Raw genomic sequence first — 68,967 nt, 5'->3', positions numbered from 1 at the left:
TTTTTCATTTAGAGCAGTGGGAGTTATTTATGTAGTCTGAAGATCATTCTTTGTCATATATTAGTTTTGCAAATATTTTCTCCCATCTTCTGGATTGCTGATTGATTGTCTTATCAGTGGATTTTCTTGAACAGATATTTTTTTGAATTTCAATGAAGTCAAATTTCTCCATTTTCTCAGGACTAAGAAGCCTTTTCCTAAGTCAAAAGATATTTTACTCTAAAACTTTAGAGTTTTAGCTTTCACTTTTAAATCTATGGTGCATTGCAAATTAATTTTTGTACACAATGTTGAAACTGTTGGGTGTCATTTTTGGGGGAGTTCTGAAGAGCTATAATACTATAGTCCTTTATGTCTCAGCACAGAAAGAATTCAGCAAAAGGCAAAGTGATAGATAAGAAGTGGTTTATTAGAATAGGATGCTTATGAGGCCTACACACGGGCAGGCAAGGGGGTACCATGTCCTGAGAACTTACTGGGCTACAGTTTTATAATCAAAGGAAAAGTGGGGAGGGGGAGAAGTTCTTGTCTTTCTTGAGTAGACGTCATGCTTCTGTCATCAGTTCCTCCTCCAGGTTGAGCAGAGGAGTTTTCTTGTCCCTATATGGTCAAGCTGGGTCCACAGATTATTGTTTTTTACGTGTTCAGAGAGCATGTCCTAACTTATTGAGTTCACTGGGCAAAATGTAGGCCTCATTGTTTTATTGTTTGGGGGGCATGTCTCATGCTTCTGTTGTACAGTTTTGTTGCTAAACAAGCCTGCTTGGTTTTGTGGTTAAGCAAAACTGCTTTCTTGAGTAATCGTTAACTTATAAGAGTGTATTTCTTCTGCTTATAATCCCCTAATGGGATTAACTGTTTAATCACCTATTTCATCCTTTTTGGGGCTTCCCTGCTTGGTTCAGATGATAAAGAATCCACCTGCAATGCAGGAGACCTGGGTTCAATCCCTGGGGTGGGAAGATCCCCTGGAGAAGGGAATGGCAACCCACTCCAGTATTCTTGCCTGGATAATTCCATCACAGAAGACCTTGGGGGAGCTACAGTCCATGGGGTCACAGAGTCTGACATGACTGAGTGACTTTCACACTTTTCACTTTGTGCCTTTACTCTGTCATTATCAGTGTAACATAGGATTCATTTTTTGCCACATGCATGTCTGGTTATTGTAGCATCATATGTTAAAAGACTTACCTTTGTTTGCTGGGTTGCTTTGGCACCTTTGCAAAAAGTCAGGTGGCATATAAAGTGAGCAGTTGAGTTGCGCCTCTCCTGGAGAAAGCAGCGGGCACTGACCCTCAGTGTGTGTGGGAGGGTTGGCATTGGGCCCCGCAAGGAGCCCCTTCACTCATGGGCTGACTCCTGGGCTCGGGTCCTCCGAGGCTCCATACTCTGACAAAGACACGGAGTGGGATCTCCTCCCAGGCATGCCCAGCTTTCTGGGTCTCTGTCCACCGGGTGCCGCACTCACAAACCCTTCTGGAGAGTCTGGTCTGGTCCCAAGCCAGCTTCCTGGCCCTCCCTTGATCCTCAGAGGTCCCTGCAGTGCAGAGGGGGCAACCCCCAGCTCAGCAGGCTCCTCTACTTCAGGGGTGCCTCCAAAACAGTCTGGTCTGGAGCAGCCTGGACGCCTAGCTTCCCCCATTCCCTCCACCCCTCAGCGCCTGCAGGTGGGTGGGTGTTGGGCTTTGAGTCTCCACACCCTTCCTTTTCTGCACCCACCTTCCTTCCTCCTCCCTACCCTGCTCCTTCTCCCTCCCCGTGATGTTTCTCCCCTCTCCCCAGCCTGTAGTGACCCCCACCCTGCCCTCCTCCCCTTCCTGTATCCTCTCTCCGCCCTTCCAGGTGGCGCCCCCCCGCCCCGCACCCCAGCTGCACCTCCCGGGGACCAGGTGCAACACTGGGTCTCCAGTGCCTCTTTAGCACCTCAAGTAGTGGGCAGTTCTAACTCCTGTGAGACTTTAATTTTTACAGGTCTTCAAAGCAGGAGGGGAACACCAGCTTACTTTCGTTTCCTTGTGTTACTTTTGTTTCCTTTATTCTATTCCAGATAGAATAAGTCATCTCCTGGCTTGCAGTTACCACTGTGGTCCACTGACCTTAGTCTTACTTTTCCTGTACCTTGAGGCGTTGTGCTCATCTTCCTAGGAATATTTGTTACCCAACCAAACTTGGGTCTGCTGCAGTCAAGCCAATCTGCTGACACCCAGTGGTGAAGGGAAGTGCAGCACTTATTGTCAGAAGCCTTAAAAGGGGGCTTTCCCAGGTGGCGCTAGTGGTAAAGAACTGGCTTGCCAATGCGTTAGATGTAAGAGACTAGGGTTCAATCCCTTGGTCAGAAAGATTCCCTGGAGAAGGGCATGGCAGCGCACTCCAGTGTTCTTGCCTGGAGAATCCTATGGACAGAGGAGCCTGGCGGGCTACAGTCTATAGGGTTGCAAAAAGTAGGACGTGACTGAAGCAAATTAGCATGCACACCATAAGCAGAATCTGGGATTGCTAGTGCTGGGAGAGCCCGGACTCCTGATGGATTTCAGAAAAGCCTTTTTAAGGCCAGGTGAGGGAGGGGCATCCCAGGGTGCCCCTCAGAGATCCGCTCGGGCATAGTTCTCTGATTGGTTGATGGTGAGGTAACCGGGAGGTGTCACAGGGGTTGACAGTATCCTTAGGCTCCAGAAGGCTTGGGGGCTATGGGCTCATGGACATGAATGTCTGCCTTTTGGTGGGGGGTTTAGTGTCTGTAAAACTGCTCTGCTCAGTTACAGGAATAATTTCATCATTACTCATCAACTATTGCCAACTGTGCCCACAATGACTAAGCGAACAAGAAAACAGAAGAGTGATGACGTCACCTGAGAGGAAGATTTTGCTTCCTTCAGTTTCCCACAGGGCCTCGGAAGTATGGTCTTCTTTCTGCAGACACCCGCTCTGTGGCTGCAGTTTGTTCTACTGAATGCAGTGGAGGGTCTGGAATCTCCCATCTGCTGCCCTCAACTCAAAGAGAAGAAACCTGACACGAGAAGTAAGGGCATCAGAAGATGAAAAGGAACAGAGCAGCCCTGGGCCGCAGTGACGGTGGGAGCAGATCCCAGTGTCTTGCCACCAGCACCTGGACCATCTCTCAAAACAGAACCCAGGAAAATATTCTTTCATCTTTAGTGATTTCTGTGCTTTAAAACCACTTGGTGAAAGTACAGAGGCCGTGTTTAGATTCTTATTAAAGTTTCTGATACAATTTTTCTTCTTTAAAAAGAAAACCTGGAGCCTGGTCTAGGGCTGATGTTGGGCCCCTGCAGGATTTCGGTTAAATGAACAGTTAGTGATGCCTGTGCCCCATACCCCCGCGGCCCCAAACCTCCACATCTGCTGTAGAATTGTCCAGCCAGTTTGAAGGGTGAGGTGTCCTACGCCTGCCCGGCTGTATCAGCATGCCTCTACTGGTTGGTGATGAGGGCCACAGGTCCTGTGTTTACAGCCACAGGTCTCAGCTGCTGGGAGCTGAGGGCTCCTTTGGCCCATGTTTCTTGCTGAGTTCATCTCTGTAAACAAGATGTTGTGTGTGAGGGGTCTGATTCTCACAGCATTGCCAATCCTGTATTTCTGAGACTTCTGAGACTTTTGCTCAGTTGCAGGTGAAAATTGCACTTGGCAGTGGCCCGTTGCTTTTCTTTAATTGGGTGTGAGCATTTTTTTCATGTATCTACTTCAGCTGTTACCTTGTTTGAGACCTGCCTGCTCCTTCCTCTCACTTTTTTCCATTTCCAGAGTGCTTTTTCCCAGGAAGAAGATTGGATCCTTGCCCTCTGTCCTCTTCTGCTCACCGAATCTTGACTTTGGGGTGTGAGCCCTGCTATGTCCTCATAACCCCAGCCTCTCAGGTTGATTGTTAAAGTTCCCAAACCCAAGACCTCCAAACCAGCAGAAATGTTGTGGGGATGCTCATTTCTTGGGGACAAGGCGACAGTCTGGTGTGACCCTCTTACCGGTCCATAATTAGCATCTAGCCCACTGGGAAAGTCATCTTGAGGCTGAGGGTTCTCTGTCTCCTGTCAAAGGCCCCTGCTGTGCCTGGACCTCAGTTTCCCCACTTGTCAATGGGGGGCTGCACTCCAGGAACTTGGTGATCCCCTTCTGGCCTGATGTGTCAAACCAGGAACACCAGCAGGGCCGGCTCCCTGCCTTATCCCGGTCCTGCCGCCAGAGGGCGGGAGGCTCCGCGCTTCACATCACTCTGACGGGAGGCTGCTGCCGCTGCATAGACGTGAATTAAGGCTCCTTGGGCTCCACAGCACCCACAGGGACTGGGGTACCTGGTTCAGACCCCGCCCGGGCACCACGCTGTACAAGGCTGGGTGCTGGGACACCATCTGGGAGCTCAACACCTGCGAGCACTGAAGGCCCTTGAAAGCAGCTAAGGGCCAGGTCTGAGGATTCCAGCAGAGAAGAGGGTGTCACAGGCAAGCCAGGGGAAAGAAAAGGGTGTGTGTGTGTGTGTGTGTGTGTGTGTGTGTGTGTGTGTGTGCAGGCTGTGTGTGTGCAGGCTGTGCTGTGTGCAGGCTGTGCTGTGGGCAGGCTGTGCCGTGTGCAGGCTGTGTGTGTGCAGGCTGTGTGTGTGCAGGCTGTGCCGTGTGCAGGCTGTGTGTGTTTGCAGGCTGTGCTGTGTGCAGGCTGTGTGTGTTTGCAGGCTGTGTGTGTGTGCAGGCTGTGTTTGTGTGCAGGCTGTGTGTGTGCAGGCTGTGCCGTGTGCAGGCTGTGTGTGTGCAGGCTGTGTGTGTGCAGGCTGTGCCGTGTGCAGGCTGTGTGTGTGCAGGCTGTGTGTGTGCAGGCTGTGCCGTGTGCAGGCTGTGTGTGTGCAGGCTGTGTGTGTGCAGGCTGTGCCGTGTGCAGGCTGTGTGTGTGCAGGCTGTGCCGTGTGCAGGCTGTGTGTGTTTGCAGGCTGTGTGTGTGTGCAGGCTGTGTTTGTGTGCAGGCTGTGTGTGTGCAGGCTGTGTGTGTGTGCAGGCTGTGTTTGTGTGCAGGCTGTGTGTGTGCAGGCTGTGTGTGTGTGCAGGCTGTGTGTGTACAGGCTGTGTGTGTGCAGGCTGTGTGTGTGTGCAGGCTGTGTTTGTGTGCAGGCTGTGTGTGTGCAGGCTGTGCCGTGTGCAGGCTGTGTGTGTGTGCAGGCTGTGCCGTGTGCAGGCCGTGTGTGTGCAGGCTGTGCCGTGTGCAGGCTGTGTGTGTGTGCAGGCTGTGCCGTGTGCAGGCCGTGTGTGTGCAGGCTGTGTGTGTGCAGGCTGTGCCGTGTGCAGGCTGTGTGTGTGTGCAGGCTGTGTGTGTTTGCAGGCTGTGTGTGTGTGCAGGTTGTGTTTGTGTGCAGGCTGTGTGTGTGCAGGCTGTGTGTGTGTGCAGGCTGTGTTTGTGTGCAGGCTGTGTGTGTGCAGGCTGTGTGTGTGTGCAGGCTGTGTGTGTGCAGGCTGTGTGTGTGTGCAGGCTGTGTTTGTGTGCAGGCTGTGTGTGTGTGTGCAGGCTGTGCCGTGTGCAGGCTGTGCCGTGTGCAGGCTGTGTGTGTGTGCAGGCTGTGTGTGTGCAGGCTGTGCCGTGTACAGGCTGTGTGTGTGCAGGCTGTGTGTGTGTGCAGGCTGTGTGTGTGCAGGCTGTGTGTGTGTGCAGGCTGTGTGTGTGTGCAGGCTGTGTGTGTGTGCAGGCTGTGTGTGTGCAGGCTGTGTGTGTGTGCAGGCTGTGTGTGTGCAGGCTGTGTGTGTGTGCAGGCTGTGTGTGTGCAGGCTGTGTGTGTGTGCAGGCTGTGTGTGTGTGCAGGCTGTGCCGTGTGCAGGCCGTGTGTGTGCAGGCTGTGCCATGTGCAGGCTGTGTGTGTGTGCAGTCTGTGCCGTGTGCAGGCTGTGTGTGTGTGTGCAGGCTGTGTGTGTGCAGGCTGTGCCGTGGGCACAGCCACTCCTCAGGGCGCCTTTCCTTGTTCAAACCTTTCTCGTGGCTCCAGAGGAAGTGGGTGGAGAAGGCTTCAGCCCCACAAAACCAGCCAGGGGTTCTGGGGGCAATGGGAGGATAGCTGGCTGAGATATTGGGAAGGGAGAGACCTTGACATGTGGGCCCAACTGGATCTCCTAGTCCCAAGTGCCCAGAATGGACTGGGTGGGGCCATCAGGAGGTTTGGCCTAGACACGAGAGGGCAGAAATGGAGGCATCTTGGGGGCAGATCTGAGCTCAGAGCAGGCTCTCTGGGTGAAGAGTGGGGAGGTGACAACAGCAGGGAATCAGAAGAAATGGGTGAGTAGGGAGGGGCAGCACATGATGGCGGGAGCCTGGGACCTGGAACAGAGAAAAGGGTCCAGGCAGGAGTCCAGCATGCTTGAAGTTGACCTGGAGGACATACAATGTCCTGGGAAGGGATGAGAGAGGTAGTTCCACTTCTAAGTGGCCTGGCTACAGGCAAGATAACGTGATGGACCATGTCACAAGACATCCCACTCAGGACCAGCTATCCTTTCTGATGATGCTGATGAGGCCTAAGTGAGGGGCATTAGTGTGTCCCCAGGATGCCATGGCTGGAGGATCATAGGAAGACAGCTAATTTGGGGGGCTGACCACTGTTTTCCACCCCTGTAGTTTGGCAAGTGACAGCCCCGTGGCAGGGGGAGGTCGGGACCCAAGGGTTTACAAGAGTGGGCAGGGAATCGTTCCAGCTTCTGCCTGGTCCCCCAGGAGACTGCCCACCTGTGGCATGTGAAGGCCAAAGCCTTGAGTCTGGGTGAAGTGAGACACTCAGGCAGAAGGTATGTGTGGGGCGGGGGAAGGTAGGTAGAAGGAGGTTAAGGTGGCTGTTCTCTGGATGTACCAAGTACAACCTGGAACTTCTTGCTATGTACCATGTTCAGGAGAGAAAGTGGGGTTGCCCAGAACACCCTTAACCCATGGTTTGGCCCTCTGCTCTTCCCCCAGGAATCCCTCTTTCTAGAGAGCACACAACTCACACCCATGACTGAGGCAGAGCCTGGGCCCCTGTTGAGAGTCCCATGCCTTGTTACTCAAATTATATACGGTAAAATCATAAAATGTGCAATTTGGGGTCCCTCTTAAAGAGATCTTCCTTCTGAGGTCACCTATCAGGTGGGGACCAAGTGGACTTGAGCAGGTGGGACATCCTCTGGGCCTCACACTCCTGGCCTGGCTGTGGGGGATGGTTGTTGGGTGCCTGAGCCTTTTAGGAGAGCCAGAGAGTGCCATCCCACCATGAGTGAGGTCTTACAGGGTGGGGATCCTGGAATGATGGCCGGTGGTCCAGGCTGGAGAGTCCTATCCCACCATGATGGGTGGGATCTTACAGGGTGGAGATCCTGGAGGGGAGAACTGTGTTCTGCTGTGGAGGCCCCTGGAGAGGGGAGACAATGGTTGGGAATGGAGAGAACACTGCCCTGGAGCAGCGTATGTTCAGAGAAGTGCACCCCTAGGAGAGGCAGGATGTGGGTTCCTTGGCCACCTGTGAAAAACAGGAAGCCTGGCCTCCACAGCATCAACCTGTAGGCCCTGCTGGGTGAACTTGGCCTGCAGGAGCTGTTGGTCTGGGCTGGCTCCCCATGGTGGTGGCCCAGTATCATGAGGTCCTGACAAGTTCACAGACAAGGTGGGTCATCTCCTCTAGCCTCTGGGAGCTGTTCCTGGACCCTGAGTGGCATTCCCACATCTGTAGGTGAGGAAGAGCTGGGTGGCCAGAGTGGTCTTGGAGCTTATGACACAGGGGACAGGTACCTCTTGGACTCAACTCAGCTGTAGCCGAAGAGGCTCCTCAAAGACCCCTGGGACCCAGGGTACCACATCTTGCTCAGAGTCAATCTCTTAGAAATAGAAACTATTTCCCTACCCCGGTGGCCACTGTGGGTATGGTGATGACTGACAGGAGTCCAGGATGGGGTCCCTCAGCTTGCTGGGGTCTTTCTCCATGGTATCTAGGCAGGTTTGCTCTGACTCAGGAAGCCCCAAGACCATGCTGAGCTGTGAGCACAGAGAGGGGTGCAGGCTGCTGCTCCCAGGAGTTGTGGGGAAGGGCCTTGGGCTGTTGGGTGCCTGAGCCTTTAGAAGAGCTGGAAAGTCCCATCCCACCATGATGGGTGGGGTCTTATAGGATAGGGATCCTGGAGGGGTGAACTATATTCCAGGCTATAGAGCCGTGGGGAAGGGCCACATTGGGGTATGGGGGGACTGAGGCCCAATGCTCTGCCAAGTGTCAAGGGGGGAGATTCCCCCCTTTGCAGGTCTTTCAGTGAAACAGAGCCCCCTCCCTTTCATTTCCTGGGGCTGCTGTGTCTGAATGGGGTGGGGGTAGGGCTTTGGGGTAGGGTAGGGAGCAGTGGTTTTGATGCAGCTCCTAAAATGCAACCACAGGACTTGGTGGTGACCCCCTACTTTCAAGGAGATGTGAGGTCTCTCCTTGGAACCAAGCAGAACCCTGCAGACCCCCTCCCCAAGTATAGAACTAAACAGTTAATGATCAGGACAATAGAGTCACAGACAAAGAGCCTGATAACACATTTTTGAGTTGTTTTTACAGATACCATAACTGCCAGCAGAGGGAAAAAGCTAACTGTGTGATGACTAGACCACAGCCATGAAAGGATCTGCTCCAACTCGAGCCATACAGAATCTATGTGTGTATGTTGGTTGTTCAGTCGTGGCCGATTCTTGGCAACCCCATAGACTGTAGCCTGCCAGGCTCCTCTGTCCATGGGATTCTCCAGGCAAGAATACTGGAGTGGGTTGCCATTCCCTTCTCCAGGGCATCTTCCCGACCCAGGTATTGAACCTGGGTCTCCTGCATTGCAGGCAGATTCTTTACCCTCTGAGCCACCAGGGAAACCCACTGAATCTATGGCTATCACAATTCCAAGAACTGGCCTCAAGAGAATGGGATTAACATTTTTTCTCATAATAATCTATATCTTTCATGGGCATCAAAATAATTGTAGCTTGCTCTGCCCATATATGTAAGTGGGCAACTAAAATTGTCAGCAAAGAGATGCTATAGGCCCAAGTTGACATCTTCCACTCTTAGGAATATGGTGCCTTATATCAGCATGAAGTTACAGAAGATGGAACTTCACCCATAATCCTATAGAAATGGAATGACGTTTGACAGTGGGGAATTGAAAGCAGCTCTTTTGCCTCATTTCCTCTTTGCCCATTTCTGTTCCCTTCCAACCTTAAAAGACCCTAATTCTAGGAACAAGATCACTAGGTAACTTAAGCTAACTCCTGGCTTATGCTCTCCTGAATGCACACCATGCCTTGCCTAATCTGTTGATTTGTTTCCTAGACAAAAAGAACTAAGAATGAAGAACTGAGGAGTTAAAAGATGACCAGCTCTCACAATCCTGCAGGCAGATCACAAAGGCAAGATAACATCGGAAGACAGAGAAAGCCAATGCACGCAAAGGAGAATGATGTGGCACCCAACTTCCTGTCTCAGTGATTCACTGAGATTCTTTCCCTTTTTTCCCCTTTAAAAACTGTCATGACTGATTGGCTATACCCCAGTACAAAATATGTTTGGTGTTAAAAAAAAATAATAATGATAATAAAAAATAAAAACCGTCTTTTCTGAGTGGAATCTTCAGAGTTGGTCTCTGTACATGAGTCTACCTTCTCCCCAGATTGCTGGCTTTTGTGAGTAAAGCAACTCTTCTCTCTACTGATACTTGCCTCTTAAATTATTGGCTTTTGAGTGGCGAGCAGCAGAACCTGAGTTTTGTAACAACCTGCAGGGAGCCCTCCTTCCTGGGCCATCTGTCAGAAGTGGGGGCTCGGTGGGGGGCAGTCACCCACCCTGACTTGGTTTTGTCACTTTGGGGGAGGCAGACTGCAGCCTTTTGAGGACTGAAATGCCTGAAGCCCAGGGCTTGAGCCTGAGAGAAGCAGAGGCCATGCTTTTGTTGGGGGGCAGGTCTGAGGATCTGTGGGAGCCCCAGCCTGAGAAGACAGGCCACCTGCCCACGGTCATCCATCCCCAGTGAGACCAGGGAGGCTCAGAGGCCCTGGACGCCATCCACCAGAGAACAGAGTGGTCAGAATCTGAGGAGGGGGAGGAGGAAGAGGGGAGGGAGGAGGGGGACACAAGAAGAGGAGGGAAGGGGAGGAGACAGAGGGGAGGGAAGGAGGGTGAGAGAAGCACGCAGAAGCCAGAGACAGGTGGAGAGGGCTGGCCAAGGGCTCCAGAGGAGGTGGGGGCAGGGCCTGGTGAGGGGGGCATGGGAGTCGGGCCTGGGCCTGCCAGGACTGTGGCTGCACCAGGAGCTGGGTGGGGGCAGGGGGACAGGACAGGGTGCCCAAGGGTCCCTGGATCATGTTGAGGCTGTGGGTTTTCATTTGCCGAGGTGGTGGGGGCAGGGCTCATTTTAATAGTCGCAGGTTCCAGGGTTTAGGTGTGAAAGATAGTTGCTAGGATACAGGCACCAGACACCACTTGTGCTATTACCCTTGTGGGGGTTGGGGGCCGGAGAGGATGGGGGGGGCTGCAGGACTGAGGAAGGTTGGCGTGGATGTGAGGCCTGCGGTGTCAGGGGGTGAGAATTTGGTGAGGGGAACTGAAGGCCTTGCCTCTCCTTCCTGTGCCCTGAGAGAAGCCCGTCGTGGCAACCACAGCCTCTGCTGATGCAGCTGACAGGCGCCTGTGGGTAGACTGACATTTCCGTGGCTGCTCATCTCTGTGCCTGGCTCCTCATGTTTGCCCCTCCCCCTTGCTCAGGCCCGTAGAGACCTGAGTTCTCCACGGGGACAGTGAGGGCAGCGGATGGACTTATGTGTAGCCCTGACCCTCAGCCTGGTGTCAGGCTGAGGCCCTCCTGTCCCTCTTGTGGCATGGTCCCCGGGTGTCCCCAAGCTGGTCCCATGAAGCCTTGCAGCCCTCCCCTGGTCCTGGCTCCCTGAAGCCCCTCACGCTGTTTCTCTCACCCGCACCCAAGTGCTTCTTTCCAGATCTCTCTCCTGGCTCCCGAGAGTGCTGGCTCCTTGGGGGTTGGGCCCTGCTTTACTGCTGTACCCACTGGGTCTAGATCAGCACCCTGTGCAGAATGGCCACTCGGTCAGTATTTGTTGCACAGACATGAAAACTGTCCAGTGAGAAGAACAAAAACTGCCCTGGCTTCACCTTTGGACCCCAATGTGGTTACATCCCTCAGGTATCTATAGGGCACAGCCCGGCGTGTTCTTCAGGTCAAGCACACACTGACCCTGAATTGGGTTTCCCCTCCTCAGAGAGCCCAGAGCTGACCCCACAGCAATGTGGTATGTGGCAGGGCTGGAAAGTTCCACAGTGGGGTAAGGGCTTATGGTGGTCTTAGTCCTGATGGTCAAGAGGCCCACAGCAGACCCTCAAAGAAGCTTCAGGATGTGGGGCTGAGGTGGGTCTTTGACCTGGGATCCATGCTGCCCTTCAAGTATCTGGGCCCCATCTCACCTGCCATACAGAAATAACCATCCACTCTACGGTGTCTAGAAGCTGTGCATAGGTGGTTTGAGCTGGAACTCAGGGTGGACACCATCTCTTGGAAACATACTGGCCAGTGGGCCCAGGCGGGTTTGCTATGTGGTTCTGAGAAGCAGGCCTTAGACGCTCCCGAGGCCTGGAGCGTCGGGTATGATGTAAAACTTGGTAAAGGTGTGTAACCGCCGTGGTCCAGAGCCCTGTCTCCCTCCAGCCTGCTTGCGTGTCAGGCAGCCTCAGTCTGGCCCAGAGCGTCTCTGAGGCCTGGCTAAGAGCAAATTGAGCTGAGAATACATTTAGTTGGTTTTGGAGGTCTATTTATAGGTGTACAGTGGCTCTAAGATCAATGAAGATTTTGCTATCTATCTGGGAGAGGAATGGAGCACTGAGGGTGAATACATGTGTGCTAAGTCGCTTCAGTTGGGTCTGACTCTTTGCAACCCCAAGGACTATAGCCCACCAGGTTCCTCTGTTCATGGGCTTCTCCAGGCAAGAGTACTGGACTGGGTTGCCATGCTCTCCTTCAGGGGATCTTCCTGACCCAGGGATCGAACCCACATCTCCTGCAGCTCCTGCATTGCAGGCAGGTTCTTTACGGCTGAGCCATCAGGGAAGCCCAAGGGTGAATGGTACTCCCCCAAATTCATGTCCACCCAGGACCTGTGAATGGAACCTTATCTGGAGACAGGGCCTTTGCAGATGTAGTCAAGTTAGGATGAGACCATCTTGTCTGGCCTTAATCCCGATATGACTGGTTTCCTTATAAGGAGAGACAGTTTTGGATACAGGGAAAAAGCCACGTAGTGACAGTGGCAGAGAGATGCAGCCACAAGCCCAGGAAGCACCCATTGCTGGCACCACCAGGAGCTGGAAGAAGCCTGGGGCAGATTCTCCCTCAGAGCCTCCAGGAAGAATCCACCCTACTTTGGTTTTGAACTTCTGGCCTCCAGAATTGTGAAAAAATTAATTGCTGTTGTTTTAAACAACTGCATTTGTAATTCATTACGGCCTCCATGTACAGCTTTCTTCCCTGCACGCCCCCTGCTCTGGGCGGGCTCTCTGGCTTCATGACAGGAAGGTGTGAGATGTGTGGTTCACGGGGTGGACGAAAGGGACCCATGTCCTTCGGTGCCTTCCAGCGTCAGGTGAGGTGTATAAAATGTGAGGTTGTTGGCAGAGGCCGTGGTACTCGTCCATGCTGGTCAACACATATTTCACTTCCAGGACTGCTCTCCATGATGCAGTCAGACACAATTATAACTGCACCACCCCCCGGCTACCCGTTTTTCTTTTTGCGTGAGACTCTTGAAAAGTAGAATTTTCTGAAATTCCTGTGTTTGTAGGGAGCCAAGGCACTTGTTTCACATCCCCAGCTGGCCAAGCACATCCTGGTCCCTCATGAACATCTTGTCCTGGCCAGGCTTGTGCTTTCATAAGGATGATATTTCTCTGTGTTCTTTTGTGGTCATTTGAAGAGCCCACCAAAGAGGAGGCAGTGAAATTATGCAGCCAAAAAAAAAAAAAAGAATGGTCAGTGGTGTCAATTAATTTCAAAACATTGTTACTTCCTGGATATTTTGGATGCTTTATAAAATTTGTGATTTCTTTTCTCTTTCCAAATAAGCATGTGCTTCTGTCTCTGGTTTTGTACTGGTGATTTCATGTTGGTTTCCTTTGAGAGCCCCTCTTGGTGCGCACAAACTCTGGCTCGCCTGGGCTGCTCAGGCTGCCCGCGCCTTGGAGCGAGCTTCCCTGCTACACTCTAAGGTGAGCATGAGGTGGATCTGGGGGCTGGCCACACGGCCTTCAGGCTGGGTCCCTATCAGAGGCCCCCCCCCACATCATCCAGGATAACTCACAGCCTGCCTCCTCCCCTCTCAGAAGCTCAGGGCTGACTTCTCATGGGAATGTCTAGTTAGGGTAAAATGAGTGTTGCTCTTTTGTGTGGTTATGTTTGTAGCTCGTGTCAACAGCGTTGAGTCTGCAGACTTCATTCTGTTTCTGTTTTTGCTCAGCTCCCCTCGACAGTAAATGACCATTTTGAAAAGCTTTTCATATGCCGTGGTGTCAGGTCTGTTTTCCGTTTGATGAGTGTGGGATTTCACATTAACTAACAGCATAATTCACACCTGAAGGGGCGTTTTGAAATCTCAGGCTTAAGTGGTTGATCTGTCTATTTCTCCCAGTGGTTAAGTCCTTCCTGTTCGTACCTATTTTGCTAATTTTAGATACGTGGGTACACATTGGTTGTATGTTTTTGTTCTGTTGCTGCTTTGACAGCAGTACTATTTTGTCAGAAAGTAGAATTCATAACCCTGGCTTTTTTGTAGTTCATGTTTGCTTTTTATATGTTTTCCATATTTTTTGTCCCCAAAGTGTCCTGTTGCTCTTTGAAGAAAACAGAGTGTTGAATCTTTTCTTTTAAATCCAATTCGAGACTGTTTTTTAATTTGAGAAGTTTAGCCCAGGGTTTTGGGGCAGGCCAACCTGGAGTGGAAGGAAGGTACCCCTGGACCGGCCGAGACCCTCCACTCCAACCCCTCTGCCCACCGTGCCAGCCCCTCCCCAGGGCTGCAGTCCCTGGCCAGCCCCTGTGTCAGGACGGTAGTGGCCATGCTCGGGCTTTGGGGGCCTGAGAGGGGAGGAGCCAGTGCCTAGAGGCCCGTGTTTCCATTGCTATCCCCAGTGCCAGGCCAGATTGGGCCAAGCTGAACTCTATTTCTCCAATTATAAAAGCCCTGCATTGGAACCCCCCAAGCTTCAGTCTGAGGATGGGGGTGCTGCCTGCAGTCAAGGACTTTGCCTCCAGCTTCCGGGGCCTCAGCCCATACCTGCACAGGTGGTGGAGCATTTGCTGTGCAGAGGCCACTCTGAGGGCTGACCTGAGATGTCTCAGTCCTCATGCCCCCCCACCCCCAGGTAGAGCAGCCCGCGCCCTCCTTTTTTTTTCACCCTCCTGTTTTATTGATTGATTTATTTATTGGCCACGATGTGCAGCTCTCGGGATCCTAGTTCCCTGACTAGGGGTCGAACCTGGGCCTTTGGCAGTGAAAGTAAAAAGTTCCAACTACTGTACTGCCAGGGAATTCCTTGCCCCCATTTGACACTGAGAAAATTGAGGTCCAGGGGTAAACGTGGGAGAACCAAGACCCAGAGCGCACTCAGGCTGTCTGTCACAACAGAAACAAAGCCAGCAGTATTTAAATGCCAATGTGCTTATGTGTATGTAACAGGGCCAGCAAGCATGGGGCTCGCTGTGGGGCAAGGGGCACATAGAGGAGGGACTCAGCCCTGCCCTCCCTAGAAAGGACAGAGGAGCAGACAATTAAGGGTGATCATTCGAGGGGAGGACGGTGGGCAGCATGACCCCCAGCGCAGACCACAAGGAAGGCAGAGGATGGAGGGGGCGCGACCGCTGGTTGCTGGGGTGGAGTCCGGTGGAGAGATGCGTCTGATGACAAGGGCTGATGGTGCTGTCTGCTTTTGTCTCAGGAGCTGGGAAGAGGCTAAAGCTACGGTGGGAGCTGAGGGTGGGGGCCATGGAAAAAGCACTCATTGTGACTGGGAAACCACAGAGTCTAGCTCTTTGTAAATTATTATTTATTATTATTTATTTGGCTGTGCCAGGTCTTAGTCACAGCACTCAGGATCTTCGATCTTCCTTGTGGCATGTGGGATCTTTAGATAGTGGCACATGGCATCTTTAGATAGTGGCATGTGGGATCTAGATCCCTGACCAAGAGTTGAACCTGAGCCTCCTACACTGGGGGCATGGAGTCTTAGCCATTGGACCCCCAGGGAAGTCCTGAACCTAGCTCTTGAAGGGAGCATGGGCCCACGCCCCTAATTTACAGATGGGAAAACTGAGTCCCAGAGGGGCAGGACTTGCCCAATGACATGCTGCTGAGTGGTCAAGAGTGGGGACCAGAAGTCAGCAGGTAACAGGTGAACACCTGCTGTCCTTGGCTCAATAGGGTGGCCTGCCTTTCCTTGGGACCCTGGGAGATGGGGGTGCTGTGTTCCTTGTCTCTGCCTCCCCATCTGGGTTCCAGCTGCAGGTCCTGGTACCCTCCACAAGAGCTGTTGAGATCACATCCCAAGCTGTCCATCCCAAACCCAGCATGTCCCAGTGACTCCCTGCTCCAGTGACACACACCCCACAGCCAGACAGAACCACCTCTTCTGTTCTTCCATTATTTCATCTGTGTAGACATAATAGTGCTGTCAGGGGTTTAAGCAATGACATACACCCGTCTGTACTTTATAAATGTAGGGTAACACATATACTCTGCACCAGCTTGTATCCTTATGGCATCTTGCAAAGGTCCTAGCATGATGTTTCACTCTTCATGGGATCTTTTTAACGCCTGCTGCATGCGCACCCCATAATTGATAGAGCAGCTCTCTTATTTGGACATCTAGGTAGTTTTTCAGAGGCTGATTTTGTTATTGAAAGCAACACTGCCATGGCTATCACTGTAATCTTGTTTCTGTGACCAAAGATCATGTCCCCAAGACTCAATTCCTGCTAAAAGGAACATCACTACTTAAAGACATTTTAATCTTGGCAAACCCAGTGGATGAAGGGCTTTCTCATTTCAGTTGGTGGGCAGCATGGTCTACCAGTTCTTGGCACCAGGTCCAGGAGGACACAGCTACAGTTCACACCCATGCTGGGTGCACCTGTTTCCCCAAGGTCAGTTCCCCAATTCCCATCACACCCCAACACGAATGCACATTGGGAGCAGCCCAGTTAAGAGCCCAGCAGTTCTGTTAAAACTTTCAGATCACTGCTCCCCTTCCTCTGTTCCCAGCTCACCCTGTGGTGGAGGCCAGCAAGGCTGGGAGGGCTCCGGTTGATTTGCACCTTCTCAGCCATAACAGGAACTGCAGTGAGTTTGTGTCCCCTGGCCCCTCCCTCCTTCCTGAAAATCTCACACAGAATCCTTTAGGCTGCAGAAATCCTCAGCGACGCCAGAGAAGGTGTCAGGCAAGCCTCCCCGCCTCGACTCTGAACTGGCTGAGAAATAGACACTGGAGTTGGAAAGGGGAGGAAAGAAGTCCTTTATTTCTTGCAAGACTTGACTGGGGTCAGAGTTCAGGTCCCAGCCCCCCAGTTGACCACTGCCCCAAGGCAAGTTTATCCTTCAGAGCAGCCTCTTCTGCCATGCAAGGGCCAGGGTAGCCACGGGACAGAGAAGTTTCCTTCCTGGTGGTTCCAAGTTGCCAGGAGCAGCCTCAAGGGTGGGAGGCAGGCAAGGAGGGCTTCCTGGAGGAGGCTGTAGGAGCCTGACTACTGTGGGAAGCTGCCTGTGTGTTCGTTCTGGGTGGATGATCGGCCCAGGGCTCTGCTGGACAGAGGCAGGCCTGGGGTCCTGCCGTGCTCACTGGTACTGGTTGGGGATGGACATGGTGTTACAGCGGCTGTGGGACATGTCCTCATAGATCACGTACACTGGGCTCTTATCCTTCGCACAGCAGAGTTTCTGGATCTGAAAGAAAGCCTGCTGTCTACCCACTGGGGCAGCTCGCTCAGGAGCATCCTCTGTCTTCAAGGCATTTCCCCTCAGGAAGCTTTTATAATAGATTTGGGGGCCTGCATGAAGCCGTTTCAGGAGTGTCCTCGGCCAGCCCCTCGGTTCTCCAGCGCTGCCCAGGCCTGGGTGAGGTGGGCAGAGGCAGGGCCTCAGGGGCAGCAGTGGGGAGGTGGAAGGTGGAATTGACCTTGCACCCTGGCCCTGGACAGGGAGGGGGGCCTGGCTCTCTGGGAATGTAGAGCTGGAGGTGCTGGGCGGAGGCGGGGGTGAAAGCTGAAGGACCAGGGATGAGTTGACCACTTCCTGGCCCCTGTTTCTGTTGGCCCCTCTTCTCCCACCTCCAGCACACGATTGCACGTGGTTTTCACATGCTCACAGGCCTCACTCATGCACGCATGCACACATATGTACATGCATGCACACTTTTACAGTCACATGCAGCATGCTCATGTTCTCTGAAAGGATCTCTCTGGAACCCTCTGTAAAAGTATTAGACACTCAGTCATGTCCACCTCTTTGCAACTGTAGGGACTGTAGCCTACCAGGCTCCGCCATCCATGTGGATTCTCCAGGCAAGAATACTGGAGTGGGTAGCCATTCCCTTCTCCAGGGGACATTCCTGATCCAGAGATCAAACTCGGGTCTGCTGCACCCTCTGAGCCAGACTGAACCTCACTAATCCCCCTTAAATAGCTGACCAGGACCTGTGTTCCTGGCACCACGACCATCCCTGCAGGTGGTTCCAGTTCTTGGGCTTCCTCTCACCTTGGGCCTCACTATCCAAACCCTCTAAGTTCCCAGGGCCTCTGACAGAAGGAGTGAGTGGGTGCTGGAGTTTCCCATGTGGCCAGATCCCTGAGGCTTATCCACTTGCCTTCCCATCATGCTCTCTGAGAGGAGTAGGCTTCTAGGGACCCTGGTGACACCCGAGGGTCCATACTGACCTGTGTTCTTCTCAGCACACACACTGCTCCCAGTCCCAGCCCGACGAGGAAGAAGCCCACAGCCAGGGCCGTGGGGAAGGCAAAGTGTATCAGCCAAGACTCCTGGCATGTGTTCACTGCCTGGGGCAGTTGGTCTGGGAAGAAGGAACAGAGACAGGCATTCGACAGGTGAGGGAGTCCCTGGGAACCTCTGCGGTTCAGGGCAGGGTGGGGCTTTGGAGTGTGTATGGGGGTTGGGGTGGGGGGAATCCAGGAGGCTTCCTAGAGGAGTCGGGCTCATGTTGGAAGGAGTAACTCAAGCAAACTTAGAGGGAAGGTTCCCAGACAGGGGCAGATGGAGCCCATGCTGGCGAGTGGCAGGTGGAGAGGTCCCAGGGCTGGCACACTCCTTACCTGTCACCATGACCAAGGTGCCAGGACCAAAGATCTTATCATCCATGATGGCCACGCAGGTGTAGCCACCGGTGTCAGCCAACTGCAGGTGGTACAAGCTGACGGTCAGGTTGTGTTGCAGCCCCGAGAAGGCAATGCGGCCCTGGAACCGCGGGTCCACGGTGGGCTCCAACCCATCTTCATAGTAAATCACATCGCTGTTGCTTGGCCACGTTTGTTTCAGGTAGATGCCATGCAGGGTCCCCGGGGTGGAGCAGGTGATGTTGACGGAGTCCCCCTCTAAAGCGATCATTTTGCTGGGGGACTGCCACACCTCTGCAAGGAGGACCCACCACCATCACCACTGGCCTGGCCAGAAGGGCAGGAACCCATCTCTGTGCAGGGGATGGTGGCAGGGCAGAGGTGCCCAGGGACAGTCCACTGTTGACATGTCACCAAGGATGAGGCAACTTTTGGAAGCCTTGAAGCAAGCGACACATGATGCCAGCACCCTGGGCTGACCTCAAGTTCCAGAGAGATCCCAGAGGGCCAGGCCACCTGTGACCTCTCCCCACCCCAAAGGTCAGGGGAAGTTGAAGGTAGGGCCTCTTCCTTCCAAAGCACTCAGACCTCCAACCACTCTTCCCGGTTCTACACCTTCTCCCCCTCTTAAATGGCAGGTCCCGCAAGAGCCAGGGGCACTGTCTTCTCTCCCTGTTTCTTTTAACACCAACTGCCTCAGTTTCCCCACCATTTCCAGGCACCCGAAGCCAGTGTCTCCACGGGGTGGGCACATCCTGGCTCATCCCTGAGATACCCCAAAATTTCCCTAGTCTGCCTAGCAGGGCCCAGCAGGGCCAGCTTCCAGGTGCAAACTTAATCCAAACATTGACTTCTCCAGAAACTAAATTCTATAGCTCTTTTGAGGGGGAGGGGGCACCAGAACTGTGCCCATCAAGTTCCCCATCCCACTTTGTGGAACTAAGGTCTCTTTCTCACTGCAGAATTTTGCACAAAAGGCAAGCAGAAGGATGGTGTTTTCTCAGGACAAAGACAGCCTTGATGGTTGTAGGAGAAAATTCAGATAAAGAGAAAGAAGAGTTTCAACCACAGAGACTCTGCACCCAGACATCAGCAACATCTTGATACCTATGGTTTTGGGTCCAAGTGTCCAAGGCTGGACCTGACCCCCGGCAGAGACTGCTGGGGCCCCAGGGGAAGGTCTCCTCAAAGTCACCGGAGATCACCCCCTTCCCCGGAAAGAGAGTCTGAGGTGGGGAGGGGAGGGCTGAGCGGAAGCGCTAAGCTTGCTGGGGGGTGTGGTGGGGACGGGGTAATGGAGAGTCGGGAAGCCTTACCTCGGGAGGCCTGGAGTAAGGGGAGCAGCAGCAGCCCCAGGAGCCCAACCATGCTCACTGCAGAAGGAACAGCAGGGGCCCCTCTCACTGAGGTGTCACGGTTCTTCCTGTCTGTGGCGCCCAACGGTGTGCCACCACCTCCTCCCAGGTGCCACTTTCAGGCGCGGTGGGGGCAAGATGGAGCCGGAGGTAGGCAGGGGGACTGCACACAGTGACGGGCGGTTGAGCCCTCCAGGAAGGCTTGCTGGAGGTGGTACCATGCGTGAGGGGGCGTGCTGTAGGTGAGGCTGGGAGGGGCAGTCTCCTCCCCAGCTCTTAAGTCTGAGGGCTCACATGTAGATCTGCGATCATGGCCCTCTGCCCCGGTGGCACACCAGGGAGAGGAGAAAGGAGGGCAAGAATGGGCAGGGGCAGGACCAGGAGAAAGACAAGGGGGTCCCCAGGTGAGGGTGGGGGTCAGGTTACAGATGCTCCGGTCTTCTGGTTCACTTTCTGCTGGGACCTGATTTATGTCCAGAAACTTGGAGTATCAAGTCAGTCACCACTGCAGCTGGGGGCTGGGTGTGGTCTTAGCGAAAGGCCCGGGGCTTGTGCCCAGGTCGTGGCTGCCCAAGTGGCTCACGAGTCTCCTTCCTGTGGGTGCCAGGGCTGGAGACCGCTCAGCTGGGCTACCATCCAGTGTGTTGGTGCACCAGGGTCCTGGTGAGCAGCCCCCAGGCCAGAGGGAGACCCATGCCTGGACCCTGACCCCGAGGGCTCAGAAGTCCTTGAAGAAGAGACAGACTCTGGGCAACCAGGAAGAGGAAGACATTTCTCTGTCCTGGGGTCCTTGGGCTAGAGGGCCAAGCTTCCAGTGTCGGCCCCAAAGCCACATGTGGGTGTGCTGGGTGTGTGCACGTGGCTCACGCGTGGGCAGACAGCCCTAAGTTATTTCCTCCCTGGAAAGCCCCTCCTCTGACTGGATGCTCCTGTGCTGATGGCTCGGGGTCCTGGGTGAAGTTTGAGGTGGGGGCAGATTAGGTTTGCTGGGCTGACAGCCCCTGGCGGGGGCTGTCCACCTACCTATAGATATTTCTTGTGTGAGGGGGTATCTATTTCAGGGGCAGAATCTTGCCAAAGGCCCAGAGGATCCTAGCAAAATTGTTGGCAGGAAGCAATAAAAGCGTCGGGCCTGTCAAACCCGCCCCATTCCAACCTCATCCTGCCTTTGTTCATCACCAGCACTCCCTGGGCGCCCGCACCTGCCAGTGCTGGTGCCAAGGGCAGAGGGTGAAACGGACTAGATGCCCGTGGCCTGGAGACGACTCCAGGGATGGACGAGCAGACCCGTGGCAGGACACACAGCACCTGTTGGGAGAGGGGTGCCCAACCTCAAGGGGCCATAGGAGTAAAGCACTGAGGAGGTGAGAGAGGGTCAGGTGGTCTATCTGGGAACAGGGCTCCAAGCAGAGGCACCAGCACACACATGGTCCCCAAGGCCAGAGAGAGCCTGGGGTTTCTGAGGGCCTGCAAGAGGGCCAGTGTGGCTGAGGAGGAGCAAGGGGGGCCTGGGGGGAGGGTCTCTAGGGCACTGCAAGGACTCAGAGCTAAACTTCCTTTAGAGAACTCCTTGAATGTACCGATAAGCAACAAGTAGAAAATTAAAATTAGTCAAGGACCCAGACACAGTATTTCTTTCTAGGTTTCCTGCCTTGGGTGTGCGGGGGCTGAATGACTTAATGTGAGCCTGTCCCACGGTGAGAGCAATATTAAAATGACCTTTGAATGACTTTCAAAGCATCAACACCTTTAGTCTGTTTTAGGCAAAATGGAACAGATTTCCACGGCCCCCAGAGCATGGTGGTCCCACGTGCCATGCCCACTGTGTCTTAGGGGCCTGGCCCCGGGGGGTGGAACAAACCCACCATTTCTGGCATGAACCTTTCTTTAACCTGGGAGATGCAAATACACTCAGTTCTAGACCTGGACTCTGGGTGCCAGCGAAGCTGTTCTGGGATCGTTACCCTCCTTTGAGGACACAGCCACCAGGCAGCATGCATTGTGTGCATCTGAGATTCTCCATGGTAAGGGAGGCCTCCCAGATATCTGGCCTTCTGGATGTATTTGGACTTCTTTTTTTTTTTTTTAATATTTATTTACTTGGCTGTGTCGGGTATCATGGGCTCGCTAGTTGTGGCATGTAGGCTTAGCTGCCCCACAGCTCTTGGGATCTTAATTCCCTCACCAGGGATCAAACCTGCGTCTCCTGCATTGCAAGGCGAATCTTTAACCACTGGATCACCAGGGAAGCCCTCGTTGGGACTTTTTAGCTTGTAAGACTCACAGCAGCTTCTTTCAGATTTTTGTTTTCTTCATATAAAGATATATTTCTCAGCTCATTCAATGATTTGCTAGTAGGTTTAGTGTATTCATCTTGAAGATTAGCAGTGTGGATGTTTGCTTTGCAAAGCGCTGAATGTAGTACTTCTAGAAAAACCTTCTTTTATCACCTTATATGTACCTTTTAAGAACACGCTCAATAAACCACCAAACCAGCTCTATCTTTAAAGGAACTTCTCTATGCTGAAAAGAAAAGCCCACAACGAGAAACAAGAAAAGGATGAAATGGGAGGGCTCACCAGTAAAGGCAAACATACAGTAAAAGTAGGAAACCATCCACTCACTCAAACATGATATCAAAACCAGTAATCGTGAGAGGAGCAGAGTGCACATGCAGGATATCTGAAATGCATTGGAAAGGAAGAGATCAGCAACTTAAAACAATCATGTATGTATGTATGCATGTATATATAGACTGCTGTATCAGAGTCTCATGGTTATGGCAAACCAAAAATCTATTAATATCATAGATATACACACAGAAAAGAAAAAGGAATTCAAGTGCAGCACTAAAGATAGTCATCAAATCATAAGAGAACAAAAGAGAAAAGGAAGAAAAAAAGACCTACCGCCACCCACCCACCCCCAAAAGACAATGGATACACTCACAGGAGTTATACAGTTTTTCTTGTAAAGACACCTGGCATATACAGTTTGGGATACGGTTTGATATACGTTTGGGAACAGGAAGGGGCAGCAAGTAGGGCAGGTGGCAGAGAGGGGAGCCCCAGGGCTGGGGGAGAACAGAGAGGTTGGACACAGATTCCACCAGCAGCCACCTGTCCAGTCTCCCATCCAGAGGGGCTGCTCTACCCTTTGGGAGTGGTGGAGGAGGCCCCATGCATCATCTCAGGCCACAGATATCCTCATTTCGGTTCCACAGCTGCTGGCAGGAAGGTCCCTCAAACTGGTGCTTATTCATGGTCCAAAGACAAGAGGGTCCAAGAGGGTCTTATTCATAGTCTGAAGACATGATCAGCTGAGGATCCCATACTGGGGCATCTCCCAGGTGACGGCAGCGTGGCACTCCTGCCCAAGGGAGGACCCCAGGCCTGGGGAGGAGGGGGAGGGTCCTGTTAGGTCAAGTGCTTTGGAACTTGAGATTTCTGTACTTTGGGCCCAAGGACCTAATAAGGACCCCTCCTCGGCGTGTGTGTTAGGGAGAGGCCAGGATGTTGCCAAGCTTCCTAGTCCTTGGCCTGGTCTTCCACACAGCGCTTCCACTCTGCATAGTGTGGTGCGCTGGGTATTCCAGGCTCAGAACCCCTTACCTGGGGAGAGAGGGAGGGATGGAGGGAGATGAAGGCCACATGCAGACACCCCTCTGTCTGCAGGTGTATCTGCAGACACATCCACTGCACACACATCTTAGGTTTCCTGGAAGGAGCAGGAAGTCCAGCCCCCATGCCACCCTCCAGGGTGTCCTAGGGACAGTGTGGACTCAGTGGCCTGTCTGGGACTGGGGCATCTGCATTCTGGGCCTGGGACTGTATTTGCTGGCTGGGGTCCTCTGGGGGAGGGGCACTGCTCTCTGGGACCTCAAATGCTCCCCACTCTCTCACTAGTCTCGGTGGGTACAAGGCCATGGGGGCAGAGTGTCTATGCCAGGTCTGAGATGATCCCACGCAAGATCCCCTCCCCAGCCCACTGACCAGGCACAGTGGCCCATACCTGCTGAAGCCTGGAGAGTGGGGAACCATGCCTTCGGCACCAGGCCAACGTGAAGATCAGCAGGATGAAGAGGACGACCAGGGCGAGGATGGGGAAGACCACCTGGATCTGGCTCTTGTCCTCGGGATCAGTCTTGAGACTGCCTAGCTTCATTTCCAGGCCTGCAAGGAGGGGGCGGGACCTCCCTCCTTTGTTCACCTGTGCAGGAGCCCCTGACTCCCTTGGGGCACCCTTGAGGGGGACATCGCCTGTGGTTGGGAAGCACATGGGTAGCAGAGTGGCAGGGGGATGGATGCATGGGATGGGCAGGGCTCCAGGCACAGAGGGTAAGGGTGTCAGAGGAGGGGAGACCCAAGAGGGCTTTCTGTAGGCTCCCCTCCTGTATTGTAGGATGAAGATAGAAACACCCACCTGCGGAAGGTGTGAGGAGCAGGTCTTGCGGCTCTGCCAAAGAGACACAGGGCAGGTTGGCGGGGGCCTGCCCAGGGTCTGCCCTGATGCAGCCCCTCCGCCCCAGGTATCAGATGAGCCCTGGATACAGGAGTTCATGAAGGCCTCACTGGATTCCCCGTCCAGGGCCCGGCTGGGTTGGGGGTGCTCCTCCCACTCTTCCTGGTCCGGGGCAAAGCTGCACCCCTACTTTCTGTCCCCAGGGCTCAGGGTGACTATGACTGCATTAGAACAGGCGAAGGGGGTGGGTGGAGGGATGGTGACTGGGGAAGCTTTGCAGCAAAGGAAGGGGTGGGGTGGGGGGAGAGGAGGTGTGCAGGGAGGGAAGGCGCCGGCTCCCTGAGCAGATGGGCAGAGTGACCAGGCCCAGCGCCGGGGCTGCCCTGAGGAGAGGCTCAGAGAGGGCACAGACGTGGGGTGGGTGGGGCAGGGTGGGAGTCCTCTTCAGGCCTCATCTCCGTGGTTCTGGGCACCTCAGGTGGGCAGGAATCACTCCTCCCTAGTTACTTCCCCTCCCCACAGCCAAACAGAGAAGCTATTGGGGTCCACCCCCACCTCAATCGCTCCGCTCACCTGAGACGTTCAGAGTGGTGATTTCAACATTTCTCTGGCGCCCCTTCAGATTCCACTTGTACTGCCCTGCATGGGTGTCCTGGGCTTCTTCAATCACCAGATGCGCCTCACCCTCTCGAATCCAGAGCTGCCATCCATCCTGACTGAAGTTTCCTGAGGCCTTTACACTGAAGATGAGTTTCCAGGGAGCCATGGGGTTTGCTTGCAGGGAGATGTTGATGTGGGAGAAGGCATTGGAGATGCTGCAGGTCATCGTGGCTGGCTTGCCCCGCAACACAGAAACCACACCCCTGGTGCAGTCGGGGTGATCCCAGTCTGTGTGGGGGACAGTCACACATGTGGATCATGGCTGGACCTCAGGACATCCACTGACTGCCCTTCCTGGGGTCACTGGCACTACCTGGAGCCTGGGCCCCTCCTGGCCTGATCTAGGTCTCTCCTCCCACACCCGGCTTGCCCCTGCTGCCTCCCCCAACCCCCTGCAGAGTTGGGACTATGCAACTTACTTCCACTCTGAGCACTCCTGAAGGTGGCCAAGAACAAGAGGACCCAGAGCATCCTGGGAGCGAGGAGAGTGGATGCTGAGGTCAGCATGGCCAGCAGGACGTGGAGGAGTTTTAAGGGGTGCCTCGTCCTCCTTACTGGTTTTTGGGACACTCCCTGGAGGAAGGAAAGCTGATGAGTCAGAGATCCCTTAGGCTCCTTCGGAAGCCTGTGAGGGGCTGCACCCTGGCCAGGGTCCCCAAGCTCCTCCCTCACCACTATGTCCTGACCAGTCTTTATACCTTAATAATGTCTGCAGTGAGACCACTGCCAGACAGATGAGAAACACAGATGAGACAGGAAACAAGTCCCTGGGAGACAAGTTCATTGATATTGCTGGGGGTATCTTGAATTTTATATAAAACATGCAAAGCTCCCTGAGCCGTGTGTTCTGTAGAGACAGGTCGTGACACACAGAATCTTGAGTAACCACTTGAACCTGACAACAACCTAAGACCACCTTGGATGCTCCCAGCCCCTCTTCTGCTTTTGCATTCTGCAGCTTGGCATTTGGGGACATTTGGTCCACTCTCCAGATTTGCTTTTATCAACAAAAAGAGTCTTCCTGTGGAACTCGTGAGTTACAGTCTGGAAAGCTGAACTTTCACTTCCTCTGAAACAAATGCTCATCTCAGGCTTTGGCATCCAGTAAACTGACATTTGGGCTTCCCAGTTGGTGCAGTGGTAAAGAATCTGCCTGCCAATGCAGCAGGACACACAAGAGATGAGGGTTCAATCCCTGGGTCAGGAAGATCCTCTGGAGTAGGACATGACAACCAACTCCAATAGTCTTTCCTGGGAAATTCCATGGACAGACTTAGACATGACTGAGCAACTCACACTTTCACTTTTCATAATGACAGGTATCCTCCATTAGGTACTACACAGAGGATGAGATGGTTAAATTGTATCACCAACTCAATGGACATGAAGTTGAGCAAACTCAGGAGATGGTGGAGGACAGAGGAGTCTGGCGGGTTACAATCCATGTGGTTACAAAGAATCAGATGCGACTTAGCAACTGAACAACAACAAAAAGTAGCTTCACTGCCTGAAAAATCCTCTGTGTTCCATCTATTCATCCCTCCTTCCCCCCAACTCCTGACAACCACTGATCTTTTTACTGTGTCCAGAGTTTTGCCTTTTCCAGAATGCCATGGAGTTGGTACCCTTTGGTTTTGAATTCAGTGTCTCTGATTTTTTTCCCTCACTTCGGGGGGAATTGGGCAGAAGGGCCTGGAGCAAAGGGAACTGTGGATGTAATCACTTCCAGGAGCTGGGGGCCAGTTGTGACCAGCCCCAGTCCTGACTCCAGGACACTCTGGGTCAAACAAGGAGAATGAAATGGGGAGGGACAATCTCAGGACCCAGACCCCTGTGACTGGTGCTGCTGTCTGCTGCTTCCCTTGATTTTCTAGACTTGCTTCTATTCCTAATTTATCGTCAGAAGGACAGCCTTCTTTTCTCACATATGTACAACATCTGTAGTTGAAGAAGAAAGAAGTCACCTGAGAGACACATGTATGTGATTTTACATATGTGGAATCAGGTTAGACAACCCACTACTTGTTTCTCTCTTCTCTCCCTCTGTACTGTATGTACTAGGGTGAATGTTGTTGTTTAGTCGCTAAGCCGAGCCTGACTCTTTGCAACTCAGTGTACTGGGGCCCACCAGACCCTTTCCCTTGCAAGAATATTGCAGTGGGTTGCCATTTCCTTCTCTAGGGGATCTTCCCGACTCAGGGATCGAACTCACATCTCCCGCATTGGCAGGCAGATTCTTTACCACTGAGCCAACAGGGAAGACTGCAAGGTGGCCCCAAAACACATGTCCACCCAGAACCTGTGAAGGTGACCTTACTTGGAAACAGAGCCTTTGCAGTCATAAAGAAAGAGGAGGTCGTATTAGAGCAGCGTGGGCCCCAATCTACTGTGAGTGGCTTTCTTATAAGAAGAGACAAATCTATAAGAAAGAGACACAGGGAGAGGCCCAGAGCTGACAGAGGCACAGGCTGGAGGGATGTGGCCACAAGCCAAGGGACACCAGAGCCACCAGAAGCTGGAAGAGACAGGGAAGGATGTTTCCCTGCAGCTGTGCTGACACCTTGATTTTGAATCCGGCCTCCAAACTGGAGGAGGGCAAACTGCTTCTTATGATCCCTTGTTTGTGGTCCTTGGTCACGGCTGCCCCAGGACACTCACACTGTCCCCTCCCTCTTTCCCCAGACCTCAGCTTTCCCCTCACTGGAATGATCAGGCACAAACCCCAGACACTGGAGGGAGTGTTCTGCGGTCATGTTCTGTCCATTTCTCTGCGTCTGGCTCTCACTTTGTAGTGTGTTGCTGGTGAGGTCTGCCTCCCCGGATCCTGAAAGCTTGACTTCAGTGGCTGCAAGGATTCCCTTTGTCTTAGCTTGTGAGCAGCCCGGGCCCCTTGGCTCCCAGCTCTGCCTCTTCCTGGGGACACCTGGGGCTGTGGAGGGGCTGACCAGCTCATCCTGGTTCTGGCCCTTCGGGTTTCCACATTGTCACTGCCTTTGCAAACCCTTCGTTCATCCTCCTGGGACTGTCTGTCTTCTCCTTACAGGTTTATAAGACTTTCACCCCTTAAAGAGACAAACTGCCTTCCAGGCTAAGTACATTTCCATCACCATTTCTCCCTGGATCGTCTTTGGATAAAGACTCCAAGTATTTATGTTGTCCTGTCTGTCTTTTCCTGGAAGGCTTCAGGGTTTTCTTTTAAAGTAGTTTTTGTTTGTTTGTTTAAAGTATCCTTTTTAAAAGGCTTCCCAGATGGTAGAATATCCATCATGGTCAAGTTTTGTCTGTTTTTATGCTCAAATCTTGAATATTCCTCAAGGTCTGTTTGCAAGCGGCATGTCACAGGTTTAATTTTGCTTCCTTTCCAGGAGGACAAGTGGTGCCTGGGGCACTGAAGAGTGAAGCTCCCTGTCCCCCTGGCCAAGGCACCCCCACCATCTGGGGCTCTTCAGGCCCTGCCAGGCCACGTGGTACAGTTACCATGCTGCCCATCGTGCGTTTTCACCCCTGGGAAGGCAGGTTCTCTCTATGGCTGTTTATCTTTCCTTTGACATTCGGTTTACAGAAGAATATTAACACAGTTTTAATCAATTTTTTTTTTTTTAGAACCAAGAATTTGGTGATTGAGTGAAGAGAGACAGCTGCCCTGATCCTGCCACAACCTGCTCAGCATAATGCAAGAGAGGCTGAGATTTCACAGGTGGACACAATCCAGTAGCTGCCTTTCAGCAATTGCCAGGCTGGGGCATAAATAGCTCATCACTATTGCTGCTGAGAACCTCATGTGATGGAAGGTTCTAGTAAGAGGTGTTGCAACTTCCTGTGCTGGGGCTTTTCCTGGGGCCTCTGATGAGATCTGCTGAATTCTTTTGCTGAGTATTTTTTTTATAAAATAACTTTCCTTAAATTGGGTGTTTCTCATAAACAGAATGGTGCCCAGTACCCATAGGGCCCAAAGGCATCCTTGCTGGTGGTCGACTCCTGGCCCCCTAGCCAGAGCCCTCGGGGCTGCCTGGAGGGAGACCCTTGCCCAGGGGTGTCCTACCCTGAGCCTGCCTGAGCAGGCAGGAGATTCATCTTGTGTGCTCTTCTCTGGCCACTGACCCGTCCTGGAGGAAGCCTTGGGCAGGAACCCGAGCGTTTCCAGTCTCCTCAAGGTCTCCCCTCGGACCCCAGCCACTCTGCTGCTTCCACTGACTTTGGAACAGCCTTTGGCCCCCCTGTTCCCCATCCAATGTGGGCCTTGGTGTCCCATCGATGTGGAGGCAGGCCAAGTCTCCCCAGGCTGAAGAATCCCTTCCCAGGGAGGCCTGCCCACTGGCCCCCAAAGCTGGAGCAGGCAGGTGTCCTCAGGGTCACATGGAGGGTTCACCCCCCCAGGGAACCAAAGGAAGAGTACCACCTAAGCCTGTGCTCGCTCTGAGAGCAGTGATCCCTCACTGTGTGAGAGGGGGAGCCTCCTGCTGGTGACCTGGCATCATCACCGAATGCCCAGTGCGACCAGGAGACTTAGTGGGAAGGGCAGGTGTGTTCTTTCTGGGATGGAGATAGCCAGGGGACTATAGTATCCAGAAGGAACCTCACCCCCTCAAAACCTTTCCTCATCACGTTTTCCTGACCATTGTCCAGCTTTTATCCTTTCCATAAATTTAGGAGTCGTGTTTCAAGTTCCTAGTACACTTTCTGGGATGTTGAGTGAAAAGTGAAAGTGAAAGTCACTCAGTCCTATTTACTGTTTGTGACCCCATGGACTGTAGTCCTCCAGGGTCCTCTGTCCATGGGATTTTCCAGGCAAGAATACTGGAGTAGGTTGCCCTTCCCTTCTCCAGGGGATTTTCCCAACCCAGAGATCAAACCTGAGTCTCCCGCCTAGGAGGCAGATTCTCTGAGCCACCAGGATGTTGACTGAAAATAAATGAATGAGGGGGTTCCTTCACAGTCCTGAACCACGCAGGGTCTCACTCCATGTGGAGCCAGGACAAGCTAGCCTGGCGAAGCCACTGCCTCTTCAGAAGCTTCCAGGATCCAATCCCACTCCCTGGGAGAACACACTGTCACGTGCACACAGCACACACACACACACACACATACACACACACACACACACACACACACACAGTGCCGTGGGGAGGGCCCCTAGGGCCTCCCACATGCTCTGCCTACAATAGGTGCTCAATCCCTGCAGTCCTGCTCAGAATTCCCTGCAGGGCCGATGTCACATGAGGGGTGCGGTCAGTCCCCTCCAATGAGCTCTGGGCAGGTGCCTCAGCAGAGCTGAATGAGTCAAAGGTCAACCTTGGTCTGCACCTGGCCCAGGTGACATGGAGAGTGGGTGACCTCAGCAAAGGGTGTTTTTGTAACACGCTGACCTGTCCAACTGGATTCTGGAGGTAGCGTGTGTGTTGATCAGTAAAAGGAAAGCAAAAGGACGCAGCAGGTTGAAGTCCAGAGGCCGGCTGGGAGGGCAGCTGGTGTCTTCCAGCAGCGAGGGCATGGCCCTCTGAGAAAGGCGTGTGGGGTTCCTTGAGCCTAAGTCAGGCCCACCCAACCACACTCTGCCCTCAGTTTCTCATATTCTGTCTACCTGCCAGGGAAACACCCCAGAGAGCCTGTCTCGCCAGCCTCCCTGCCCCCACCTCTGTGGTTTTCACAGCACTATGTATCCCTATGTCCTACAAATTTGTTCTTCCCTGGTAGCTCAGCTGGTAAAGAATCTACCTGCAACACAGGAGACCCCAGTTCGATTCCTGGGTCGGGAAGATCCCCTGGAGAAAGGATAGAATACCCACTCCAGTATTCTTGGGCTTCCCTGGTGGATCAGACGGTAAAGAATCTGCCTGCAACATGGGAGACCTGGGTTTGATCCATGGGTCTGGAAGATTCCCTGGAGGAGGGCATGGCAACCCACTCCAGTATTCTTGCCTGGAGAATCCCATGGATGCAAGAGCCTGGTGGGCTACAGTCCATGGGGTCACAAAGAGTCAGATACGACTGAGTGACTAACATTTCACTTTTCACATACCCCTATGTCCTATAAATTATTTTACATTGACTCATTTTTTAAACATTAATATCTGTTTTAGCTTCCTTAAATACCCATTTGTAGTCACTAGATGTGTTGTTTATAGGTATGTTCTCACAGGTAATGAAATGACCAGAAGAGTATGAAACCAGGAAGTGTCACAGACTTTCTACCAACACTTGGAGTCCCCTGAGGGAGAATGCCTGTGCAAAGGTGACCCCTGGCCATCTTCTGTCATGTTGCCCAAGGTTGCTGAAGCTGTGAGCTCCCAGACGGGCACTGGTTGGGCCTCCCTGCTGCTCTTCCCGCTGCCCCTAAACGTCCAGTCTTCTCTGAGCCTTCCCCAGGCCATGGTGGGGCTCTGCTCACACACTAACCTCTCAATCCAACTTCATGCGCTCCCTGACGTTCTCCTCACCGGGAAAGCCCTGGAGGATTCCAGAATCTGGACAAGGAAACGCCAGGGTCCCTTCCCACCAGTCTCTGCCCCCAAACTCCATCCACCTTGGGCCTGGCTCCTCATTGTCAGACGACACAGCCTAGGAGCTGGGAAGAACTCCAGGTTGGGGCAGATCCTTGAAACCATAGACAAGTCTCAACGAAACCAAACCGGTACAACGGAGACACAGACTTTTTCCACCTTATAGATAGTGCGGAAGGGCTGTCTGCAAAGAGCTGGACTGGGGATGGAGGAGCTGGACTGGGATGTAGGGGCTGGACTGGGATGGAGGGGCTGGTCTGAAGATGGATGAGCTGGAATGGGGATGGCGGCAGCTGGTCTGGGATGGAGGAGCTTGCCTGGGTTGGAGGAGCTGGACTGGGATGGAGAAGCTGGACTGGGATGGAGAAGCTGGACTGAGGATGGAGGAGCTGGACTGGGATTAAGGAGCTGGTCTGGGGTGGAGGAACTGGACTAGGGATGGGAGGAGCTCCCTGTGTCTTCAGGTACCTTTGATGATTTTATCAGTCTGGGGTCCCACTATTGTCTTATTTTTAAATATAGATATATTTCATGTAATATTTGCCACATATTTACATTTCAAAATGATTCGTTATCTGAAAATCAGATGGGTTTTTAAGTTTGGCATTTCCACTCCTCTGCCCGAGTCTCTCCTCTTGTCTCTGATGCTGCAAAGGACAGAAAAACGGGAGAGAGAGAGGCCAGGGCACAAGAGGGGAAGATAGGGGTGAGAAGGCAGAGGGTCGGGGGTGGAACAGGAAGACTGCATGCATGGGGCAAGACCTGGAGGGGTCCTGAGAATTCTGGAGTTGGGAAAAGTGAGGCAAGAATTCATAATTCTCTCAGATCACTCTCACAGGTGCTGGTATCTGCATATATTAAGCTGGGCACACAGCTGGGGTTTGTGCTGTCACTGGGGACCTGGTCACATTTGGGCGTCAGTGGAACACTTTGCAAAGTGCATGCCATTGCCAGCACTTTGTCCTGCCACAGGACCTTGGGGAAACTGAGGCAGCAGGTGTGTGGACCCGAGGGTTATCGGCTGACCAGGGGCACAGGGGTTCTCGGTCAGCAGGGATCTCCACTCCTGCAGCACCTAGGAGAAGCTGGACCAGCTTTCCCACGCAAAGGCTCACTGGTAACTTGCTATGTACCAGGATATTCACATGGGAAGGTGAGCACCCTGCTCTCCAGGCAGGCCTTTCACCAACAATGTGGAGGGAGGCGACCAACCACCTTCAGAAGACAGCGGAAACGGAGCCCCAACCCTGGCTCAGAGGGAAGAGATGGCCCAGTCCCGGGCGCCTTTGCGGTGTCCTGCCCCTGTGGCTATGGCCAAGAGGGATCCCTACTGGGCAGTAAGAAGCTCCTCCAGGCCTGGGGCTGAGTCTGTAAACCTTGCGGCCTCACACCTGCCATCAGTACCTGCCATCCCATCAGCTGGGCTACTTCTCACTCTTTCACAAGGCACTTCCTCTGAGAATCCTCCCCCTCCTTGCACCTTCTGGATGCACCCTCCGGGGGCGGGAGGAAGGGGGGGGGGCCCTGTACTCCCCATCACCTTCTCTATTTAATCCCAGGATAAGGGCCTCCCAGGGGCTCTGGCTCCTCAGGCACTGGGAGTGAAAAGTTGCTTTCAAATTGCAGATCATTAACCAGTAGTGGGTGGTGAATTGAATTTAGAGATTGCTGCTGCAGCTTAATCAAAAATGAAAGGAGAGCGTAGACAGAGGCAATGGAGTGCCAGTCTCCCCCAACCTTAGCAGAAGTCTCAGAGGTTTCGCTCTGTTTTAATGAGTGTTTGTGAGTGAATGAGCTGTGTGTACATGTGTGCCCCATGTGAATGCACACAAGTGTGTATGCGCATGAAAGTGCGCGTGTGGGCAAGTATGACAGCAGCAGTGTTGGCCTGGATGTGAAAGTGTTTCGCCCCACATGTGGTCCGGGGCAGCAGGGGCTCTGTGCGGATGGGTGGACGTCTGGGAGCTCAAGATGCCAACTCTCTGCTCCAGAGAGGGGCAGAGCCAAGCCTGGGGCCGCCCTGCAGAGACGCAGTTCTCCACCAGGACTGCGAAGTCTTTGTCTTTTTCTCTCCCTCAGCGGAGGCGCAGAGCGCGGAGCCCGAGAGCTCAGCGCCCCATCTCCACCAACCCAGCCCCTGTGTGCGCGCGCGGAGCGGTCCGACACCAGGAGCCCCGGCCAGCGCCCCTCCAGCTCTCACCTGCGCCCCGGGACCCCGGCGCCTCCACGCCCGCGGCTCCTGCACGCCTCCTGCCCGCCCGCCGTCCGCAGCTGCAGCCTGTCTGTGCGCTGGTCTGCGCGGCTGGACTAAACCCCAATGATGACTCCAGGGCGGAGCCAGGCAAGGAGGAGGCGGGAAGGAGGATTCAGGATCCATGCACGTGAGGTCTGACACCCAGGTCCTACATTCAGGAAGGGACTTCAAGTTATGGGAAGTCACACGAGTTTCAGGAACTGCCCTGAGTTCAGGGAAAGAGATGATTTTCTTGATAGTGAATTCCTTATTATATTTTTATTAGACGCAGGGGATTAGATGATCCTTCGAAAGAAAACGGTAGGTGACAGTTTTCCAGGAGAGTTAGTTCCTGGAGTTCTCTACTTTCAAGCTTCCTCTGAACAGATCCTTATTTGGGGAGCTGGGTGTACTCACGCCCCTGCATGGATCTGGGGAGCTGCCAGACCCCTGCTGTGTGCATCACCCCCACACACAGACACTGGGCAGAGCCCTGCCCACTGAGAATCCTCAGAGCCTGATTGCAACTTGTCAGAAATGCAAGTTGGGGCCACCTGGATAGAAGTCATGCTGGGGGCACAGGCAGGGATAAGGAGAGAGAATGAATAGGAGCAAGCAGTAAAGAGCTTAAAATATAAGTTGTCCTTCATTAGCCCTTGAGCAGAAGGAGCCCCTCTTCCCGGCTCCCTCCCCACGGAGGGTCCTAGCAGGGTGGGTGTGGAGACTCTCTGTGGCCAAAACAGGTGACCCCGGGACAGACCTGAGTGGGGTCATTCCCAGAGGGTGGAGTCCAGTAGGCGCTGACCTCAGAGCAGCGCTGAGAGCTGGGAGTTTCCTTATGGGGTGTGCACGCTTCTCAGGTACAAATGGTTTGGTGCCTATAAAAATCACTAAGATAGAAGTTTCTCTTTGAGACGCTGAAAGTGGGGAATGAGGGAAATGTGTGAGAGTCACAAGGGTGGGGAAGGCCAGAGGTGTTTGAATCATTCTTTGTTCGACTTTAGGCTCCGTTTTTTTCCAATTGCTGGAGGCAAGCGGCTGCTGTTGACTTGAATCCGGAGTCCTTGGTCCATGTCCAGCCTTGCTAGCCTCTGGGCTCTCGCCAGCCGGGCCCAGATTTCCTGCAGACCAGGAGGAGGGCTGCTGTTGTCACTCCCCGCTGGCCTACCTGCCTGCTCACACCCTCCAGGCTTCACCTTCTTGTGGCAGAGGGGCCGGTGTGCAGCCGCCGCTGCGGGCAGCGCGTGTCCCGTGAGCTCACACCTGGGGCGGTGGAGTCATGAGTCAAGGGTGGCCAGAGACAAAGGGGCATGTGCAGGGCTGGGCCTGGCTCTGCCCACCCTCACCCCCAAGGAGAGAGGCTCGGAGAGAGAGACCCAGCAGGGATGCTGTGGCAGGGTTGTGGGGCAGGAGAAAGAGTATGTTTCTGTTCCATGCAGGACGTCCCTCATCAGACCTGCACTTCCAATAAAGGCCCCTGGAAGGCAGGAGTGGGGTGGGGGCGGTGAGTCTGAAGGTGCTTCCATGGGGGTGCAGAAGCCTGGAAGGTGTATGGAGAAGGGAGACCCCAGAGTTATTGGTTGTTTGGAGGTGGGGTAAGGAAGCCCAGAGTCCTCAGTGCCAACTGAGTGGCATGTGGACTGTCCCCTTCCACTAGAACCCAAAGTGACCTGCTGGCAGGGCGTAGAGTGGAGTAAGGGGCAAAGAGGTGTCTCTGGGCCGCCAGGGGAGAGGCTGTGGACTCAGGCTGGGCAAGTCCTTGTCGGGTGGGCAGAGTTGCTGGTGTGGGTGATGCCCAGCTTTCATGTAAAGAGAGGAGGATGCAGAACCACGTTCTGAGGGATCCCTCAATTTTGTGCGTGAAAGAGGAATGGCCCAGACTGGACAGGACAGAGCATTCCAGCTGCTCCACAGGTGGAGCCTCTAGATCTTCAAGGAGGTCAGGGGCAAAAGGGCCATCTCTCCAGCTGGACTCAGGGCCTGAAGGTTAACCAACACCCTGGTGTCTGGAGCTGGGTTGAACAGTTCAAAGTCCTGGCTGTGCCAAAGGAGTAACCTTTGTCTGGTGGATAAACAAACCTCAAAGTCAGTTGTCCTCACAGGAAGGTGGCACGAAAGTCAGTGTGAAATTCATCCTCCCCACAAAGAGGCACAGAGGCCTGGGTCCCTGGGCCCATCCCAAGGGCCATCAAGGCAGTAGAGAAGGGCCTCACAATGATCCAGCCTGGGAACCAAATTGCCACACGTCTTGTTTGATGCTTGCCCACCATTCCCCTCTGTGCTGGAAGGAGGGTCTAGTCCCAAGGCCACCTTCCAAATCAGCCCTTGCTTCCCCTCACATCCAGCCTTGCCTAGTGTCTCTCAGCTCATGGGGACTCCTGGGGAGGGGCTGTTGAAGCAGGAGGAGAGGAGAGTCCCACACACTGACGGGCCTTGAGCATCGGCTGAGCACTTAGAGTCTTGTCCCTACAGAATGAGATCTCCTGGGACCTTGATGAAAATGGGTATCCTGATAAAGCATTTCAAAATGAAACTAGTTTATGTTGAAAGTAAACCACTGCAGATGGTGATTGCAGCAATGAAATTAAGAAACACTCCTTGGAAAGAAAGTTATGACCAACTTAGACAGCAAATAAAAAAGCAGAGACGTTACTTTGCCAACAAAGGTCCATCTAGTCAAGGCTATGGTTTTTCCAGTGGTCAAGTATGGATGTGAGAGTTGGTCTGTGAAGAAAGCTGAGCACAGAAGAATCAATGGTTTTGAACTGTGGTGTTGGAGAAGACTCTTGAGAGTCCCTTGGATTTCAAGGAAATCCAACAAGTGCATCCTAAAGGAGATCAGTCCTGAGTGTACATTGAAAGGACTGATGTTGAAGCTGAAACTCCAATACTTTGGCCACCTGATGCAAAGAGCTGACTCATTTGAAAAGACCCTGATGCTGGGAAAGATTGAGGGCAGGAGGAAGAGGGGACGACAGAGGATGAGATGGTTGGATGGCATCACCGACTCGATGGACACGGGTTTTGGTGGACTCAGGGAGTTGGTGATGGACAGGGAGGCCTGGTGTGCTGTGGTTCATGGGGTTGCAAAGATTCGGCCACAACTGAGCCACTGAACTGAACTGCACTGAAACCACTCAAATGTCCCAAGAAGGTAAGATAAATGAACTGTGCTGTATCTCACTGGGACTCCTGTTTACTTCCCAAAGGGAACATTTGTGGACACGTCCTCTTAGAGCTTGCCTGACATTTCTTGTGTCTGTACAAACACTCTCGCTTGTCTAAGGCATGCATCTTCTCCTGTGCAACCTGGGTCCCTGTCTTTGAAGGGCAGTAGGCTACCTCGGTGTCGTCCCTTTACTTCTCTTGAAAGTTTCACCCTCCTTAGAAGCTTTTGCACTACAAAGGAAACTATAAGTAAGGTGAAAAGACAGCCCTCAGATTGGGAGAAAATAATAGCAAATGAAGAAACAGACAAAGGATTAATCTCAAAAATATACAAGCAACTCCTGCAGTTCAATTCCAGAAAAATAAATGACCCAATCAAAAAATGGGCCAAAGAACTAAACAGACATTTCTCCAAAGAAGACATACAGATGGCTAACAAACACATGAAAAGATGATCAACATCACTCATTATTAGAGAAATGCAAATCAAAACCACAATGAGGTACCATTACTCGCCAATCAGGATGGCTGCTATCCAAAAGTCTACAAGCAATAAATGCTGGAGAGGGTGTGGAGAAAAGGGAACCCTCTTACACTGTTGGTGGGAATGCAAACTAGTACAGCCGCTATGGAAAACAGTGTGGAGATTTCTTAAAAAACTGGAAATAGAACTGCCATATGACCCAGCAATCCCACTTCTGGGCATACACACTGAGGAAACCAGATCTGAAAGAGACACGTGCACCCCAATGTTCATCGCAGCACTCTTTATAATAGCCATGACATGGAAGCAACCTAGATGCCCATCAGCAGATGAATGGATAAGGAAGCTGTGGTACATATACACCATGGAATATTACTCAGCTGTTAAAAAGAATTCATTTGAATCAGTCCTAATGAGATGGATGAAACTGGAGCCCCTTATACAGAGTGAAGTAAGCCAGAAAGATAAAGAACATTACAGCATACTAACGCATATATATGGAATTTAGAAAGATGGTAATGATAACCCTATATGCAAAACAGAAAAAGAGACACAGAAGTACAGAACAGACTTTTGAACTCTGTGGGAGAATGTGAGGGTGGGATATTTCAAAAGAACAGCATGTATACTATTTATGGTGAAACAGATCACCAGCCCAGGTGGGATGCATGAGACAAGTGCTCGGGCCTGGTGCACTGGGAAGACCCAGAGGAATCGGGTGGAGAGGGAGGTGGGAGGGGGGGTTCGGGATGGGGAATACGTGTAAATCTATGGCTGATTCATATCAATGTATGACAAAAAAATAAATTAAAAAAAAAAAGTACTACAAAAAAAAAAAGAAAGTTTCACCCTCAAATCGTAGCATCTGCTGCATCATGTGAAGGGTGGAGTTTCGTTTTCTCTTGGTTCTAGGAATTTGTCGATTTTAGTTCTGATTTCCTATCTAACTACAAACAAACATTCAGCAGCACAGTCTTCATATTCCAGAAGTGGTGGCATGTTTATCTTTTTGTTAGCAACTTGTGACTTCTTTCTGACTTCTGTCCTCATTCTCAGGGCTCCCGCACTGGGATATTTTGCCATTTTGTGTCTCAGTTGCCACACACACACAATTTTTGTAAATGCCTCAGGTCCTTGAGACATTCCTGTATCTTCTGGGGTCCCTGCCATCAAGGTGGTCAGTGGGGTAATGTAGATCTTTTAGGTACTTGCCAAATGTTTTCAGCTTGAGCTGATTTGTCAATGGTTGGGAGAGGTGGGTTGGAATTGCTCAGTAGACGGAGAATCATCCATTTCTCCCTGTAGTTCCAGCAATCTTTTATCATATATTTGGAAGCTATTCTATTAGATGACAAATATTTTAAGTGTTATACAGTGAGTCCCCTACATATGAACCAGTTCTGATTTGAGAGCACATTCCCAAGTCTAATTTGTGAGTCCAACAAAGCTAGCCTTGGTACCCCACTAACGCAATGGCCATGTAGCACTACTATACTGTAATCGGTTTGTAATGCATGCGTGCTAAGTTGCTTTAGTCGTGTCCAACTCTGTGCGATACTATGGTCTGTAGCCTGCCAGGCTCCTCTGTCCATGGGATTCTCCAGGCAAGAATCCTGGAGTGGCTTGCCATTTCCTTGTCCAGGGGATCTTCCTGACCCAGGCATTGAACCCTTGCCTCCTGCATCTCCTGCTTTGTGAGGCAAATTCTCTACCACTGAGCCATCTAGGAAGCCCTTGGTGAGGTGAGGGGAGTGTTTTCCTTACTTCCTCTGCCTAGTGCCTATATCCCCTTTCTAACCAAAATCTTTCATTTTCTTTTCTTCTTTTTTTTAAACTCCAAGAAATGTACATCCTTCCTCTTCATTTTCAGTGATCTCCCTAGGGCTCCTGCAGTCCGGATGTCAGCATTCAGTCCCGGTCATTTCACTCTCACGGTCCAGAATATTTTCAGCCAAGCTGGCCGAGCCACGTGACTTGTGGGATCTCAATTTCTCAGCTAAGGATTGGACCCAGGCCACGGCAGTGAAAGTGCAAAATCCTCATCACTAGAGATCATGGAACTTTTGTGTTTTAGACATTTCTAAGTTTTAAAATGTAAGACTAAACTTCTTGACCGATTAATATTTCTCTTTCTGATGGAGACACCCAGAAACATGATGTTTGCTTTCTGAAATGGCTGCATTCCTCAAACATCTGGTTATTTTGTCCCAAGCTGCCCCAGCCTTCTGTGCTCTTGGGAATTATTTGTCTTTACACTGCATTTTTGAAAGAATTACATTTTCACTATTAATCCTTCCTCAACCAAGACCCAGATATGTCATTCCATTTATCTGAACATTCTTTAGTTTCTTCAAAATAGTATAACATTTTATTAATGGAAGTGCTTGTTAGCTGGGGTGATTTGTTGCTGCTTCAGGGAACATGAGGTAGGTCCGGCTCTGGCTCTGCCCCCGGCGTCATGCACTGAGTAACTCGATCCTGAGGGTCTAACTCCTGCTCTGGCCCCCTCAGAGTCAGGGCAGAGGCGGGGATCCGCCAGTCTCGCTGAACTATGTGGTCCCCACAGCGCCCTCCAGGGTCCCTGATGGTCCGGGCTGCCCAGACCCTGGTGCGCTCTCCTCTCCTCTCTGGGAAGGAGCCCTGTCAGTGTACCTTGAAGTCACCTTGCTGATGGGGCAACAGAAACGGAGATTCAGTGGCCACAGTAGCCAGGGGGAGGCAGCTCTGCCTGGAAGGGGAGGGTTTCACTAGGTGACTCAAACATTAGATCACTGTTTCCCCCTTATCATGACAACGTGTTCATTGCACAGCATTTACAAAAGTTGTTCTTGTTGGGTTGCTAAGTTGTGTCTGACTCTGTGACCTCATGGGCAGCAGCATGCCAGGCTCCCCTGTCCTTCCCTATCTTCCAGAGTTTGCTCAGATTTGTGTCCATTGAGTCAGTGATGCTGTCCAACTACCTCGTCCTCTGCTGCCTCCTTCTCCTTTTGACTTCAGTCTTACCCAGGATCAGGGTCTTTGCCAGTGAGTCAGGTGGCCAATGTATTGGAGCTTCAGCTCAGCATTAGTCCTTCCAGTGAATATTCAGGATTGATTTCCTTTAGGATTGGCTGGTTTGATCTCCTTGCAGTCCAAGGGACTCTCAGGAGTCTTCTCCAGCACCACCGTTCAAAAGCAACCATTCTTCGGCACTCATTTTTTATGGTCCAAGTCTCACATCTGTCCATGACTACTGAAGAAACCATAGCTTGGCTATATGGAACTTTGTCAGCAAAGTGATGTCTCTGCCTTTTAACATGCTGTCTAGGTTTGTCATAGCTTTCCTTCCTTCTGAAAGAAGCAAGTGTCTTTTAATTTTTGGCTGCAGTCACCATCCACAGTGATTTTGGAGCCCAAGAAAAGAAAATCTGTCACTGCTTCCATTTTTCCCCTTTTTTTGCCTTGAAGTGATGGGATCAGGTGCTACGATCTTAGTTTTATGAATGTTTAAGGGAGCTTTTACACTCTCCTCTTTCACCCTCATCAGGAGGTTCTTTAGTTCCTCTTCACTTTCTGCCATTTAGAGTGGTATCGTCTGCATCTATGAGGTTGTTGGTATTTCTCCCAGCAGTTTGATTCCAGCTTGTGCTTCATCCAGCCCGGCATTTTGCATGATGTACTCTGCATAGAAGTTAAATAAGAGGTCAACAGAAAGTAAGTCTCCTGGGATAGTATCCCTAGAGGGAATCCTCTGGTGTGCTTACAAGCACTGTGGTTTATGTACACGATGCACAGTGCAATGAGGGGGTTGGTGGCCCCATCCCTCAGTGGGCCCTGAGTGAGGCTCTTCCTGCCCCCTTTCCTCAGGTAAACACCCATCCTGCTACTGTCCCCCTGCATCCACACGGGCTTACCAGCCTCCGCTTCTCCCTGGTCCCCAAACAGCAAGTTCCCCCTTGTTCTAGTGCCTCTGATCTCAGAGTGGGTGTCCTGCCCCCTGGGGGGCCCAGTCGGGGGTTTACCTTGGAAAGCAGGTCCTGTGCAAGCGTGACGAGCTCCTTGGCATCACCCTGGGGCGTTGCAGACAAGTCCCGAGTGGGGCTGCAGGCACAGGAGCTGGGATAACAGACCAGAGTCCCTGAGCCGTCTCAGACCTTCCTGGGGGGCTGGCCTGGCTATTCTGGGCCCTGGGGGAGCACCCATGGAAGCTGCCAAGGTGCAGATGACTTGGGGCATTCAAACCTGCTCCCCACAGAATCCTCACCTGTAAGGTGAGAGGCATCCCTGGCTCGGGAACTTTGGGGGGCAGGATAAGTACATTGTTGCACTGATTTGTTGGTTTCTTTATTTTGTGTTGTTATTTATTGATTTGCTTAAAGTACTCTGTTTTAATAATGTGAATTCTTTCCCAAATCAACTCTTGTTTATTCAACAAACATTTGTGGAGGGCTGAGTGGGAACCAGCGCCAGGAAGGGTGAAGCTTATGCCCCAATCCCGGGAAGTACCTGGACCAGCAGGCCCGGGAGGAACAGTGCAGTTACAAAAACATCCATAAAAGTTAGAGCCCTTCAGAGAGGCTTCCCTTCATCCCACTGAGCGTGAGAGTGGCCCACACGTCCTGGCTTCCGGCTCTTTCTTGCCCCAATCACCCTGCGTGACCCCCAGAGAAGGTGGTGGAGGAACCTTCACACACAGAGTCTGCTCTCTCCTTTCAACTTTCCGCCTCCATTCCCAGAATTACCCGAGAATCAAGATGCTTCTCTGGGAAGACTCTAACCCCAGAGCAACGAGAGGGCAGGCCACAGCCCGGGATGCGGCTCCTTCTGATCCCGGGAGATGCCCTCCCTCCATGGGAGTTTCCAAGAGGCATCTCAGAAAGAGCGCTGCAGACAGAGGGAGACTCCTCAGCTGTTCCTGGGGGAGGCAGGAGCTGGAAAGACTTTCTTCAGGGCCTACTTGAAATGGTCCTCAAGGGGGAGGGCCCCTGGGGTCTGTCGAGTGGCAGAGAAGGGCCCTACTCCTGGAAGTGCCACTGACCTGGAGGAGCCAGTGCTCCTGGGACCACCTGAGGGTCTGCGGGGAAGCAGAGGATCTGATTGGGGGCGCTCCTGTGACATGGCTGCATCAGTTACAGGTTCCATACACAGCTCCTGTGTGTGACGTGTCTGGTGTGGACTGAGGGGCTGCGGTGAAGCCTGGCCTGTCTGACAGTACTGTCAGGGCATCAGCAGAACCAGGCAGCCTAAACCCCCAACTCTGCAGACAGCATCGTCCCAACTTCCCTTTGAATGCATATGTGGGGTGCATGCTAAGTCATTTCAATCGTGTCTGACTCTTCCGGACCCGCTGGAGTGCAGCCCACCAGGCTCCTCTGTCCATGGGATTTCCCAGCAAGAATTCTGAAGTGGGTTGCCATGCAATCCTCCAGGAGATCTTCCCGATCCAGGGATATAGCCTGCATGTGCTTTTATTTCCAGAATTGGCAGGCAGGTTCTTTACCTCTAGTGCCACCTGGAAAGCCCCTTCCTTTTGAATCCATAGAAACATATACTTCCAGAAAAGCAGAAAGAATATAAAATGTGATCAGGAATTAAGCTGAGTCTGGGGACTACAGGTTTTTACAGTTTCTTCAACTTATTTTCCTCCAGAATTTCTACAATGATCCTGTGCTCAAGTAATCAGAGAATACTGTGTGCTTTAAGAATAAACAACAATTTTTATTAGATTAAAGAGAGAGGGGTTGATAGGAGGAGAAGGGACAGTAGGATGACCCCCACATCTCGGGGAGGCGGGTGGAAGGGGTGGGGCCAGGCTGAAATGCCCATGGGCTCTAAGTGCAAAACCATGGGTCCTTTGAAGGCCATCACCTCACCTTTCTGACCCATCCCTGGCCTTTCCCAGGGGAGGGGCTGTGGGACCCTGGCACCACCATGCTGCCTTTCCTGGGTGGAAGGTCACCCCAAGACCATCTGGAAGGAGTGGGAGCTGCCAGGAACTCCTGGACGGTCACCAAGGCCAAGGGGCCATCCCTGAGTGACTCTGCTGAGGGTTGCAGCCTGGTGGGCCTGACCCTGCACACAAAAGAGGAGCAAAGAGTGTCTTGCTCACTGTCCAGTTCTGCAACGATTGATCCTCTGCAGCCGCTGACCCACAGCGCACTTCTGTGCTCAGACAGGAATTAGAGACGTTACCGGACACTGTGTACTTTGGACAAGCAGCCCCTTAGGTGGTTAGATGCGAGCCTCAGGAAGAACTTAGGTGACCCCAGCTGGTTGCATTTTCCTACACAAAGAAGAGCACCATCATCCTTAACTTGAGATATATCTGTTTTTTTTTTTTAATATCTGTTCTTTGTGGCAAGCAGTAGAGTCACCTTCGTCCAGACATATCCTTGACCATCTGTGCATGCCAAGTCATTTCACTCGTGTCCGACTCTGTGACCCTATGGCCTGTAGCTGGCCAGGCTCCTCTGTCCATGGGATTCTGCAGGCAAGAATACTGGGGTGGGTTGCCATGCCCTCCTCCAGGGGATCTTCCTAACCAGGGATTGAACCCGGGTCTCTTACGTTTCCTACATGGAAGGCAGGTTCTTTACCACTTGTGCCACCATGGAAGTCCACCTGTATTCCTGGCCAGAAGCCCCACAGCAGCTGGCCTCTCCCATCTCTTGGGACGGATTCTCTCACTCCACTCATAGCTCCCTCACTGTGGTTTTCTTTCAGTCAACTGGATTCCCCCCTAAAACATGCCCCCCCAACCCCACCCTGTTCAGAGGCTCACTCAAACTTGAATATGGGTCGGGTGTTTCAAGGCTCTTCCCGCCTTTCCTGCCCTGAGAAGATTGGCCCTCAGCTCCAGGACACTTCAGAAGCAAAGATGCCCCTCCTGTCCTCCCACTCCCACCCCAACCCCGAGGCAGTTCTTTCTTCCTCCACATCCTCATTTGAACTCTGACCTCCTCTCCTGGTAGAGGCTTCCGGGCCCAGGGCTGGAATATACAGGCCAGAGGCCACCAGGTCTGAGACTGACTGAGGGTCAGAGTTTGAAAGTGGGTGTTTTCCCACAAGGGGCCCAAGGAGGGCTGTGAGCAGGAGACTGACCGCAGGTGCCCTGGGGATGGTCCGGGTGCCCGGCCCTCAGCTGGTCAGCACACATCTGAGGGTTCAGCTCCCACCTTCTGGAATGTGCCAGAGTCAGCCTGAGGGGGAGGTCCATAGGCTGAGAGCAGAGCCGAGCCAGCTGCTCAGGCTTCATGGGAGCCCCAGGGGCCAGTCCACACTGAGGCTGGGCCCATGGGGTCGGGGTGAGGGGGGCAGAGAGAGTGCACGTTTCCTTCTTCGAGGGGTCAGTAAACAAGGGTGTTTTGTTCTGATGAGGTCCCTCTCTTCCAGCGGGGTGAAGGTCCTCCATTCTGAGCACAGCGGGTTCTCCGTGAATGGTGCTCAACAGCCATGGGTGTCCCTGGGACGGAGGAACAAGTGTTTTCAGAGCCGGCCCCGCAGGCCCTCCCCACTTTGGAGGTGGCTGCTGCTGTTTCATTTGCTGAGTTGCATCCAACTCTTTTACCATCCCATTGACTGTAGACCATCAGGCTCCTCTGTCCCCAAGATTTCCCAGGCAAGAATCCTGGAGTGTGTTGCCATTCCCTTCTCCAGGGGATCTTCCCCACCCAGGGACCAAACTTGCCTCTCCTGCTGGGTAGACAGATTGTTTACCTCTGAGTCACCTGGGAAGCTTTTGGAGGCAGACTGCTAAATAAAGGAGGTGAGTATGGTTTTTGGAAAACTCTGAGTCCAACCTGCTTCATAAAACATGCATACTATTCACAAAATCTGGTTTGTTGTCATTTGGCACAGAATCTCAGGACTTGGCTGGTGGCATGTGAATGGAGGCCCCACACTCCTTCACTCTATCGTTTTTGCACATGGAGTATCTGCCACCCAGTTTCCATTTTGCTGTTGGATTTTCACTGGCTCAGCTGATAAAAGATTCAAAAAAGGATTCAGAGGTTAAAAGAATGTGGGGATTGTTTGCTACTAAAGGGTCAGATGGGATTCCCTGATGGCTCAGATGGTAAAGAACCTGCCTGTGATGTAGGAGACTCAGTTTCCATCCCTGGGTTGGGAAGAACCCCTGGAAGAGGGAATGACAACCCACTCCAGTATTCTTGCCTGGAGAACTCCATGGGCAGAGAAGCCTGGCGGGCTGCAGTCCATGGTGTCACTGAGAGTTGGACATGAGCGACTCACACACACAAAGGAGCACATGGACCTGGAACCAATGAAGTGGCCTTGGGCCTGGAATTCCTCATCAGTCCTGCACATCTCTGGCTTGCACTCTGCTGGGGGGAGGGGAGATGGGTGGGGAAGGCACTCGTCGGGAGCAGGAGGTCATCCTGTCTCAGAAGCCAGACTAGGGACTAGACAGAGGCCTTGACGGAATGGCCAGCCCTGGGAGCAGCCCAGCCTCCTGCCTCTGTGTGCCCGTGACGGCTATCCTGCCAGAAAGCTGAGACATCTGGGACGCAGGCAAGAAGATGTGTCAGAGTAGGGTGGTGGTGAGTTGAGTTCCTTCCTCACTTTTTACAATTGGTCCATGTTTCCTTGTAGAGCCGAGCCTCAGCAGTGTCTGCGCAGAAGAGATGAGTCAGCCACACAGATTCTTCCTGCCGTCCCACGGGCTCGGCATGCTGCCTTGAACTGTGTCCGCTGTTCTGGGAACTGGTGCTTTTCTGACAGGCTGTTCGTGGCCTCACCCCTAAAATCAGAAGAAGCTGGAAATGTGGGCCCCTGCTCGAGGATGCAGGTGCTGGGTGTTCAGGCTGTGAGCCCAGACGGGGACCAGGCTCATGGAGGGAGGCCTCTACCACCCAGGCAGGCCTTCTCAGGATCAGTTCCGTCATTCAGTCGTGTCTGACAGTTTGCGACCCCATGGACTGCAGCATGCCAGGCTTCCCTGTCCATCACCCAGAGCTTGCTCAAGCTCATTTCCATCGAGTCGGTGATGTCATCCAACCATCTCATCCTCTATTGTCCCTTTCTCCTCCTGCCTTGAATCATTCCCAACGTCAGGGTCTTTTGCAAAGAACTGACTCTTTGCATCAGGGGGCCAAAATGTTGGAGCTTCAACTGCAGCATCAGTCCTTCCAATGAATATTCAGGACTGATTTCCTTTAGGATGGACTGGCTGGATCTCCTTGCAGCTCAAGGGACTCTGAAGAGTCTTCTCCAACACCACAGTTCAAAAGCATCAATTCTTTGGTGCTCAGCTTTCTTCATAGTCCAACTCTCACATCCATACATGACTACTAGAAAAAGCATTGCTTTGACTAGATGGACCTTTGTTGGCAATGAGATGACTCTGCTTTTCCATATGCTGTCAAGGTTGGTCATAGCTTTTCTCTTTTTTTGTTGTGTGGTCATAGCTTTTCTTCCAAGAGCAAGTATCTTTTAATTTCACGGCTGAAGTTACCATCTACAGTGATTTGAGAGCCCAAGAAAATAAAGTCTGTCACTGTTTCCATTGTTTTGCCATCTATTTGCCATGAGTGATGGGACCAGTGACTGCTGCCTTGAAATTAAAAGATGTTTACTCCTCGGAAGAAAAGTTATGACTCACTGGGAAGACCCAGAGGAATCGGGTGGAGAGGGAGGTGGGAGGGGGGATCGGGATTGGGAATACATGTAAAAAAGAAAAGAAAAAAAAAAAAAAAAGAAAAGTTATGACTAACCTAGACAGCATATTAAAAAGCAGAGACATTACTTTGCCAGCAAAGGTCTGTCTAGTCAAGGCTATGGTTTTTGCAGTAGTCATGTATGGATGTGAGAGTTGGACTATAAAGAAAGCTGAACGCCGAATAATTGATGCTTTTGAACTGTGGTGTTGGAAAAGACTCTTGAGAGTCCCTTGGATTGCAAGGAGATCCAATCAGTCTATCCTAAAGGAGATCAGTCCTGAGTGTTCATTGGAAGGACTGATGTTGATGCTGAAACTCCAGTACTTTGGCCACGTGTTGGGAAGAGCTGACTCATTTGAAAAGACTATGATGCTGGGACAAATTGAAGACAGGAGGAGAATGGGATGACAGACGATGAGATGGCTGGATGGCATCACCAACTCAATGGACATGAGTTTGAGTAAACTCTGGGAGTTGGTGATGGACAGGGTGTCCTGGAATGCTGCAGTCCATGAGGCCGCAAACAGTCAGACACAACTGAGCGACTGAAATGAACTGAACAGATAGGACCGGATGCCATGATCTTAGTCTTTTGAATGTCGTGTTTGAAGCCAGCTTTTTCACTCTCTTCTTTCACTTTCATCGAGAGGCTCTATAGTTCCTGTTGGCTTTCTGCCCTAAGGGTGGTGTCATCTGCATATCTGAGATTATTGATATTTCTCCTGGCAGTCTTGATTCCAGCTTGTGCTCAACCAGCGCAGCATTTTACACAATCTACTCTGCATGTAAATTAAATAAGCAGCATGACAATGTACAGCCTTGACGTACTTCTTTCCCAATTTGGGAGCGGTCCGGTGTTTCATGTCTGGGTGTAACTGGACAGGCCTTCTAGCAGCTGCTGTCGGGCGGAGGACGGTGGGGGAATACCATTCTGAACTGGGCCCCATATTGGCAGGTCTGAGTCAGCATGCCTGTGGGGCCTGGTCTGAGGGTCTGCTCACGGCGAGGGAGACTGGTGTGCGGGTGATCCCCTGTGAACATATGCACCTGACCTCGTCTCCCCTCAAATGCCCGTGCCCTCTGTTGGAAGAGGGACCTCCTGGTGCTGGTCTGCGGTGGGGGATCTGTGGAAACAGGGGCCTCCACCCCTTCCCTGGGAGCCTGTGCAGGGGGCCTGTGCCACACGGTCATTCAGGGGTCCAGGCAGCCAGAGCTACTCCACCTGTGACACTGTCGCCGTCAGAATCACACTTGGGCCTGCCCTGGCTGCGTGTCGCTGTCACTGTGGCAGGGCAGTTCACGGAGGAGTGGGAGCGCCCTGGGTCACATTTGCCCGTGTCTCCTTCCAACCCAGATCTACACCTTTTTCTCAAAACAGTCTTCTACACAGTGTGCATTTATTTTTTTCTTTTTTGTCTTCTGTTTAATCCTTACTTAGACAGCTTTGAGACTCTGCAGAGCGACTTGACCTTGGAGCTCAGCGTGGCTAGAGCCCCTCATGCCACAGGAGGTTGCCCCAAAGCACCCTGTGCGGTCCTGCCGGGCTCACCATGCACTTCCGTTAGCCCAGCTGCCCCGTGACGGTGGCCACTGCCCTAGGGCTCGACTTGGCCCACAGCCGGTGCTCTCACAGGCACGGGCTCACGTATGTTCACGTGGGGGCATGCCATGGAGCCACGGGGCTGGGAGCAATCTCTGCTATCCTGGTGTCAGACAATGAATAAAGTTCCATGACAGGTTTAGGGTTAAAAATTGTCAGGAGAAATTTTAATTTTAGAATTAAGCACTGCTGAAGAGGAGAGGGCAGTACACTGCTCATAAACACACAGGAGACCACATCAGATCTCAGGACAGTGCCTGGTGTGAACGACCGTGCCTCCTGCCTGTGCGTATCTCGAGCACCGGATCACGTGGAAGCTTTGGTTCCGCAGGTCTGGACAGCTGCCATGCTGTGTGCTGCTCACCAGCTGCTGCTGATCCTGGACCCCACGGGGAGAGGGGTCCAGGAGCCACGCCACATGCTGGCCCACACCTCACAAAGCTGGTGGCCACAGATTTGCTTCAGGTGGGTCCAACCCAGCTCCACAGGCAGGCACCGTGGCCAGCCCTCTCAGGGGCAAAACCTTCCCCTGTGGCTGGAGCCCAGAGGGAGAGGGGTCCCTAGCTTCACGGGCTGATCAGTGGCCAGAGCTCTCTCTATCACCCTGCAGGACACACAGTCAGGGCAGATCACAGCACAGCCCTGGGCCAATGAATGCCAGAGACGCCAATGGACTCGCGTTTTTCTTTCATTAGAGCTAAAGCCTTCTGACTTTCTGATTCGTGTTTCCTAAGAGGGGCTTCAGGTTAACCTGTCCTCGTGGTGGAAAAGTGGGATTTGGGTTTCTATTTCAGTTCTGAGTCCCAGTGGTTGGAGGGATGGAAGATACTAAAGCCTCAGGACACACAAGGGACCCAGAGCTGGAGGAACGGGCCTCCACCTGCTGGGCAGGGGAAAGGGGTCATCAGGGCTGAGGCCCCTCCATAAGTTTTCCTGCGATTCCTCGGGCTGGCTGCTAACCCCATCCTGCCCTGGCCATCACCTCACAACCTTTCTTCATCTTTCTCTCCTCCTCCAACTCACCCACCCCGACACCTGATGCACTTTCCCTGCCAGGTTTTATTTTGAGACCTTCCTTTGACCAGTTTCCTTAGGGGAGCCTGGAAAGCACACCTGTGCTCCAGGGTTGAGGGCATGATGAACCTGTACGTCGCGGAGCCACCCTGCAGAGGGCGCCAGCCACACAGGTGTGGAAGGGTTTCCAGAGACTGGGAGGGGTTAGGATGAGGGTCTAAAAAACTCCACGGTGATCCACCGGATTCATTGGGATCACGGTGGAAAGTCAAGATCACAGGGAAGAAATGTGGAGCTTGGCAACCTATTGCAAAAGCAGCAAGTTCCTCCTCCTCCTTCAAACACAACTGACCAGAATCAGGGCAGCAACTAGCCTGGCCCCTTTTTGCCATTTCTACCCTGTCTCTCCTGTTTCCTCCAGCAGTGGCTTGGAAGCTAAGCCTGGGGGGAAAGCAATGGCTTTAATTAGTGAATGATTCTATTACCTCCTCCACCGCACTCCTGGCCCTCTCGGTTTTGGTTTCCTGACACCTGGCAATGTGCTTCCTTTTCTCATTTGCCTGCAGCTTAGATTGGAGACCACGTACATTGTTTAATAGCATTTTTCTTGGCGGTTTTCCTTATTATAAGACTGTTGAAAAAGGGGAAACATCTTCTAAGATCCACAAATCCTGTTTTCCCAAGGCATTGATATAAAGGACTTTTAAACTTCCTCTATTACTGAGAGAATGGCATTTAAATTGACAGAGAATTCCTGTGTCGTCTGGGTCTGAGTACATGAGTACATTTTAGCCCAAATGTCCTGAGAGCCCAACATCTAGAGTCTTGCTTTCCAAAAAGGAGCAGAATTTGCAGCTTTAACCAAGGGCCGGGCGTGGGGTGGCTGGGACAAGGCTCATTTCTTCCTCCCTAGACAGGGTCCATCCCACCACAGGGACAGCGTGTCACTCTGCCCCATTACTTGGCTTGTTCGAAACGCTTGGATGTGAAGAGACTGTGTTTTAGGGTGTGACCTCCATCCACCAGGCCGATTACCCAGCCCACTCCCGAGTCACCGCTATGGTGACCTCCTTTCTACTGCGGCAAGGACGAGTCGGGGTACTGAAGACTGTGCTGCTAGAAGCCGGAGGGTTCCGAGGACTTGCTCCTACAGTTTCTCTTTCTGCAGAATCAGGAAAGAATGCAAAGGAATTGCCACCAAATCCCAAGAAGCAAAGTCCACCAAAAGAGCGCACACCAACCACTGCCTCTGCTGAGGTGTTTGAGAAACCACCTAGAAGAATCTCCAGCATCATGATAGTGGCACATACACCCTCTTAGCCCCTTCATGGATCACAGCCCTGTTGTGGTGAAGGGGCTTGTGTAACTCAGTGAAGCTGTGAGTCAGGCCACACGGGGCCACCCAAGACAGACGGGACATAGTGAAGAGTTCTGACAAAACACGGTCCACGGGAGGAGGAAGTGGTAACTCCTCCCAGTATTCTTGCCGTGAAGACCCCATGAACAGTATGCAAAGGCAAAAATATATGATACCAGAAGATGAGCACCCCGCCACCCCTCCGGGTCAGAACGTATCCAATATGATACTGGGGAAGAGCAGGAAGGGCAGAGGGCAATTACTAATAGCTCCAGAAAGAATGAAGAGACTTAGCCAAAATGGAAACGACGCTCAGTCATGGGTGTTTCTGCTGGTGAACTTTAAGTTAGAGCAGAGAGGGTCATTTTCAGGGCAAGATGCCCAGGGTGTGAACCAGTCAACGCCAGACCCTCAACAGGCTGCACAGAAGATTCTCCCCATGAGAGTGACTTTGGTGGAGGAGTCAGGGCTTTGGGTTCTGACACGGCACCTTCTGTTTCTCCAGTCTCAGGGGGCCTGACCCAGGCTGCAGCTGCTTCTGCTAAGTCACTTCAGTCGTGTCCGACTCTGTGTGATCCCATAGACGGCAGCCAACCAGGCTCCCCCATCCCTGGGATTCTCCAGGCAAGAATTCTGTAGAGTCCAGCTGAAGGGCCACACCCAGCTGTGAGGGCCCTGAGTCCTACCCGTCTGGCATGAACTTGGCTGTTTTGAAATTTCTCAACACTGGCCTCACACTGTTTCAGAGTTGGATGCCCTGTGTTAAGCACACACATGTCATATGCGGCCTGGCACAGGATGAACCCCAGACAAGCATGACTGTTCCTGGAGTCTGATTATAAAGATGAGCTCCAGGACCCAATTTGGAAACCATCCCTGCCGCAGTATCACTTGCTCCCAGCATCTCAGGGAGTGTTCGTGGGCACCTATGCTGCCAGCACAGTCTGTTGAGATTGCAGAGAATCGCAATTGTCACCGAAAGAGGTAAAACGGTCCTGAAGGTTGGTGCCACATCACATCTGGCTGTGTGTGGCCACCCCCTCCCCTCTCCATTTTGCTGAAAGTTTTACTTTTGTTTTTGGTTCGAAGGAATCATTAACAAAAGAAACCACTTGTCACACACATAAACAATTTCAATATTTACTAGAAGATAATTTGGCTTAATTTCAATATACAAGCATTAAAAGAGGAGAAATAGAAACAACAGAGAAAAGTAACAGCACACACATCACCACATAGGGCCGACCAACATCCAGACTTAAACAGAGCTGGCAGGTCCCTCAGTAATAGCCATATGGAGTCCCAATTGGGAAAAGGTCCACATCACGCAGGTGAGACTTCAAATTGCAGTTTTGGAGGCTCCTGCTTATAATCCCAGGATGCAAGCTGATATCATCATCAGTGGGTGTGCAAAAATGCAGCTCTGGTTTTTCTTTAACTTTTACAATGTTGTTTGTTTCACCTTGTGGGTCACAAGATTTTCCAGACCCCAGGGAGTTGGCCAGAACTCCAGGGGCTCAAGAAAATCCAAGCCCCAGTCCCTTTCTTATTCAAAGTGCCACTTGGCTTGCTGGTAACAATTTGTGTGTTTGCAAGCAGGCACATAGTCCAGGCAAGATCTGCTCTCCTGCTTCTGAAACCTGAACAAGACTTCCTCCATTTTAATTTCCCTAACACCGCCCCCTGCCCCTTTGGTGTCAAACCCAGCACATTGACATAGGACCCACACACCCGCACCCCACTCACAGGCTTCTGCATGGCCTGGGTTTTCCATGTGCCGGGGAAGGCTGGATGGGTCGCCCCTTTGTCCTTCTTGATGCTTCTCTGTGTCTCTGCTTCACCCAGGCTGTGGATATAGGCTACACACTGGGTGAGAATGTTACAGTTGTGTGTTTTCTTATTTCCACAGTAGTTCATGTTCATTTTAGAAGCCTTGGAAAACACAGATAAGCAGCAAATCCTTCCCAAAAGTGGCCTTGGCCAACATCTGGTTCTCAGTCCTTTAAGTTTGTGGTTCCTGCCTTCAGGGTCCAGCCCTCTGCATCTCAAGGTCCTATGGTTCTTAATGAAGTCTTCTATTGACTTTAACTCACTAGACCTGGCCTAGGCAGGGGGGATCTAGGAACCAAGGTACCTGCTCCAAGGGCCCCGGGAACACACCCAACAACAGGGGCACATGCGTGCACACTTAGACACTGCACACCCGCACTCACAGACAAGCACACAAGTGCACACTCATAGCAGGTCTCGGGGCTGGTGTGGCAACAGGGCTGGACTGGGGGACGGCTTCCACATGCCCCCAACCCACCAGACAGGGCTCCACCGGGAGAGAACAACGGACCCTGAGGATGCCATATCAACATCCTGATTCCACAGATCAGACAATAGAGGCCAGAGCAGATCAGAGTCGGGAGATCTTGGATGTTTTAAAGGACAGGCTCTTAGTTTCAGTTCTGATGAGAGCCAGGCCAGCGTTGGGCTGGGGCTCCTTTCATGAGGCTGCGGTTTGGGGTGGGGACACACCAGTCCATGCAGCCTGAAGTCATCACCAGGGATGCCATTGGCAAACAGTAAGTCAGGACCAGATTCCCAGGCCTGAGAGCCGAAGCTGCCACCCCAGGGCTGCTCCCCAGTGTCATTGGGATCCGCAGGAACTTGAAGGGCCTGCCACAGGCCAGTGGGGCAGGTCAAGGGTTCCTGGAAGCCCCCAGTTTCCATAATCTTTTTACCACCCAAAGATTTATGGGTATGATTCAGTCTTGTGTTTACGTGCTGGTGTTGTTTAGTCGTGGGTTTTTATTTATTTATTTATTTATTTTTTAGTCGTGGGTTTTTAAACAAAAGTGCAACACACAGCAGGAACAGGGGTCACCTGAGAAGGGTCTTTGTCACATCTATAGTCCTGCTGCCAGGCAAGATCCTCATTTGGCCAGGGGTGGGCATGTTCTTCCCACCTGGAGCTGGGAGCTGAGTCATTAGGTAAAGTAGAAGGCGTGGGTATGCCTCCGTGGGACAGTTTGTGTGCCCATCAATGTCCCCTCACGGCACACCCCCCTGATATCCCCTCTGAGAGTCCTCTCAGTGTTCCCCTCAAGTTCCCCACATGTCTGTTCCCCTTGATATTCTCCTCATGGCATCTCCTCAGGATGTTCCCTCCTGGCTTCCCTGGATGATGTTTCTTTCCTCACGGCGTCTCCTCCTTATTATCCCCTCATGGAGTCCCCTGATCCTGTTCCTCTCATAGTGTACCCAATGGTTTCCCTCATGGCGTCTCCTCATGATGTTCCCTTCATGGCTGCCCTCATGGTGTCCTCTCATGACATCCCCTGATGATGTTTCCCTCATGGTGTCTCCTTGTGGCATTCTCTCATGATTATCCCTTCATAGTGTCTCCTCTTTGGGTCCCCTCATGATTCCCCTCAGGATGTCCCCTTGTGGCATCCCCCACCGTGTCCAGCAGTGGGGTCCGTGGCAGTGACGAGAGCTGCCCACGTATATCCTGTGGTTTCTCCAGTGCAGGATACTCTACAGCCTATGGGCACGATCGTCATGGAGCGGAAGTTCAGTGAGTGTGACCTATGTCTGTGTCAAATGTCTGAACCCCCAGCTCATTCTCCGTACAAGTTTGGTTTCTCTCTGACTTCAAAACAAATAAATTAAACTGAAATAAATCTTAGAAATTCTTTTTAACTGAAAAATGTGTTATTCATCGAGCACCTCAACCATCCACTCAGATGACAGACAGTGACGAGCCCGCTCTCCATGAGGGCAGGCCGCCAGTCACCGAGGCCGCATTGCTATGGTTTTCCCAGAACGTTTAATCTTCAGCATTTTCTGTTAACTTCCTAGAATGTGTGTTTTGAAGATGATATTTTTACAGTGCGGTGAGAGAAAAAAAAGAAAGTCTACCAGAAGCATCCCAGGTTTACGTCTTTCGTGTTTGGTGTATTTAAGTGAAGGTCTATGGCTGATGGGTTCCGTGTCTGTGGGGCCACCTCTCTGTTTGTCAGGTGGGGCCAGAGTGGGAGGTTTCATCCAGATCAGCATCATTCAGGACTTTAGGATCAGAGACTTTCCTTAATCCATGCAATCCAGAAGCATGAATCCTAAGTCCCCTCGGTGGCCTGGTAGGGAGGGGCGGGGGTAGCTGGGCCCAGGTCACGGAGCTCAGGCCCTGCTCTGGGCCTCAAGGGAACCAGGGGAACCCCAGCCTGGGTCACAGGGCAGCATCTGTTCCTGCAGGTGGTGGCAGGGCGGACATGCGGAGACCTGAATGCCAGGATAGAAGGTGTACCTCCCCCACCACCTGTGCACTGGGGAGGCAGTGATGCTGGAGTCAGAGGGAATCTGAGCAGAGGTGTGGTGCTGCCTTCCCTCCTTGGGAACTTTCCAGCAGGGGAACCTGTGGCCCCAACTCCAAAGGTACTCCGACTTCCACATGTCTCTAGGCAGCTGAGCGGGGAGCACCGGCAGGGCCATGCCCAGGGGCACACTCGGCTGGTGGCAGAGGTAACGGCCTGACTCTTGCTGGAAGTGACAAGACTGAGCTTTCTTCCAGTGGTGGGAGAAGGGAGCCATCGATGGCAAGCAACTCTCAGTGACAGTGGTGACAGCCACCCAGTCCCTTCTGCCCCCTCACTTGCCACCCCCCACCCAGCCTGCAGTGACCTTGCCTGCCTCAGGCACCCATGAGACAAGGGGCATGAACCCACAGCCACTCTCTTCCTACGTGGGGAGATGGGCACGCTGACCATGAACTGGGAGGGCAGGTGGTCTGAAACCAGAACCATTTGCAAGAATAGGTGGCTTTCAGCCATGATGGGGAGATGGACATTTTGAGATATCTGGTTTCAGCTGCTAGCTGCCCACATAAACTTTATGAAGGAGAAACAAATATTGCTACATTCCAGGGAAATGAATATGTTAAACCCAGTTTGTCTGTGTGGCCATGGGATGTGGCTGGGAACCCCAAACACTGGAGGAGGCTCAGTCAGATGCAAAGGCATTTTCGGGGGTCACTCTGTGGCTTCCCTGGTGGCTCATATGGTAAAAAATCCATCTGACAGAGAACTTCCCTCCCAGTTACAGCTATTTGTGTCCCTTGCCCCTGATGCTGAGGTGGGCCCCCATTTCTCAGTCTTTGGGCCACTCACCATTCTTCCTCTCCAGGCCCAAGTCATTCATTGCTAATGGCTATCGGGGCTGTCATGGAGAGGTCAGTCCTTCTAGCCTCTGGTGTTGCAGGGAGGCCAGGACAACAGTGACCACGTGGGCCTCAGTCTGGAGTTCTGGGACCCTGGGTTGAGGGGCTGGAAACGTGGCAGCTCTCCCAGGGCCGAGGCTCCCACAGCAGCCAGCTTCTCCCCAGGCTCTCTGGCAACACTGGTGCCGGCATCCCCTCCTTGTTTGGAGGACTGTGGCCTAGAAGCTGAGTCCCCCTCCTCTGCCTTCCTCTTGGCCCAGGGTGAATAAAAGAGGATGGTGAATCTCCTCTTAAGCAGAACTGAGTCTGGGGTGTCCATGGGTCTTTGGCTCTTAACATGGTTACATCACTCAGGCATCTATAGGGCACAGCCCGGTGTGTTCTTCAGGCGGAACACCCACTGATCCTAAGTTGGGTGTGCCCTCCTTGTAGAGCCCAGAGCTGACCCCACAGCAATGTGGTATGAGGCAGGGCTGGAAAGTTCCTCTGTGGGGTAGAGGCTTAGAGTGGTTTCAGCTCTGATGGTCGAGAGACCTGCAGCAGACCCTCAAGGAAGCTTCAGGATATGGGGCTGAGGTGGCTGTTTGACCTGGGATCTGTGCTGCCCTTCAAGTATCTGGGCCTCATCATACCTGCTGTATAGGAATAACCATCCACACTAAGGTGTCTGGAAGTTGTGTGAAGGTGGTTTGAGCTGGAACAAAGGGTGGACACCATCTCCTGGAAACATCCTATCACGTGGGCCCAGGCAGTTTTACTATGTGGTTCTGACAATCAGGCCTCAGACACTCCCAAGGCCTAGAGCATAGTGTATGATATAAAACTTGGTGAAGATGTGTAACTGCAGTGATCCAGAGCCCCATTTCTCTGCAGTCTGCTTGCATGTCAGGTGGCCTCTGTCTGGCCCAGAGCATTTCTGAGGCCTGGTTAAGAGAAAATTGAGCTGAGGATACATTTAGCTGATTTGGTAGGTCTATTTATGGGTGTGCCAGTGGCTCTAAGGTCAATGAAGGTTTTGCTATCTATCTGGGAGAGGAATGGTGAAATGAGGTTGAAAACGTATGTGTTTAGTCACTTCAGTCGTGTCTGACTCTTTGTGACCCCGTGAACTGTAGCCCACCAGGTTCCTCTGTCCATGGGATTCTCCAGGCAAGAGTACTGGGGTGGGCTGCCATGCTCTCTTCCAGGGGATCTTCCTGACCCAGGGATCGAACCCACGTCTCCTACAGCTCCTGCATTGCAAGCAGGTTCTTTACGGCTGAGCCATCAGGGAAGCCCAAGGGTGAATGGTACTCCCCCAAATTCATGTCCACCCAGGACCTGTGAATGGAACCTTATTTGGAGACAGGGTCTTTGCAGTTGTAGTCAAGACGAAACCATCCTATCTGGCCTTAATCCCGACACGGCGATGTCCTTATAAGGAGAGACAACTTTGGATACTGGGAGAAGGCCATGTGGTGACAAGGGCAGAGAGTGTAGAGATGGGGCCACAAGCCCAGGAAGCACACATTGCTGGCACCACCAGGAGCTGGAAGAAGCCTGGGGCAGATTCTCCCTCAGAGCTTCCAGGAAGAACCAACCCTACCTTGGTTTTGAACTTCTGGCCTCCAGAATTGTGAAAAAATTAATTTCTGTTGTTTTAAACCACTAAATTTGCAATTCATTACGGCCTCCAGGTACAGATTTCTTCCCTGCAAGCCCCCTGCTCTGGGCAGGCTCTCTGGCTTCATGACAGGAAGGTGTGAGATGTGTGGCTCAAGGGGTGGACGAAAGGGACCTGTGTCCTTCGGTGCCTAGCAGAGTCAGGTGAGGTGTATAAAAATGTGAGATTGTTGGCAGAGGCCGTGGTACTCGTCCATGCTGGTCAACACATATTTCACTTCCAAGGCTGCTCTCCTCGATGCAGTCAGACACAATTATAACTGCACCACCCCCCCCCCGTTACCCATTTTTCTTTTTGTGTGAGACTCTTGAAAAGTAGAATTTTCTGAAATTCCTGTGTTTGTAGGGAGCCAAGGCACTTGTTTCACATCCCCAGCTGGCCAAGCACATCCTGGTCCCTCATGAACATCTTGTCCTGGCCAGGCTGTGCCTTCATAAGGATGACATTTCTCTGTGTTCTTTTGTGGTCATCTGAAGAGGCCACCAAAGGAGGCAGGGAAATTACGAGCCAAAAAAAAAAAAAGGTCAGTGGTGTCAGTTAATTTTAAAATATTGTTACTTCCTAGATATTTTGGATGCTTTATAAAATTTGTGATTTCTTTTCTCATTCCAAATAAGCATTTGCTTCTGTTTCAGGGGTTGTACTGGTGATTTTGTGTTAATTTCCTTAGAGAGCCCCTCTTGGTGTCCATGAGCTCCAGGTTGGAACAAGCCTTCCTGCCACACTCTAGGGCTAGCCTGGGGAGGAGCTGAGGGCTGACCACATGGCCTTCAGGTTGAGTCCCTGTCAGAGACCCCTCCAGATTATCCAGGATAACTCACAAGCTGCCCCTGCCCCCCTCAGAACCTCAGTGCTGACTTTCTCACAAGAGTGTCTAGTTAGGATAACACTGGTAGTCCTGTGATCCTGGCCCTCTGCCCTCGTGGCACACCAGGGAGAGGAGAAAGGAGGGCAAGAATGGGCAGGGGCAGGACCAGGAGAAAGACAAGGGGGGGTCCCCAGGTGGGGGCGGGGGTCAGGTTCCAGATGCCTGGGTCTTCTGGTTCCATTTCTGCTGGGACCTGATTTATGTCCAGAAACTTGGAGTGTCTGGTCAGTCACCACTGCAGCTGGGGGCTGGGTGTGGTCTTAGGGAAAGGCCCGGGGCTTGTGCCCAGGTCGTGGCTGCCCAAGTGGCTCACGAGTCTCTTCCTGTGGGTGCCAGGGCTGGAGACCGCTCAGCTGGGCTACCATCCAGTGTGTTGGTGCACCAGGGTCCTGGTGAGCAGCCCCCAGGCCAGAGGGAGACCCATGCCTGGACCCTGACCCCAAGGGCTCGGAGGTCCTTGAAGAAGAGACAGACTCTGGGCAACCAGGAAGAGGAAGACATTTCTCTGTCCTGGGGTCCTTGGGCTAGAGGGCCAAGCTTCCAGTGTCGGCGTGTGTACGTGGCTCACGCGTGGGCAGACAGCCCTAAGTTATTTCCTCCCTGGAAAGCCCCTCCTCTGACTGGATGCTCCTGTGCTGATGGCTCGGGGTCCTGGGTGAAGTTTGAGGTGGGGGCAGATTAGGTTTGCTGGGCTGACGGCCCCTGGTGGGGCTGTCCACCTACCTATAGATATTTCTTGTGTGAGGGGGTATCTATTTCAGGGGCAGAATCTTGCCAAAGGCCCAGAGGATCCTAGCAAAATTGTTGGCAGGAAGCAATAAAAGCGTCGGGCCTGTCAAACCCGCCCCATTCCAACCTCATCCTGCCTTTGTTCATCACCAGCACTCCCTGGGCGCCCGCACCTGCCAGTGCTGGTGCCAAGGGCAGAGGGTGAAACGGACTAGACGCCCGTGGCCTGGAGACAACTCCAGGGATGGACGAGCAGACCCGTGGCAGGACACATAGCACCTGTTGGGAGAGGGGTGCCCAACCTCAAGGGGCCATAGGAGTAAAGCACTGAGGAGGTGAGAGAGGGTCAGGTGGTCTATCTGGAAACAGGGCTCCAAGCAGAGGCACCAGCACACACATGGTCCCCAAGGCCAGAGAGAGCCTGGGGTTTCTGAGGGCCTGCAAGAGGGCCAGTGTGGCTGAGGAGGAGCAAAGGGGGCCTGGGGGGAGGGTCTCTAGGGCACTGCAAGGACTCAGAGCTAAACTTCCTTTAGAGAACTCCTTGAATGTACCGATAAGCAACAAGTAGAAAATTAAAATTAGTCAAGGACCCAGACACAGTATTTCTTTCTAGGTTTCCTGCCTTGGGTGTGCGGGGGCTGAATGACTTAATGTGAGCCCGTCCCACAGTGAGAGCAATATTAAAATGACCTTTGAATGACTTTCAAAGCATCAACACCTTTAGTCTGTTTTAGGCAAAATGGAACAGATTTCCACGGCCCCCAGAGCATGGTGGTCCCACGTGCCATGCCCACTGTGTCTCAGGGGCCTGGCCCAGGGGGTGGAACAAACCCACCATTTCTGGCATGAACCTTTCTTTAACCTGGGAGATGCAAATACACTCAGTTCTAGACCTGGACTCTGGGTGCCAGCGAAGCTGTTCTGGGATCGTTACCCTCCTTCGAGGATACAGCCACCAGGCAGCATGCATTGTGTGCATCTGAGATTCTCCATGGTGAGTGAGGCCTCCCAGATATCTGGCCTTCTGGATGTATTTGGACTTCTTTTTTTTTTTTAATATTTATTTATTTGGCTGTGTCGGGTTTCATGGGCTCGCTAGTTGTGGCATGTAGGCTTAGCTGCCCCACAGCTCTTGGGATCTTAATTCCCTCACCAGGAATTGAACCCGCATCCCCTGCATTGCAAGGTGAATTTTCAACCACTGGATCACCAGGGAAGCCCTCGTTGGGACTTTTTAGCTTGTAAGACTCACAGCAGCTTCTTTCAGATTTTTATTTTCTTCACTTAAAGATGTATTTCTCGGCTCATTCGATGATTTGCTAGTAGGTTTAGTGGACTTGAGGATGCTCATCTTGAGGATGAGCAATATGGACGTTTTGCAAAGCACTGAAAGTAGCACTTCTAGAAAAACCTTCTTTTTATCACATTATATGTACCTTTTACGAACACATTCAATGAACCACCAAAGCAGCTCTATCTTTAAAGGAACTTCTCTACGCTGAAAAGAAAAGGCCACAACGAGAAACAAGAAAAGGATGAAATGGGAGGGCTCACCAGTAATGGCAAACATACAGTAAGAGTAGGAAGCCATGCACACACACAAACATGCTATCAAAACCAGTAATCATGAGAGGAGCAGAGTACACATGCAGGATATTGGAAGTGCATTGGAAAGGAAGAGATCAGCAATTTAAAACAATCACGCACGTATATATAGACCGTTGTATCAAAATCTCATGGTCACAACAAACCAAAAGTCTATTATCATAGATGTACACACACAAAAGAAAAAGGAATTCAAGTGCATCACTAAAGTCATCCAAACATGAGAGAAGAGAAAAGAAGAGGAAAGGAAGCAAAAAAGATATACTACCCCACCTCCAAAAAAAAAACCAACAAAGAATACACTCAGTGAGGTTGTACAGTTTTGCTTATAAAGACATCTGGTATATGTGGTTTGGGATGTGGTTTGGGAACAGGAAGGGGCAGCACTTGGGGCAGGTGGTAGAGAGGTGAGCCCCAGGGCTGGGGAAGACCAGGGACGTTGGACACAGATTCCACCAGCAGCCACCTGTCCAGCTTGCCATCCGGGGCTGCTGTACCCTTTGGGGTGGTGGAGGAGGCCCCATGCATCATCTCAGGCTATTGCCTCACTTTCGTTCTACAAGTGCTTCCTGGAAGGTCCCTCAAACTGGTTCTTACTCATGTTCCAAAGACAAGAGCGTGTCCATGATCAGCTGAGGACCCCAGACTGGGGCCTCTCCCACGTGACTGCTGCAGCAAGGCACTCCCGCCCTGGGGAGGAGCCCAGGCCTGCGTGGGGTGGAAGAGAGGGGGGGTCCTATTAGGTCAAGTGCTATGGAACGTGAGATTTTTGCACTTTGGATCCCAGAACCTGCTAAGTGGCCTTCCTTGGCATGTACATCAGGAAGAGGCCAGGAAGTTGCCAAGCTTCCTAGTCCTCAGCCTGGTCTTCCCGCATGTCCCCTCTGCATAGTCCAGTGCACACGGTGCACACAGGTCCCACCCCAGGCTCAGAGCCTCCTTACCTGACGAAGGGAGGATGGGATTGATGAGAGCCATGCGCAGACATCTTTGCCCACAAGTGCATCCTGTAGGAACATCCACCACCCACACATCTTAGGTCTCCTGGAAGGAGCAGGAAGCCCCCATGGCATCCTCTAGGGTGTCCTAGGGACAGTGTGAACTCAGTGGCCTGTCTGGGGTGGGACATCTGTGTTCTGGGACTGGGACTGCATTTGCTGGCTGGGGTCCTCTGGGGGAGGGGTTCTGGCTCTCTGGGACCTCAAATGCTCCCAAGTCTCTCACTAGTCTCGGTGGGTACGAGACCATGGGGCAGAGTGTCTATTTCAGGTCTGAGATGACCCCACAATCCCCAGCCCACAGACCAGGCACAGCATCCAATACCTTCTGGAGCTTGAAGTTCAGGGAACCACCCCATCGGTGCCAGGCCAGTGTGCAGATCAGTAGGCTGAAGAGGACGACCAGGACGAGGATGGGGATTACATGGATCTGGCTCTTGTGTTCAGGATAAACAATGAAAGGGGTTGTGGTCATCTGCGAACCTGCGGAAAATGGGTGGGACCTCCCTCCTTAGTTCACCTGTGCAGGAGCCCCTGACCCCCTTGGGGGCACCCTTGAGGCAGACATCACCTGTGGTTGGGAAGCACATGGGTAGCAGAGTGGCAGGGGGATGGATGCATGGGATGGGCAGGGCTCCAGGCACAGAGGGTAAGGGTGTCAGAGGAGGGGAGACCCAAGAGGGCTTTCTATAGGCTCCCCTCCTGTATTGCAGGATGAAGATAGAAACACCCACCTGCGGAAGGTGTGAGGAGCAGGTCTTGCGGCTCTGCCAAAGAGACACAGGGCAGGTTGGCGGGGCCTGCCCAGGGTCTGCCCTGATGCAGCCCCTCTGCCCCAGGTATCAGATGAGCCCTGGATACAGGAGTTCATGAAGGCCTCACTGGGTTCCCCGTCCAGGGCCCGGCTGGGTTGGGGGTGCTCCTCCCACTCTTCCTGGTCCGGGGCAAAGCTGCACCCCTACTTCCTGTCCCCAGGGCTCAGGTTGACTATGACTGCATTAGAACAGGCGAAGGGGGTGGGTGGAGGGATGGTGACTGGGGAAGCTTTGCAGCAAAGGAAGGGGTGGGGTGGGGGGAGAGGAGGTGTGCAGGGAGGGAAGGCACCGGCTCCCTGAGCAGCCGGGGAGAGTGACCAGGCCCAGCGCCGGGGCTGCCCTGAGGAGAGGCTCAGAGCGGGCACAGACGTGGGGTGGGTGGGGCAGGGTGGGAGTCCTCTTCAGGCCTCATCTCCGTGGTTCTGGGCACCTCAGGTGGGCAGGAATCACTCCTCCCTAGTTACTTCCCCCTCCCCACAGCCAAACAGAGAAGCTCTTGGGGTCAACCACTGCCTCAATCGCTCTGCTCACCTGAGACGTTCAGGGTGGTGATTTCGACATTTCTCTGGCGCCCCGTCAGATTCCACTTGTACTGCCCTGCATGGGTGTCCTGGGCTTTTTCAATTACTAGGTGCGCCTCGCCCTCTTGAATCCAGAGCTGCCATCCATCCTGACTGAAGTTTCCTGGGGCCTTTACTCTGAAGATGAGCTTCCAGGGAGCCGTGGGGTTTGCTTGCAGGAAGATGTTGATGTGGGAGAAGGCATTGGAGATGCCGCAGGTCATCATGGCTGGCTTGCCCCGCAACACAGAAACCACGCCCCTGGTGCAGTTGGGGTGGTCCCAGTCTGTGGGGGGGACAGTCACACCTGTGGGTCATGGCTGGACCTCAGGACATCCACTGACCGCCCTTCCTGGGGTCACTGGCACTACCTGGAGCCTGGGCCCCTCCTGGCCTGATCTAGGTCTCTCCTCCCACACCCGGCTTGCCCCTGCTGCCTCCCCCAACCCCCTGCAGAGTTGGGACCATGCAACTTACTTCCACTCTGAGCACTCCTGAAGGTGGCCAAGAACAAGAGGACCCAGAGCATCCTGGGAGCGAGGAGAGTGGATGCTGAGGTCAGCATGGCCAGCAGGATGTGGAGGAGTTTTAAGGAGTCCATTGTCCTCCTTACTGGTTTTTGGGACACTCCCTGGAGGAAGGAAAGCTGATGAGTCAGAGATCCCTTAGGCTCCTTCGGAAGCCAGTGAGAGGGGCTGCACCTTGGCCAGGGTGGGTCAGGGTCCCCAAGCCCCTCCCTGACCACTGTGTCCTGATCCTTCTCTACACCTTTATAATATCTGCAGTGGGAGCACTGCCAGACAGATGAGAAACACAGATGAGACAGGAAACAAGTCCCTGGGAGACAAGTCCATTGATATTGCTGGGGTTATCTTGAATTTTATATAAAACATGCAAAACTCCCTGAGCTGTGTATCCTGTAGAGATGGGTTGTGACACACAGAATCTCGTGTAGCCACTTAAACCTGACACCAACCTAAGACCACCTTGGATGCTCCCAGCCCCTCTTCTGCTCTTGCGTTCTGCAGCTTGGCATTTGGGGACATTTGGTCCACTCTCCAGATTTGCTTTTATCAACAAAAAGAGTCTTCCTGTGGAACTTGTGAGTTACAGTCTGGAAAGCTGAACTTTGACTTCCTCTGAAACAAATGCTCATCTCAGGCTTTGGCATCCAGTAAAACTGACATTTGGGCTTCCCAGTTGGTGCAGTGGTAAAGAATCTGCCTGCCAATTCAGGACACACAAGAGATGAGGGTTCAATCCTGGGTCAGGAAGATCCTCTGGAGTAGGAAATGGCAACCAACTCCAATAGTCTTACCTGGGAAATTCCATGGACAGACTCAGGCAAGACTGAGTGACTAACACTTTCACTTTTCATAATGACATGTAGCTACCATTAGGTACTACACAGAGGATGAATGAGATGGTTACATCATATTACCAACTCAATGGATATGAATTTGAGCAAACTCAGGAGATAGTGGAGGACAGGGGCACCTGGCGGGTTGCAATCCATGGGGTTACAAAGAGTCAGACATGACTTAACGACTGAACAACAGCAAAAAGTAGTCTCACTCTCCGAAAAATCCTCTCTGTTCTATCAGTTCATCCATCCTTCCCCCCAACTCCTGACAGCCATTGATCTTTCTACTGTGTCCAGAGTTTTGCCTTTTCCAGAATGCCATGGAGTTGGTACCCTTTGGTTTTGAATTCAGTGTCTCTGATCTTTTTTTCCCCCTACTTCCGGGGTTGGGGGGAGTTGGGTAGAAGGGCCTGGAGCAAAGGGAACTGTGGATGTAATCGCATCCAGGAGGGGGCCATTGGTGACCAGCCCCAGTCCTGACTCCAGGACACTCTGGGTCAAACAAGGAGAATGAAATGGGGAGGGACAATCTCAGCCCCCAGGCCCCTGCCATTGGTGCTGCTGTCTCCTGCTTCCCTTGATTTTCTAGACTTGCTTCTATTCCTAATTTATCGTCAGAAGGACAGCCTTCTTTTCTCACATATGTACAACATCTGTAGTTGAAGAAGAAAGAAGTCACCTGAGAGACACGTGTTCTTGTGCACACACATGTATGTGATTTTACATATGTGGAATCAGGTTAGACAACCCACTACTTGTTTCTCTCTTCTCTCCCTCTGTACTGTATGTACTAGGGTGAATGTTGTTGTTTAGTCGCTAAGCCGAGCCTGACTCTTTGCAACTCAGTGTACTGGGGCCCACCAGACCCTTTCCCTTGCAAGAATATTGCAGTGGGTTGCCATTTCCTTCTCTAGGGGATCTTCCCGACTCAGGAATCAAACTCACATCTCCCGCATTGGCAGGCAGATTCTTTACCACTGAGCCAACAGGGAAGACTGCAAGGTGGCCCCAAAACACATGTCCACCCAGAACCTGTGAAGGTGACCTTACTTGGAAACAGAGCCTTTGCAGTCATAAAGAAAGAGGAGGTCGTATTAGAGCAGCGTGGGCCCCAATCTACTGTGAGTGGCTTTCTTATAAGAAGAGACAAATCTATAAGAAAGAGACACAGGAAGAGGCCAGGAGCTGACAGAGGCACAGGCTGGAGGGATGTGGCCACAAGTCAAGGGACACCAGAGCCACCAGAAGCTGGAAGAGACAAGGAAGGATATTTCCCTGCAGCCGGGCTGACACCTTGATTTTGGAATCCAGCCTCCAAACTGGAGGAGGGCAAACTTTGGTTCTTTTGATCTCTTGTTTGTGGTCCTTGGTCACAGCTGCCCCAGGACACTCACACTGTCCCCTCCCTCTTTCCCCAGACCTCAGCTTTCCCCTCACTGGAATAATCAGGCACAAACCCCAGACACTGGAGGGAGTGTTCTGCGGTCATGTTCTGTCCATTTCTCTGCGACTGGCTCTCACTTTGTAGTGTGTTGCTGGTGAGGTCTGCCTCCCCGGATCCTGAAAGCTTGACTTCAGTGGCTGCAAGGATTCCCTTTGTCTTAGCTTGTGAGCAGCCCGGGCCCCTTGGCTCCCAGCTCTGCCTCTTCCTGGTGACACCTGGGGCTGTGGAGGGGCTGACCAGCTCATCCTGGTTCTGGCCCCTCGGGTTTCCACATTGTCACTGCCTTTGCAAACCCTTCGCTCATCCTCCTGGGACTGTCTGTCTTCTCCTTACAGGTTTATAAGACTTTCACCCCTTAAAGAGACAAACTGCCTTCCAGGCTAAGTACGTTTCCATTACCATTTCTCCCCGGGTCATCTTTGGAATAAAGACTCCACGTGTTTATGTTGTCCTGTCTGTCTTTTCCTGGAAGGCTTCAGGGTTTTCTTTTAAAGTAGTTTTTGTTGTTTGTTTAAAGTATCCTTTTTAAAAGGCTTCCCAGATGGTAGAATATCCATCATGGCCAAATTTTGTCTGTTTTTATGCTCAAATCTTGAATATTCCTCAAGGTCTGTTTGCAAGTGGCATGTCACAGGTTTAATTTTGCTTCCTTTCCAGGAGGACAAGTGGTGCCTGGGGCACTGAAGAGTGAAGCTCCCTGTCCCCCTGGCCAAGGCACCCCCACCATCTGGGGCTCTTCAGGCCCTGCCAGGCCACGTGGTACAGTTACCATGCTGCCCATCATGCGTTTTCACCCCTGGGAAGGCAGGTTCTCTCTGTGGATGTTTATCTTTCCTTTGACATTCATTTTTCACAAGAACTTTCCACAGTTTTAATCATTTTCTTTCTTTTTTTTAAGAACCAAGAATTTGGTGATTGAGTGAAGAGAGACAGCTGCCCTGATCCTGCCACAACCTGCTCAGCATAATGCAAGAGAGGCTGAGATTTCACAGATGGACACAATCCAGTAGCTGCCTTTCAGCAATTGCCAGGATGGGGCATAAATAGCTCATCACTATTACTTGCTGCTGAGAACCTCATGTGATGGAAGGTTCTAGAAAGAGGTGTTGCAACTTCCTGTGCTGGGGCTTTTCCTGGCACTTCAGGTAAAATCTGCTCAATTCTTTTCCTGAGTATTTTTTTTTTACAAAATAACTTCTTAAATCGAAAGGTTCTCACACACAGACTGGTGCCCAGTACCCATAGGGCCCAAAGGCATCCTTGCTGGTGGTGGACAGTGACTCCTGGCCCCCTAGCCAGAGCCCTCGGGGCTGCCTGGAGGGAGACCCTTGCCCAGGGGTGTCCTACCCTGAGCCTGCCTGAGCAGGCAGGAGATTCATCTTGTGTGCTCTTCTCTGGCCACTGATCTGTCCTGGAGGAAGCCTTGGGCAGGTCGCCCAGCATTTCCAGTCTCCTCAAGGTCTCCCCTCAGACCACAGCCACTCTGCTGCTTCCACTGACCTCGGAACAGCCTTTGGCTCCCCTGTTTCCCATCGAACGTGTGCCTGGGAGTCCCATCGACAGGGAGGCAGGCCATGTCTCCCCAGGCTGAGGAATACCTTCCCAGGGAGGCCTGCCCACTGGCCCCCAAAGCTGGAGGAGGCAGGTGTCCTCAGGGTCACATGGAGGGTTCACCCACCAGGGAACCAAAGGAAGAGTGCCACCTAAGCCTGTGCTCTGAGAGCAGTGATCCCTCACTGTGTGAGAGGGGGAGCCTCCTGCTGGTGACCTGGCATCATCACCGAATGCCCAGTGCGACCAGGAGACTTAGTGGGAAGGGCAGGTGTGTTCTTTCTGGGAGGGAGATAGCCAGGGGTCTATAGTATCCAGAAGGAACCTCACCCCCTCAAAACCCTTCCTCATCATGTTTTCCTGACCATTGTCCAGCTTTTACCCTTTCCATCAATCTAGGAGTCGTGTTTCAAGTTCCCAGTACACTTTCTGGGAATTGAGTGAAAGTGAAAGTGAAACTCACTCAGTCCTGTTCCACTGTTTGTGACCCCCTGGACTGTAGTCCTCCAGGGTCCTCTGTCCATGGGATTTTCCAGGCAAGAATACTAGAGTAGGTTGCCCTTCCCTTCTCCAGGGGATTTTCCCAACCCAGAGATCAAACCTGAGTCTCCCGCCTAGGAGGCAGATTCTCTGAGCCACCAGGATGTTGACTGAAAATAAATGAATGAGGGGGTTCCTTCACAGTCCTGAACCACGCAGGGTCTCACTCCATGTGGAGCCAGGACAAGCTAGCCTGGCGAAGCCACTGCCTCTTCAGAAGCTTCCAGGATCCAATCCCACTCCCTGGGAGAACACACTGTCACGTGCACACAGCACACACACACACACACACACACACACACAGTGCCGTGGGGAGGGCCCCTAGGGCCTCCCACATGCTCTGCCTACAATAGGTGCTCAATCCCTGCAGTCCTGCTCAGAATTCCCTGCAGGGCCGATGTCACATGAGGGGTGCGGTCAGTCCCCTCCAATGAGCTCTGGGCAGGTGCCTCAGCAGAGCTGAATGAGTCAAAGGTCAACCTTGGTCTGCACCTGGCCCAGGTGACATGGAGAGTGGGTGACCTCAGCAAAGGGTGTTTTTGTAACACACTGACCTGTCCAACTGGACTCTGGAGGGAGTGTGCGTGTTGATCAGTAAAAGGAAAGCAAAAGGACGCAGCAGGTTGAAGTCCAGAGGCCGGCTGGGAGGGCAGCTGGTGTCTTCCAGCAGCGAGGGCATGGCCCTCTGAGAAAGGTGTGTGGGGTTCCTTGAGCCTAAGTCAGGCCCACCCAACCACACTCTGCCCTCAGTTTCTCATATTCTGTCTACCTGCCA

General features: G+C 52.4%; 3 protein-coding genes and 1 long non-coding RNA gene across 8 annotated transcripts in view; 1 reads left to right on the top strand and 3 right to left on the bottom strand.

The window, feature by feature from the left end:
- Positions 1-6,933: 6,933 nt before the first annotated feature.
- LOC122695357 lies at positions 6,934-9,592 on the top strand. Of its 2 annotated transcripts, none has more exons than XR_006341352.1 (3): positions 6,934-7,036; positions 8,543-8,785; positions 9,305-9,592. It is a non-coding gene; the product is annotated as an uncharacterized LOC122695357 (long non-coding RNA). The 2 variants fall into 2 exon arrangements; XR_006341353.1 differs by lacking the exon at positions 6,934-7,036 and adding an exon at positions 7,043-7,618.
- A 6,918-nt stretch (positions 9,593-16,510) lies between these two features.
- On the bottom strand, positions 16,511-20,066 carry CD7 (CD7 molecule). Its single transcript, XM_043905131.1, has 4 exons — positions 19,682-20,066; positions 18,345-18,659; positions 17,952-18,085; positions 16,511-16,962 (listed from the first exon to the last, which is right to left on the bottom strand). The coding sequence occupies exons 1-4, from the start codon at positions 19,731-19,733 to the stop codon at positions 16,855-16,857; spliced, it is 609 nt and encodes a 202-aa protein (XP_043761066.1). The 5' UTR covers positions 19,734-20,066; the 3' UTR covers positions 16,511-16,854.
- A 2,604-nt stretch (positions 20,067-22,670) lies between these two features.
- Positions 22,671-33,733, bottom strand: LOC122695355 (secreted and transmembrane protein 1A-like). Of its 2 annotated transcripts, none has more exons than XM_043905130.1 (6): positions 33,542-33,733; positions 25,261-25,414; positions 24,755-25,069; positions 24,143-24,175; positions 23,732-23,892; positions 22,671-23,331 (listed from the first exon to the last, which is right to left on the bottom strand). In XM_043905130.1, the coding sequence occupies exons 1-6, from the start codon at positions 33,716-33,718 to the stop codon at positions 23,248-23,250; spliced, it is 924 nt and encodes a 307-aa protein (XP_043761065.1). In that variant the 5' UTR covers positions 33,719-33,733; the 3' UTR covers positions 22,671-23,247. The 2 variants fall into 2 exon arrangements, with proteins under 2 accessions (XP_043761065.1, XP_043761064.1); XM_043905129.1 differs by having other exon boundaries at positions 22,671-23,112.
- A 26,841-nt stretch (positions 33,734-60,574) lies between these two features.
- LOC122695351 (secreted and transmembrane protein 1-like) overlaps positions 60,575-68,967 on the bottom strand; it is an 11,491-nt gene continuing 3,098 nt past the window's right edge. Inside the window, exons 2-7 of one of the 3 annotated variants that reach the window (XM_043905125.1) lie at positions 63,772-63,925; positions 63,266-63,580; positions 62,654-62,686; positions 62,245-62,402; positions 61,866-61,940; positions 60,575-61,629 (exon numbers count right to left, since the gene is read on the bottom strand). In XM_043905125.1, the coding sequence (XP_043761060.1) occupies positions 61,519-61,629; positions 61,866-61,940; positions 62,245-62,402; positions 62,654-62,686; positions 63,266-63,580; positions 63,772-63,925 (846 nt within the window). In that variant the 3' untranslated portion in view covers positions 60,575-61,518. The remainder of the gene's footprint in view (positions 61,630-61,865; positions 61,941-62,244; positions 62,403-62,653; positions 62,687-63,265; positions 63,581-63,771; positions 63,926-68,967) is intronic. The other 2 variants (XM_043905126.1, XM_043905127.1) reach the window with 2 other exon arrangements.

The sequence above is a fragment of the Cervus elaphus genome, chromosome 5, assembly GCF_910594005.1.
Source record: "Cervus elaphus chromosome 5, mCerEla1.1, whole genome shotgun sequence".
NCBI lineage: Eukaryota > Metazoa > Chordata > Mammalia > Artiodactyla > Cervidae > Cervus > Cervus elaphus.
Note: the sequence above shows the minus strand (reverse complement) of the source record. Positions and strands in the feature narration are given on the sequence as shown.

Excerpts from the sequence above, each read along its gene's own strand:
- CD7 (XM_043905131.1), bottom strand. The coding sequence starts at position 19,733 with ATGGTTGGGCTCCTGGGGCTGCTGCTGCTCCCCTTACTCCAGGCCTCC. Across the intron at positions 18,086-18,344 it reads CACCTTGGTCATGGTGACAG|ACCAACTGCCCCAGGCAGTG; the intron begins GTAAGGAGTGTG and ends CCTTCTTCCCAG. Across the intron at positions 16,963-17,951 it reads GTGTGCTGAGAAGAACACAG|ATCCAGAAACTCTGCTGTGC; the intron begins GTCAGTATGGAC and ends GCTTTCTTTCAG.
- LOC122695355 (XM_043905129.1), bottom strand. The coding sequence starts at position 33,718 with ATGGATCCTGAATCCTCCTTCCCGCCTCCTCCTTGCCTGGCTCCGCCC. Across the intron at positions 25,070-25,260 it reads CAGGAGTGCTCAGAGTGGAA|ACTGGGATCACCCCGACTGC; the intron begins GTAAGTTGCATA and ends TCCCCCACACAG. Across the intron at positions 23,893-24,142 it reads GCTCCTCACACCTTCCGCAG|GCCTGGAAATGAAGCTAGGC; the intron begins GTGGGTGTTTCT and ends CCCTCCTTGCAG.